Source organism: Nelumbo nucifera, chromosome 1 (genome assembly GCF_055504915.1).
Source record: "Nelumbo nucifera cultivar China Antique chromosome 1, China Antique-T2T, whole genome shotgun sequence".
Taxonomy (NCBI): Eukaryota; Viridiplantae; Streptophyta; class Magnoliopsida; order Proteales; family Nelumbonaceae; genus Nelumbo; species Nelumbo nucifera.
The window spans coordinates 192,944,580-193,016,668 of NC_142649.1; the positions used below are offsets into that span (position 1 = coordinate 192,944,580).

The 72,089-nt window shown below is 39.8% G+C and overlaps 2 protein-coding genes and 1 pseudogene across 3 annotated transcripts; all 3 read right to left on the reverse strand.

Annotated features, from left to right (window-relative positions):
* Positions 1-1,095: 1,095 nt before the first annotated feature.
* On the reverse strand, positions 1,096-2,869 carry LOC104611880 (Nucleotide-sugar transporter family protein). The gene has a single exon (XM_010279143.3). The coding sequence runs from the start codon at positions 2,679-2,681 to the stop codon at positions 1,632-1,634; it is 1,050 nt and encodes a 349-aa protein (XP_010277445.1). The 5' UTR covers positions 2,682-2,869; the 3' UTR covers positions 1,096-1,631.
* A 643-nt stretch (positions 2,870-3,512) lies between these two features.
* LOC104611881 (zinc finger protein-like protein) lies at positions 3,513-41,293 on the reverse strand. Of its 2 annotated transcripts, none has more exons than XM_010279144.3 (7): positions 40,856-41,293; positions 39,888-40,345; positions 35,817-35,931; positions 34,591-35,259; positions 26,823-26,900; positions 4,229-4,348; positions 3,513-4,101 (listed from the first exon to the last, which is right to left on the reverse strand). In XM_010279144.3, exons 1-7 carry the CDS (start codon positions 41,276-41,278, stop codon positions 3,829-3,831), a joined length of 2,136 nt encoding a protein of 711 aa, XP_010277446.1. In that variant the 5' UTR covers positions 41,279-41,293; the 3' UTR covers positions 3,513-3,828. The 2 variants fall into 2 exon arrangements, with proteins under 2 accessions (XP_010277446.1, XP_010277447.1); XM_010279145.3 differs by having other exon boundaries at positions 40,863-41,232.
* Positions 41,294-56,632: 15,339 nt separating this feature from the next.
* LOC104611898 (T-complex protein 1 subunit beta pseudogene) overlaps positions 56,633-72,089 on the reverse strand; it is a 17,987-nt pseudogene continuing 2,530 nt past the window's right edge.

Genomic DNA, 72,089 nt, shown 5'->3' on the forward strand with positions numbered 1-72,089 from the left:
AAAGTACAAGGGGGATTTTGTCACTAACTCCATAGTACAAGGTGGATTTTTCAACGCAATGACATTCGTTTTTCTATTTTTGTAAATAGGGCAGATGAATTGGTCAATTCATTCATTTTTTTAAACATGGCAGATAAGTTGGTCAATGCAAGAATTGACCAATTCACATGTCACTTAGTTACCTAGGTAAGTATTATCCTCTACTCACTTGGATAAATAACATTCCTATCTACCAAAAAAATTGCTAACACATGATGAACGATATTGTCCATTCAAACCTAACACATCTATGGAAACAATGATTATTATTTAATTTTTATCTAGGAAACAAAAGAATATTACTGAATTCACTTACTGGGATAAATGTTTCCCACAAAACATTTGCCCAGATAAATGCATTTACTTAAATAAATAACTTAAAAAAAACAAATTAAGCCTAACGAAAAAGGCATTTGATGAATAAGAAAGTCCTTTATTTCTTTTGGCATTTGACCCCAAGGTGCCTTCACCAATAAGGCAACAAAGACTAAGCTCCTTGGAACATGGTTGAATGTTCAGAGGACAAATTAAATTAAAATATTAAAGAATCAGCCAAATGGGGCAGATTTCAAGGGATTGAAGATTGATTACCACGCTTTACGCCCCTTGAACCTTGATATTGAACAACGTTAGCATGAATCCCTACTTTTTATCTTTTTTTTTTATAAGATTTCCCAGATTTTCACAAACACCAGTCTCCATCTACATCTCTTATTTATCTCAAGGGACAGCCGACAGTTTTAGGATCACTAAGGTTATAAAACCATTGCAGTAACAGAGAGAATAAGAATTTTTCCCCCACTAGTTAATGGAAAACAGGTTAACCAGAGGTTTATCAAGCTATAGATCAAGTCAGGGCATCAAAACCTTGAACTAAACCATGTGGGTTAAACTACCACTGTGGCACTGTCGGTGGTCACCAACAGAAATCATTTAGCTAGAACGCTATCAGCCACTGCTTTGTTGAGCACTATTTACAAAATAGATGAAAGCGAAACAATCATAAAGATAATCCATGCGCGAACTTGGTACCAAAAGTTGAAAGAATCCACAGAATGCTAACAATAGCAAACCTTCTTTAACATATATACTAAAATTGGAAGAAAAAATTGGGACGACATGACAATAATAATAGAAACAGAGTTCAAACAGCAGGTGTGTTTGACAGTTTGAGTTTGATGAAATGGGGGAGAAGGTTTTGCTTTTGTTTAGTCTGTACTTCTCCCCCTACAATACTATCATACATCACCCAAAAGAATCCCAATCAGTCACCTTTTTGCTCTAGCTGCAATCAACCGGCATATAAGAATTACAGACACAGAGAAGAGTGGAAAAAGAGAATTTCTTCCTTCCATTCTCACCACCCCACCAGAACTAAAGAAGAAGAAGAAGAAAAAGAAAAGAAGAGATCACTTTTCTTTACTCCAATGTCCACCCTATACAGTCATTTGATTCGATTCGGTTTCGCTTCTCTTTCTTGTCCTTTTTTGCTATAGGCGATGATTTAGAGGAACAAAGGGGATAAATGAAACACAAAATGGGAAAAAGCTAATCCGGCATACCTGGCTGGCAATGAACGAATTAGAATCTGGCTAATGAGCCGTAACTTTAGATCTCTTCTTTGCTTCGCTGTAAAGCACAACCCCCATAATTGTGACGGCAAAACCCGTCATCCCCATTACAGTCACCGGATTCCTAAAAATCAACACCGAAACCACGGCGGCCACCGCCGCTTTAGCATTCCCCAGCACCTGAAGCGTCAATGCGCTTGTGTGCTTCGTAACCAAGAAGTTGGTTAAATTGACCAAATAGGCGACCGTGGCATTCCCTATTAGTAGAAAAACAATAAAAGAATCCTCCCTGGCCTTCTCCATCGTAATGGCCGTGATGTTGCCTTCAATGTAGAGGGTGAATGGAAGCAAAATCACAGCAGCCATGGGAGCCATGTACAGAAGCAAATTCATGGAGTGAAGCTTCTCCGCCTCCGACGTCAGTAGTATCCCCTGAACCACCGATTTCAAAGCTCGTCCGGCAGTGGATCCCACGCAGACTAGAAATCCAAAAAGGTGGAACAAAGGCTCGCTATTGCTGGCCAAGACGATACCAAAAACGACTGGCAAGAGCGCTAGATAGACCTCAGCAGTTTCCTTCTTGCAGGTAATTAGGAAAGCAAAGACGGCAGTGAAGAAAGGAGTGGTGGCGCCAATAGCTTGGTTGAAGGAGACGGGGAGGTAGCGAAGAGAAGTGTTGCCGCAGACGACGGAGAAGCAGAATATAGCACTGAGGGCAGCAATCTTGAGGAACTGTCGACGAGAGACGATGTGCTGAAAGGGGACGATCTCCAACCAATGAATGGCGATAAAGCTGTAGGCGGCGCAGGATAGCATGTGAAGCATGGTGAGGAAGATGGGGTAGCGGTAGCCATAGTAGCTGAGGAGGTACTTATTCAGGAGGAGGACTCCGATGTTGGAGAAGTACCAGGAAGCGATGATCAGGGCCGTTAAGAGATTAGGAGATAGCAGGCTTCCAATGTTGTTGTTTCGTACATCGCCGGTTGGTGTGGCAGGGATGTCGACCACCTGCTCGGCCTCTAGTCTTGGGTTGCTCATCCGCCTCGTCGTCCATGTTTGAGCTTCAACCATGGCCTCTATCTCTCACGCTGCCTCTGTTTCAGAAGAGCAAAATTGTTTCGCCTAAAGTTTAAACCCTAGCTACTTCCTCTTCCCTCTCTCCGACGAGAGAGAACGAGAGGTCTTAACTCTTAGATCTGAAAAAGAGTTCTGGGTGAGGAGTGAAGACTGAGGGAAGGGATGACGACCGATGATGATGGATGTTTGTTAAAAGGAAATAAGCGTGCGAGTAGATCTAATCGGACGGTTTCCGTTGAGATTCGAGTTAAAGAGGGGACGTACAGCCGTTGGATGAGAGAGAATGGGGAAGGAAAACATCATTACACACCACGTGACTTCGTGTCGGTATTGAATTACTGGTAGAGGTAGACAGACCTCTACTCTGAATCTCTGATCTGACGTTGATTATTTTTTTTTTTCTTTTGCTTAAACTATTAATAATGAGCAAAAAATATATAAAATAAAAAAAAATGTTGATTTGGGTACAAACTACAATCTAAACGCGACAACGACATGCGTGAGTCAAAAAAACAGATCGAGATCCGTTCACACATATCCTCTCCCTTTCTTCTCTGTATATTTGGGGTTTCATTCGCTGATTTTGATATTGAGATTTGAAGTTGTGGTGAAGTTCAGTTTATTGTTTTTTGTCGGTGTGCGCATTCACAGCACAGCAACTGAAACAAAAGATTTAAAGAGAGATGGTCCCTAAAGACTGCAAAACAGAATGCAGCCATGCACGTTGCTCGTTACATGACCTGTGGACTGTGGTTTGCCCATTAATGGATGAGAAGTAGTTTTCATGCCATTACTATAGAGGATAAATATAAGGGTCCCCACATATTTTGTATGTAAATGAATAGACAATGTTTGGTCATAAAAGCAAAGGCGAAGCCAGTTGATACATCTACACATCAAATTGAACTGTTGCTGCAATAAAACTGGAATTCTTACAATATTCTTACCTAGGGAATTGGTTACTATCTGCCCCCTCCTACTTGCCTTGCAATCTGTGCAATTTATGAGCCACCTTTATGATGAGGGTAGAAACAAGAAAAGCCTCTCATGTCATGGTGGGAAATATCCAATGCACCCACAATGAAGAATAAGTAACTTAACCCTGATAAATCACAACCCATTAACAGAAAGCATGGTGGGTTTATCCAGCCTCGAGTATCTCCCTATGTGCATGCATACATGTTGTGCTGCAGTACTTGTAGTGATATCTATGGAATGGGACTTTGCCAGCCAAGGAGATATTGCAGTATGAACAACTAATGTCACCTGCTACCCCACTTTTGGGCTGTGAACTGCTGGGTACCAGTGCCACAGTAGTGTTGCCTGGTTGAGCATTGAGAGCTGCCGCTATTCTCCTCTCAGCTGCTGCTGCTCTCTTTTCTCTCTCTATATCGATTGCCCTCTTTAGCTCCTCCTGATTAGAGAAGGATGCATAGTTGAGTTTGACTGTGTTCAAGATTTAAAAAAGAAAAAGAGGAAAACAAGCTAGTTGAACCAGTGGCCAGCAGAGGCTTTCTTTGTATTAAACAATCGAGCCTTACCTCTTTAGACATGCTTGGTGCACTGCTGCTAGATTGAGGCCATGATTTAACAATTGAGGTCGAAGAGGCTCCCTGACTTTGTGAAACTGTGGGAACTTTCTCAGATAGAGCTGCCTGTGCCTGCACATTTCAACCCCAACATCACATTGGTGCTGAAAAATGTACCATCTTTTTTTTTGATAAGTAAAAATATACAATCTTTTACCATAAAAAGTCAATCTTTTAACCAGAAGTTATAACTTTTTCCTTTATTTCCAGCAAATAACACAGTTGTTTGTATGTAATCATTCCAATGAGTGGTAGTGGCAATATAAAAAGTGCTTGTTCTTCACAAACATCACACTGTAGTCAAAACTGTTGGGACAAAATTATAAACATGTATATAAGTGCTTTTCTTTTATGAATTATATAAGTGCTTGTTCTTCAAGACTTCAACAAACATGCCCATTCTTAATGATCATAACTAACAAGATGCGTCTTCCACTATCATTTTTTACTTCAAGTGCATACAAGGATAAAGAGAGAGAAAAATAAAGAATTGTAACACAAAAATTGAGCTCATCACAAGAAACAAATGATGTTATTACAATGAGTTGGCATGCACAACAAGGTTCACAAAAAAACGTGCTAAATTGTTTAACAACTCCAGACAATTTAAAAAGTCTTTATAATGTACTGACACCCCACCCCTTTTTAGGAATTCATATACTGATAACCATGTATGCCAGTGTTTTAAAAACCAACCCGGAGGCCAAACCATTTTTGCCTCTGGGTCGCAGGTCACTGGTTCGACCAGCTGGGTCGAATGGTTCAGACCGTGCCACATCATCACATGTATGTGTATAAGTATATATATATACACACACATTATATTTGTGTATAAATATATATATTTCAGCAATAAATAATGTATAAATATGTTTTAGATATGTTATATGTATTATTTTATATTTAATGTATATTTTTTTAATTCGATTTTTAATTTTTTTTTAATTTATAAAATATTAAAAATTGCAATTTGAGGCTAAAAAGGGATTTTTCGCAAAAATAGTGGGTCAAGGCGCCTATGGCTCCTTGGGACACATAGATCTTGAAAAGTTACCCAAAATAAAAAAAAAAATTACCCCAATTGGTCATCAGAGTGCAAAGTTATGGCCTCCAAAAGTTTTGCATGCATTGATTGTGCAACCCGTGACCCGATCACCAGGACGAACGGGTCAATGGTTCAACCAGACGTGCCGAATAGTTCTTGGCCAAGTCAGCGTTTTTTTACCGTCTGACGAGTCTTGACTGAACCGGACCCTGAATCCTGGCTGGGTGACGGTTTGAATGGCCGGGTCAATGGCGGGTTGAAAACATTGATGTATGCTATCACAACAAATATCTAATGCCTGTGGTTTTGATCAAAATCGAATAGTGGACTAATGTGAATTAATAAAAGAAGGGTGTTGTAGTTTAAACAAGAAAATGGTTGAGTATAATCGCTTCCATCAAATACCTTTCAGAAAAGGATGTATATTCCTAGAACTGAAAATGTCAAATATATGCTGAAGATGGTAAATAATGTGACGACAATAATACCATGGAAAAATATCCATAATCTTGATATGGAGAATACAGTTTACCGGAAAAAGCAAAATAATCCCTCCCCCACTACCACCACAAACTTTCTAAGGCAAACCTTTCAGAAACAATGTATAAGATCCTTGTCCATGTCAAGAAGCTTTACTTACAAACTAAGCACGCCTAAACTTCTATATATAACAAAGCTTCACCCTTCCCAGCACAACTATAAGAACTCTTGCAATGAAAAGTAGAGAACCCTTCCAAGCCCATAGTGAACCAAGTTTTGATGAGCAATTAACATTTTTATTAGCTTGCAAGAACCACGATATTAAAACTTGGTGACTGACCAGATTCGTTCAAGCCTCATCATTATCTAAGCCTTGTCCCAACTATATGGGGCTGGCTACAATCACTACATGAATCCTGCGCCACCATTCCGTTCTGTCCAGTGTCAGATTCATTCAAGCCTATGACTCTGAATTAACCAAGTTAAGATGGTTGGTGTGGTCAGTGTACCACGCAAAAGTCCATGTGTGTGCATGCATGCATGAGCATCCATGCACACATTGGCATAGTTTTCAATTCCAAGTTTGTCATTAACATAGATATGGTTAACTTTTATGTTTTTGTTAAGAAGTTAATGTTCTATTGAGCCCAAAACAACTGGTTTCTCCCCACCCCTTGTTTTGCTAAAACATCAGCAAAACCATTTGCTGCCTTTTTAACCTAGCTGAACTGCACTTCCATATCTTGAGTCTTCCACAGTTCCACTTGAATCTCTTTTTTTCCATTATTGAAAATCCAAAAACCTTTATCTTCCTTTTGCAGCCACTCTAATGCCAGCTTTGAATCACTTTGTACAATCAGATTTCTCACATTCATATCTTTTCCTTTTGCATTCTTTCCATGACTGCCACAACCTCAGCCCTTAGGGAGTCACCTATTCCAATCAAGCCAGTATATAGACCAATGATCTTGCCTTCACTGTCCCTAAACACCCCTCTAAGGGCTTGGATTCCCAGCACTACTCCCATCAAAGTTCAACTTAACGTAGTCAACCATTGGAGGAGACCAAACAGGGCTTACATTAGCATTGTGGCAATCAGAACTAATCACCTGTTGAGAAATCAGCAAATAACTTCATAGATTTTACCCAATGAACCATTCTCACCATAATGATTTCAATGACAGCTTCTCTACTTCTTTCCTTATCTAAGAATAATCTTGCATTTCTTTCTTCCCATAAAGTCCGGCTCACAGCCACCCTTACACATCTCCATAATACTCGTCCCCTTTTCTTTGGCCATCTCAAGAAAGTAAAAGCCAATAAGCTTTGCACATTAGCTGAGGGAGACCACCTACACCCAAACAATGAGAAAAATCATTCCCAAACAAAGGTTGCAAAAGGGCAGGAAATTAATAAATGAAAGCAAGTTTCTCCATTAGCCTTACACAAAATACACCACTTTGGGGATAAACACCAATCAGTCCTTTAACTTTGGAGCAAGTCACAAGTATTAATTCTTTCCAGGAAGACTTCCCAACAAAAACCTCCAACTCTTGGAGGGATGGGATTACCCCAGACCTCCTTCACCGGGAGAGGAGGATAAGGTCCAAATACAACTTCCAGGTTTAGAGGAATCCAAATAAATCCCATTAAGGATACGAATCAAGTCCAAAACATCATCAATTTCCAAATCCCTCACACCCCTTCTCAAACCCAAATCCCTATTGACACCATTCCTCAAGTTTAAAGGAACCAGGAAAGAGGACACATGTTTATCTTTATATCTTGACAGGGCAAAAACAGGGGAATTTTTCCTTCAGAGAGAAGTTACCCACCCATGCTTGTTCCCAAAATTTTATAAGATTTACCAAAATAGAGGTCATACCTGAATAAAGGTAGGAAAAACGGGAGGATGGCATGGAAAACCTTCCAAGGAGAGGCTCTGTTATCCCCAGTCATTAATCCAGCATCCCAACCGTCAGCTGCAAGCCCATGAATGCCTATCACTATCTTAGCCCAAAGCTTGTCCTTATCCAATAGGAAGCCTCTAAAGGCACTTTCCCAACAGAGCCATATTCCTCTCTTGTAAATTGCCTAGATCCAACCCGCCTAACTTCTTGCTTCTACTGACCATTTCCCAGTTAACTCTATCATCCTTTTTCTCCTCCCCCAGTTCCCACAAGAAGTCCCTCATCAACTTTTCCAATTTTCTACTCACATTCACAGGCCTTAAAGACAGACATAAAATACACAGGCAGATTGATCAGAGTCACTCTTATCATAGTGATCCTTCCCCCTAAAGACAAATAAATTTTCCTCCAAGAAGCATGTTTATTAACAAACCCTTTAACTACTAGGTCCCAGATACTTAAAAAAAAACTACTCTTTTTTGAATTGTCTTTTTTTTTTTTTTACTAAAGGTAAGGTAAACTTTTATTAATTCAGAAATAATGATACAGGAGAGTCCCCCCCAAAAATATCTTTTGGGCCGAGACAGCAGGAATTCCAGGTCATTACAAGTTCCAGAAACCCCCAAAATACAACCTAGCCCCCAATTGGGTGGCCTGAAACCCCTTGACAGCAGAGACCCAATAAAGAAGTTTTCCAAAGACAAAAGCAATAAGATCTTCTGAGTCCTTGAATATGCTGCGGAAAATTCTTTTGTCTCTCTCTGTCCATATAGAGCTGATTACAGCATCCGGAATTGTCTCCCAGATGCTTCTTGCAAGCTTTGACAGCCCCCTGCATCTCCCAGCAGTTCAGCAGCTCCTTCACAGTGTTTGGCATGGCCCAGCTAATACCCAGTACTGATTTTTGTCGAGACAGAGCAGTGGATGAACAGATGGATACTGTCTTCCTGTTTTTGCCCACATAGTACACATACTAAATCCCGGATCTACATACCTCTTTTTAACAGATGGGTTTTAGTTAAACATCTATCTAATGATGCAGCCCAAACCAAAGCATTAACCTTTGATGGGGCTATAGAATTCCAAACTTTAGCAGCAGAAAAATCCCGTGGACTAAGGTTAGACAAATGTCTAACAAAAGATCCAACAGAGAATTGGCCATCTGAACTCCAACTCCATACCCAGCTATCCTCCACAAATCCAGGGGCTAAAGGGAAATCAGCTCCAGAAGTTCAGTGATGTTTTCATTCTCCCAATCTTGAAAATTCCTTCTAAAAGAAGGGCAACAGATAAAAAAGCTTCCATTAACTTCTTAATACTCCAAGATGAACACATCCTGAGGTTTTGCAATTTGGAAAAGCTGCGGGAATTGATCTGAGAGAGTAGATTGCCCACACCATGGGTCCTTCCAAAAAAGCAGTCTATCCCCTTTACCAACCTGGGTCTCAATCCTCTGCTGAAGACAGGAAGAATGTCCATGATTTTTTTTCCAAATTGAACAGCCAAGAGAGCTGAAAGAAGAGCTAGTAATCCAATCCCCACTGTCAGTATTGTATTTAGCTGCCATTAGAGTCCACCAATCTTTTCTTTCCATTCCAAACCTCCAGATACATTTCCCAAGAAGTGCAGTGTTAAAGCTCCTTACTTTTCTGATACCCAAACCTCCTTTATCTTTTGGTAAGCACACCTGTTCCCATCTTACCAAATGTACTTTCTTCTTATTCTCCCACCCCCTCCACAGAAATTCCCTCTGCAGCTTCTCAATCTTTTGGGCTACCAGGATAGGAAAAAGGGAAAGATAAAAAGTTGGGAGATTAGTCAGAGAACTTTTTAACAGTGTAATCCTGCCCCCTAAGGATAAATATTTAGCCTTCCAAGAAGCCAATTTCTTTTCCAAATGCTCCAGAACTGGTTCCCAGATCAAAGCAGAAGTACATTTAGCTCCTAAGGGGAGACCCAAGTACTTAGCCCCATTTGGTTCGTGGGAATAGGGGTCGGGAATCAGAATCAGAATGGGCTATTCTGATTCCAATTGTTTGGTTGGGTGGAATCGGAAACCCAATCCCATTCCTGCTGGAATGGCACTCGCCCATTTGAGGGAATGGTCATTCCCTGCCCCTTACTTGGGAATGAAATTTCATTCCTGCTGATTCTAATTCTCATTCCCATTCCTATCTCAACCAAACAGACTATGGGAATAGACCATTCCTATTCCGATTGCGAACCAAATGTACCCTTAGTTGGTAAGCACCCCACTTGACTAGCCTATTTGTTAATACCTCAATATTTTCCACCTTTCCCACCGGAAACAAACTGCTTTTGTTCCAATTTACCTTCAAACCTGACACTACTTCAAACCAACTGAGCACCCCAGCCAAAATCTCAATTCGGTCTTCCTTTGCTTCCACAAAACATAAAGTATCATCTGCAAATTGTAATACCTGCACCCTTTCCCCACCCTGGAGTCACCTCAAAGCCTTTCCATAGGCCTTCTTCCCCCACTAGTTTAATGAAAATAGAGAGAATTTCCATTACACATACAAATAATAGGGGGGAGAGGATTGTAGAGACTGATCTAATTCTCTTACATCTTTCCTTTTTTGGCCCTTGGGACCACCCTTTTATGTTGTAACTTATGTACAATATATTTTGTTTTATTATTTCTTGTAAGACAAGGACATAACTGTCCTTTCCATAACATTGTATTATCTCATATATAAGTTAAATATTTCTGGGCGTGTGGTTCAAGACAGAACACACCCTTTTCACTCTCAACTCTTTCTCCTCTGATTTGATCCAAGTTGACATATCAGAGCAGGTTTTTCAACCTGTCCTTGATTGACATCCTTTTAGATCTGTGAGATCGGCCCATCTTCTTCAGTTATGGATTTCATATGTTGCTGTACTGATCTGCACATCTCTACTGCTATTTCTCTGTAAGCTCGCCATCAGAAATAGGGTTTCTTCATTTTCTCTCAATCGGCTACTCCAATCACTGTGAAACTTCAGATCTGAAGTCGCCCAGGTCAGACCTATATAGATCTATAATATTTTTTTTTGTTTAGATTCTGTAGAGAAGATGGGCCGAATGGCCCATAGGCTGTTTATCCTTTTTTTATCTTTTATGTTCTTTGCTGTAATGGGCCTTAATCTGGGCTTATTCTTTCTTATGTTATGTCTTTTTAATTTTCTGCCCAACTAGGGGCTTCTCTGTAAATTACAAAAGTTTTACTTAATAAAATAGAATTAAGGGTGTAAGAGAAGAGATTATGTTCGAAAATCTCTCTCTAAACCCAAGTTGCCGCCACCTTCTTCTTCTTCTTCTCTCCTCTTGAACTCTGATTTCTGCTACTTTCTTTTGAACTTTTGCATCTTTCTAAACAGTCCTTTCTTCTCAAAAGGCTGTTTTTCTTCTTGGTATCAGAGCAGGCTCGTTTTTCCCTTTTTTTCACCTTTTTTTCTCATACACAGTGTGTATGGAGAACTAAATCGTATGAATAGTTAAAGGCACCTATTTCAGCCCAGTTGTTAGTGGTTTCTGGAGAGAAGAGGACTGGTTTTGTCGTCCCCTTAACAGATTCAAGTGTGTTGCCCGAAACCCTAATTTTCTGGAGAAATCTGATTGTGGGCCCCATAGGGAGTTTGACCTAGGCACTCAGTGACTGAAGGCTTTCTCATTCTCCTTCTTGAAGATCGAATCAAGTGGATTGGTGTTCTGTGAAGTCTACAAGGAGCGGCTGAATTTTTTCTGTTTCTCCCAGCTTCTGGGTGTGATGCAGATTACTAGTACGGCTACATAGAGGTTGGCTCACAACACAGTTTTTGTTTTGTCTCATTTGGTGTTTTTCGAAGTTGTTTGAAGTCATTTTTGAAGTGTTTAAGAAGATGAACTCCTCAGACTTTGAAAACAAGCATGTTGCTGAATCCAGACAGGTTTCGAGAGCCTCTGTAGACTCTCTACTGGTTGTGACCACAATTAAGCTGGATGGAACTAATTATCTGGCTTGGTCACAATCAGTAAAGATTCATATTTGTAGTAGAGGCAAGTGGGGTTTTATCTCCGGGAGCAAAAAGGCTCTTTTGGAAGATGATCCATCATATGAAAAGTGGATGCAAGAAAATTATACTATTATTGGGTGGCTTGTGAACTCAATGCAACCACAGATTAGTCGGCACTATTTGTGGATGAATTCAACAAAGGAAATTTGGGATAGTGTTGCTGAAACCTATTCCCAAAAATTAAATGTGGCCAAGGCTTACAAGTTGAGAAGTGATGTGAAGAATTTGAGACAGGGGGAGAAACCATTAGCTGTATACTTCTCAACACTGAAGTCTTTATGGCAAGAAATAGATTTGATAGAAGCTGTAACCTGGGACACCACTAATGATGCTGAGACCTACAGAAAACTGGTTGAGAGAAACAGGGTGTATTCTTGACAGGGCTGAATCCAGAGTATGACATTGCAAAGCAAAATATTTTATCCAAGAATAGTGTCTCATTATCTTAAGCATATGCCTTGGTAAGTAGTGAAGAAAGCAGAAGACTTGTCTAGGTCCAAGGGGCTGGTCTAAATGATCACTTTGTTAATATGGGAGTGAAACCCAAGAGGGTTGCAGGGACTCCATGTAGCTCAGGGAAGAAAGAGATTATCTGTGAGTATTGTAAAAAGCCAAAACACACTAAAGACAAGTGTTGGAAATTGCATCTTGAGATCCTACCACTTCGGTTTCAAAAAAAGTCTGATAATAAAAGGGCAGGGAGTGCTAATGTTGTTGCTGGTCCAGATAGTGACAGATACCAAACTGAAGAGATGGCAGCTAGTGTGTAGTTAGTAGCTATGAAGGCAGAATATGAGAAGTTTGGGAGGATGATCAGTCACCTAGAGGGTGTGACCTCTTCTTCCAACCCTTTAGAAAATTCAACCTCTTCTGCATTTGCTCATTCAAGTATACAGGCTTCTGCCAATCATGCAACCATTTCAGGTAATCGTAGGATCCCTTGGATTATTGATTCCGGTGCTTCTGATCATATGACCAGCCTTTCTACTTTGTTTGTTTCATATGATTTACTTCCTAGACATGACAAAATCACCCTAGTCGATGGCTCTCTTGCCCATGTCTCCGGCAAGGGAACCATCAAGGCTACAGACTCCTTGGTTCTTCCTTCTGCTCTTCATGTACCCAAACTAAATACAAACTTGTTATCTGTAAGTAGCCTAACTAAGTCATTAAACTGTTGTGTAACCTTCTTCCCTTCCTACTGTGCTTTTCAGGATTTGGAGTCTTAGAAGGTGATTGGGAGTGGCCGTGAGGCGAATGGAATATATCTGTTGGATACTCCTAGACAGTGCCATGAACAACCTGAAAAAGCTGCTTTTGGGTCTACATCTACAGAGTCCATCAGTCGAGTCATGTTATGTCATTTTCATTTGGGTCATCTTTCTTTTTCTGCATTAAGTCATTTATTCCCAGAACTGTTTAAGGGAATTAGTTTGTCCAGTCTTCATTGTGAGTCTTGTGAACTGTCAAAACATTGTAGAAACAGTTATCCTCTGAGTAATAAAAGATCTTCTTCTCCTTTTAATATTGTGCACTCTAATGTGTGGGGGCCTTACCACTTACCCTCTATGGGTGGCTACAAATATTTTATCTTGTTCATTGATGACTTTTCTCGGTTCACTTGGATATTTTTTATGAAGTCCCGTGATGAAGTTCCCAGACTTGTGAGGCAATTCCATGAATTTGTCCTAACCCAGTTTGATACCAGGATTAAAATTTTCAGATCCAACAATGCAAAAGAATATTTTGAGAAAAACCTGACCTGCTATCTCACTGATTTAGGGGTTATTCATCAAAGCTCCTGTGTTAGGACCCCAGAACAGAATGGAGTTGTTGAAAGAAAAAATAGACATATTGTTGAAGTTGCAAGAAGTATTCTATTTGCCTCACATGTCCCTACCAAGTTTTGGGGTGATGTTGTTCTCACTGCTACCTACCTTAAACCATATGCCATCCAGGGTTTTAGGGTTTAAGTCTCCCTTCAGTCTCCTTCATCCGGATAAGGATCTTTTTCCTATTCCTCTTCGTGTCTTTGGCTGCACCTGTTATGTACATATCCCAAGTGTCCAAAGACATAAATTTGAACCAAAATCCCACAAGTGTATCTTCCTTGGTTATTCCCCCACACAGAAGGGTTACTGTTGTTTTGATCCGAAGACTAGTACTAGGTATGTCTCAATGGATGTCACCTTTGTTGAGCATTCTTCCTTTTATGGTTCTTCTCTGGAGAGACATTGTTCAAAGGGGAAGGATTTGTCACAGGTGTTTGCTCTTCCTCTTCCTGTCCTAGTTGAGTCTTTTGTTAAGTCTCTTCCTCCTTCAAATGAATCAAGGGAGGATCAGTCACTTCACTCTCATTCCAGTGTTACTATTCCTCCTCCTTTACCTCCTCGCCCTGTTTTTAATCACAGGTTGTATCAACGGCAAAGAACCAGAAATGAACAGATTGTTTCCCCTACAACACATGAGCCTCATGCACTTCCAGTTACAGATGAGACAACAGGTACTGTTACAACCCCTTTGGAGCCATCATTCCCAGACCTTGATATCCCCATTGCTATTAGGAAAGGAAAAAGGAAGTGTACTGCACATTGCATTTCCAAACACCTTTCTTATAGTTTGCTCTCTCCTTCATATTTTGCCTACCTTTCTTCTGTTTCCTCTAACCCAATTCCCAGGTCTGTGTTAGAAGCTCTTAATATTCCAGAATGGAGGGATGCTATGAGAACAGAAATTGATGCCCTGCACAAGAATGACACTTGGGAAGTGGTTGATTTGCTTGAAGGGAAGAATCCAGTAGGCTGTAAGTAGGTTTTTACTATCAAATATCATGTTGATGATACCATTGAAAGGTACAAGGCTAGGCTGGTTGCAAAAGGCTATACACAGACATATGGGATTGATTATCTGGAAACCTTTGCCCCTGTTGCCAAGATGACTTCTGTGAGAGTTCTGCTATCTTTGGCTGCACACTCAGACTGGCCACTTTATCAACTGGATGTAAAGAATGCATTTCTGAATGGAGAATTACATGAGGAGGTCTATATGTCTCTTCCTCCAGGGATGTATGAAACAAATATGAAAGGAAAGGTCTACAGGCTGAAGAAATCTCTTTATGGACTCAAACAGTCCCCTAAAGCATGGTTTGAAAGGTTTAGGGCTGCTCTTGTTAGCTTTGGCTATGTACAGACACAGTCTGATCATACCCTCTTTGTGAAGAGGAGAGAATCCTTGGCCATTTACCTGATTGTGTATGTTGATGATATTGTTGTGACTGGTAATGATGTTTCAGAGATCAATGATCTCAAATCTTTCCTTCATATAGAGTTTGAGATCAAAGATCTAGGGGAATTGAGATACTTTCTCGGCATAGAAATTGCTAGATCCAAGGATGGGATCCTTATCTCTCAGAGGAAGTACGTTCTTGATTTGCTCTCTGAAACAGGGAAGATGGGTGCTAGACCAATTGCTACTCCTATCGATATGAGCCATAAACTCTCTGCTTCAGATGGAATGTTGTTAGAAGATAAGGGAGTCTTCCAGAGACTACTTGGAAAACTTCTTTATCTATGCATGACTCGGCCAGACATTGCATACGCTGTCAGTTGCATCAGTCAGTTCATGCATGCTCCCAGGGATACTCATATGGCAGCAGCAGAGCGGATTCTGTGTTATTTGAAGGGCTCCCTTGGAAAGGGAATTCTACTAGCCAAGCATGGCCATATGAAACTTGAATCCTACACAGATGTTGACTGGGTTGGAAACATTGATGACAGAAGATCTACCTCTAGGTACTGTAGCTTGGTGGCAGGTAATATTGTATCTTGGAGAAGCAAGAAACAATCAATTGTTGCTCGATCTTCAGCCGAAGCAGAATACAAAGCCATGGCTCATGGAGTTTTTGAACTATTGTGGCTTAAATCCTTAATGGAGGAACTGGGTATTGAGCATGATAAGCCAATGATGTTATACTGTGATAATCAGGCCGCCATCAACATTGCTCACAACCCAGTGCAACATGACAGAACTAAGCATATTGAAGTTGACAGACACTTCATTCGAGAAAGAGTAGCTTCTGGAGAAGTGTGTCTACCTTTCATCACCTCTAAAGGACAGTTAGCAGATTTCCTCACCAAGGGCATTCCCAAGGCTAAACTTCAGCATGATACTGGCAAGCTTGGCATGATTGACATTTATGCTCAGCTTGAGGGGGAGTGTAGAGAAGATGGGCTGAATGGCCCATACACTGTTTATCCTTTTTTTATCTTTTATGTTCTTTGCTGTAATGGGCCTTAATCTGGGCTTATTCTTTCTTATGTTATGTCATTTTAATTTTCTGCCCAACTAGGGGCTTCTCTGTAAATTACCAAAGTTTAACTTAATAAAATAGAATTAAGGGTGTAAGAGAAGAGATTATGTTCGAAAATCTCTCTCTCTCTCTGATCCAAGTTGCCGCCACCTTCTTTTTCTCTCCTCTTGAACTCTGATTTCTACTACTTTCTTTTGAACTTTTGCATCTTTCTAAACAGTCCTTTCTTCTCAAAATGTTGTTTTTCTTCTGATTCCTTTTGAAGAGTGTTCTACCCCTCTTCTTGTTCGACAGTCCAAAAAACTTACCTTTTTTGGACTGTTATCAGTTCGAGAACTCTGTGTAACTGATTTCTTTATTGGATTTTGATTTCTCTCTGTGTCATGTGGTTAGGCACACTTATTCCATCAAGTTTTGGACTTTCTTGAAGCTTCGACTGCTCTATTTTCTCAGTTTTCCTTGCTTACTTTGCTGAAATGGCCATGGAGAAAAGAGATATTCTACCAGTGAAGTTCAATCGAACAACTATGCCTTCTGGAAATTCCATTTCCAGTTCTATGTTGAAGGAAATGGATTATGGGGATTTGTGGATGGTTCTACAAAACAACCAGATGAGACTGATTCTAAGGGGCTGAAACAGTGGAAGATCGACAATGCCAAAGTGGTGTTTTGGCTTCTCGAATCTGTTGAAACTGAGATTGCTATTCCAATGAGAAGTTATTGAACTGCTAGTGAGATGTCCACCTACATGGAAAAGGTATATCAATAGTCCAACATCTTGCGTCAATATCAGATAGAGACAGATATTTTCTTATAGTTAGGGTGAGAAGAAAATATAGGAGTACTATGCTGGTTTTGTGAACTTGTGGACGGAGTATGAATTAGTTCACATGGGTGAAAACACCTCTGCTTGCTGCATCAAAAATCTGAAAGAACACTTTGATAGGAGGAAAATCATGCATTTTCTGATGCATCTGAGACCTGAATATGAAATTGTAAGATCCAACATTTTCAGTAGGGGCACTCCTCCCATACTTGACACAGTTTTGGGGGAGATTCTCAAGGAGGAAACTAGACTTGTTACTCAATCGACCTTGAGGTCAAAATCTGATTTAGGAACAGAGACAACCTTTCTGATGAATAAAATAAATCCAAGCCCAAGAAGGACTTGTCTTGTGTACAGTGCTATGAATGCAAGGAATACGGACATGTTGTTTCACACTGCCGGAAGAAAAATTTCTGCACCTACTGCAAACAACATGGACATATTATTCCTGAATATCCTACCAAACCAGCAAAGGGGAATGGTTCAAGCTCTAAGAAGAATCAACACAAAGCTTTCCAGACAACCACTGAAGGTATTGACACAGGGAGTACAGCTTCAGCTGGAATGGATGAAAATTCTAGGACTCTTACAGAAGAATGAATGCGGCAGCTAGTATCCTCAGCTATTTCCTCTGCATTTTCAGCCATCAGTCTTTCGGGTGAGTCATCCTATTATTGTTCCTACCCTAGCCACTTATGGATCATTGATTCTAGGGCCTCTAACCATATGACAGGGGCTCACACTGGTTAGTTCGTTAAACCCAAATCCTTGAATAAACATATTATTATTGCTAATGGAGAGAAACTAAATATTGTTGGTTGCAATGATTTGTCCTTAACCACATTTGTTAATTCTTGTTTTCATCTACCTAAAACTTTCTTTGTTCCTAAACTTACAACTAATTTGATCTCAGTCGGTCAGCTAGTTGAGGATGGTAACATTTTTTCCTTTTCCCATGATAGTTGCTTGATACAAGACCAGCGCACTGGGACGGTGAAAGGGAAGGGGCGTAGACTGGGTCGGCTAATTGCCTTGGAATTTGAAAAGACACCGGGGCATTCATCCATATCCTGTTTACTTACTACCACTCCTAGTACTGAGGTTATTTGCAGAAATAGTGTATGGCACTTGTGGCATAGGCGTCTTGGGCACCCCTATGCAAATAAACTTGAGTCTTTGTTTCGTAATGGTTATTTGTCTTCTAAAGCTATTTCTTTTAATAATGTTGATAAGGCTTGCATTTCTTGTTGCTTGAGTAAGAGCCATGTTTTACCCTTTCCTTCAGTTGCTGAGTATGCTTTTGTTCCTTTTAAAATAATACATAGTGATGTTTGGTCATCTCTAGTTGTTTCCAAATTGGGATTTAAATATTTTGTTACATTTATTGATGACTGCACTCGCTATACATGGATATATTTCTTGAGAAACAAATCTAAAGTTTTTTCTACCATTAAATCCTTCCTAGCTAAAATAAAAAAACCAATTTAATGCAAACATTGGGGTTTTCCATTCAGACTCGGGGGGTGAATACCTTAATGGAGATTTTCAAATTTTCTTGAGAGACAATGGAATACAATCCCAGAGATCTTGTCCTAGCACTCCACAACAAAACGGAGTGGCAGAGCGCAAGAACAAACATATTCCGAGCATAGTTTGAACTCTTCTTCATGATTCCCATGCTCCTACTTCATTTTGGGTGGAGGCGGCCAACACTGCTTTGTACCTTATTAACATTCTTCCATCATCTGTCTTGCATAATACATCTCCTTTTCAAAGTTTGTTTCACTGTTCACTTGATTTCTCTATTCTTCATGTCTTTGGTTCTGTATGCTTTGTTCATCTTTCTCCACATGAATGCACAAAGCTGACTCCCCAATCAACAATGTGTGCTTTTGTGGGATATAGCCCTGATCATAAGGGCTTCCTTTGCTACGATCCGAAATCTCATCAAGTTTGCATATCCCACAATGTCATCTTCCTTGAGAACATGTCTTTTTTTGCTCACATTGTTAAGTTGCCTACTACTTCCATTTCGGTACTACATTATTTTGACTCTACAGGTTCTTCAGATTCACCTTCTATTCCAAAGTTTCTTTGTGTCTATTTCAGAAAGAGGCTAGCTGCTCCAGCTCCTATCGCCCTGCCCCCTTCATCACCAGAAGCTGATCCATCATCACTAGCCACGGGTTCTCATCCTTCTCTTGATCCTGTAAGTACACCTGCACCTATCAGTGATTCTCAACCATCCTCTAATCCTCTTTTACGTCGCTCTTCTCGAATTTCTCATCCTCCTGACCACTATGGTTTTCCTTCAAACCATAGCTCCTTCTCTGTTGTTTTGTCTGCCACGGATATTCCAACATCATACCGAAAGGCTATTGCTGTCCCGCATTGGAAAGAAGCTATGGATACTGAGCTCCAAGCTCTTATGGACAATGATACTTGGGATATGGTTCCAGCTCCTCCAGATGCCTCTCTTATTGGAAGCAAGTGGGTGTATTCAGTGAAACTCAATTCCAATGGGAGTCATGATAGATACAAGGAACATTTGGTGGCACGAGGGTACAAGCAGAAGTACGGGATAGATTATGATGAGACATTTGCCCCTATTGCTAAGATGACCACCGTTCATCTGTTGTTGGCCATATCTACAATTAAACACTGGGAAATTCATCAAATGGATGTCAAAAATGCTTTCTTGCACAGGGACCTCAAGGAAACTACTTATATGAAGCCTCCACTGGGATACTATGACAGTTCTTCCCTGGTATGTCAACTCAAAAAGTCCTTGTATGGTCTTAAACAAGCCCCTAGGGCTTGGTTTGAGAAATTTCGTTCAATGATCACAGATGCAGGCTTCACACAGAGCTCTTTAGATTATTCATTGTTCATATCGAGGAGTTCCCAAGGAATTACATTACTACTCCTTTATGTGGATGACATTCTTATTACCGGTAATGACAGTCAAAGTATTTCTTCTCTGAAACAGCTACTCAGTCAGTCTTTCAAGATGAAGGACCTCGGTCATCTCACTTATTTCTTGGGTCTAGAAGTTACTCACTCTCCCCATGGGTATTTTGTTAATCAACACAAGTATGCGATGGACCTCGTGAAATCTGCAAACCTGAGTGATGACAAACAGATCGACACACCTCTTGAGATGAATCTGAAACTTTCAAAAGATGATGAGGACCTCCTAGCAGATGCCACTCTTTATCGACAACTTGTCGGTAGTCTGATCTACCTCACCATGACACGTCCAGATATATCTTATGCAGTTCAAGTGGTAAGCCAGTTTGTTTCTTCTCCTTGACAACCGCGCATGACTGCAATTCTTCGCATTATCAGATACATCCGTGGAACACTTTCACATGGCATTTTCTTCCTTGCATCTCCTTCGCTTAGCTTATCCACATATGTAGATGCTGATTGGACAGGATGCCCAGACACTAGACGCTCCACTACTGGTTGGTATGTCTTTCTTGGTGACTCTCCTATATCCTGGAAGTGCAAGAAGCAATTGACCGTTTCCAAATCATCTACCGAGGCTGAGTATAGGTCTATGTCATCCGTCTGCAGTGAGATTATATGGCTGAAAGCCCTTCTTAATGATCTTGGCATCTCCTTGTCATCCCCAGTTCCTATTTATGCAGCAGACAATGTGAGTGCTATCAAGATTGCATCCAACCCAGTCTTCCATGAGCGCACCAAACATATAGAGGTTGACTGCCACTTCATTAGAGACCAGTTTTCTGTTGGACACATATCTCTACCGTATGTGTCTTCTGCCCTACAGCTTGCTGACATATTCACGAAGGCTATGACCCGTGCTCACCACCAGTTTCTAGTTGACAAACTGATGCTCGTATCTCGGCATCAGTTTAAGGTGGGGTGTAGAGACTGATCTATATCTCTTACATCTTATTTCCTTTTTTGGCCCTTAGGACCACCCTTTTATGTTGTAACTTATGTACAATATCTTTTGTTTTATTATTTCTTGTAAGACAAGGACATAACTGTCCTTTCCATAACATTGTATTATCTCATATATAAGTTAAATATTTCTGGGCGTGTGGTTCAAGACAGAACACACCCTTTTCACTCAACTCTTTCTCCTCTGATTTGATCCAAGTTGACAAGGATCACCCTCACGAAGACCCTTAGAGCTTTTGAAGAAGCCAACTGATTGCCCATTAACCAGTATAGAAAGTTTAGGAGAGGTAATACATACTTTTATCCAATCCCTCCATTTCTAACCAAAGTTCATCCTCTCTAGAACACAGTCCAAACATCTCTAATTAACAATGTTTTTTTTGATAGATATCTCTAATTAACATTGTTGTAGGCCTTTTACAAATCAAGCTTACAGATCAAACCTGGAGAACCCTCTCTTTGCTTAGAATCAATTATTTCATTTGCCACCAAGGCACTATCCAACATTTGGCCCCCTGGAACAAGCGCAAACTGATTTTGAGAAATCACATCAGCAAGGACATTGTTCATCCTCTCAACTAAGACTTTGGCTAGGATTTTGTAGAAACTGTTCAGCAAGCTTATGGGTCTGAAATCCTTAATATTAGTTGCTCCTTCAATCTTCGGAATCAAGGAAATGAATATAGCATTCAAGCTCCTTTCCAGCGATGCATCTCTATGAAAATTTTGGAAAACTTGCATCATGTAGGCCTTTATCACGTCCCAACAGCTTCTATATAATAGATCGGTAAGACCATCTGGACCTGGGGATTTCTCTATTTTCAAATTTTTTATTACTTGCCAAATTTCCTCTACCAAGAATAGAGCCTCTAAAAGACTTTTTTGTACTTCAGAGATTCTTTTGAAATTTAAACCCAAAGGCAACGGTCTTCTTTTCCACTTTTCTTTAAACAAGCTTGAGAAGATATCCATTACCAATTTCTTTAGCCTCGGCCTGGTTTCTTCACTTACCCCCTCATACTCTAACCTTTCAATTGTGTTTACTCTAGGTCTTGCCTTTGCCATCTTATGAAAAAAACTGGAATTTTTATCCCCAGCCTTAAGCCATTTCACCTTTTCCCTTTGTCTCCATTTCAACCCATCTCTATGGGCTAATTTATCCAAGAGCAATTTAGCTTCCCGCCTCTTAATATTTTCTTCCTGAGAGATGGGGCCCTTCTCTTCAGCTGGATCAATTTCTTTAACAACCTCTAGACAACTTTTCTTTTTTGCCTCTGATTTTTTCCACTTATCTTCCTTCCAGGTTTTCATTGCCTCCTTTAAAGCTCCCAATTTCTTGGATAAAACATAAGAACCCATTCCCTCTACCTGAGTGTCCACCCAATTAGCTTTTAAAAAGGGGACAAAGTCTTCTTCCTCGAACCAGGAATGTTCCAACTTAAAAGGAGGTTTTCTATGACCAAAAACACCACACCTTAGCTGAATAGAAGAGTGATCTGATGTCAGTCTTGGCAAGGCCTCCTGGACTAAATTCTGGAACAAAGATTCTCACTCCGTATTAACCATAAATCTGTCCAACTTAACCAACATTGGAGATTCTTGATTGTTTGTCCAAGTGAACTGAGCCCCAGTCAATGGTAAGTCTAATAGATAGTGCTGGTTGACAAAATCAGCAAACCACTTCATCTGTCTTACCCCTCTTCTGCCCCCATTTCTCTCCTCTAAAAATCTAGTAACATTAAAGTCTCCTCCCAGCACCCAAGGTAGGGTGGAAGAGCCTCTTGCCTCAACCAGATCCTCCCAGTCTACTTCTTTCTGCCTCTTCTGAGGGCCCATAAACATTAGTGAATAAGCCCCTTACTTCCCCCTCCATTTCTAACACCACCAACACCGAAAAAGATCCAATATGATAATCAACCAACTTGCACCTTGACCAGTCCCACATTGTTATCAGACCGCCCACAGTTCCCCTGCCTCCATTGTTATCTAACTTCCCCTTGGCCCCAACCTCCAAATACTTCCAATTACTTCCGCCTCCAACTTCAATTCCTGAAGGAACACCACATCTGAATTCCACCTTTTCAACACATCGCACACTACCATCCTTCTTCCCAACCCCAAACCCCTCACATTTCAAGAGAAAATTTTCAGTTCCATAATCCTATTATCAAAATTAGCTCCCTTACCCCCTTCTCTTCCCTTTACTCCTAACCTTTTCCCCCCTCCCCTTATCGCGCCCTCCCTTTTGCCTGTCCTATCATTTAAACCCCAAGACAGACGTAATATTTCCCTGTTTTTCTTCATCGAACTCCCCCCCTTTTTGAATTCAATCTCCCTCTTTCAAATAGAACACTCTTCTCTATTTCCTCCAGAAATTTAATGGTTTCTTCTTCCATTCCTGCTATCGAAATTCCCATAAATTTTCCCAGTCCTAGTAATTTTGAATTTACCCATGAAGAGGTCAGTCCTGCCTCCTTTCCATCAAGGTTCAAAATATCGTTATGTATCGGCCCGTATCAGCCGATACGTATCGTATCAGGGCCTTCCCGATATGCCCTTATAGGGGGTGTATCAGGTCAGGCCATGGTTCAGAGGGTAGCCAGGACTTAAATTGACCCCTCTGAATCGGTTTTGAAAAAAATAAATAAAACATAAAAAAAGCACCAATACAGGCCGGCCAGCATCAATATTTAGAACCTTTCTTTCCACCTTCTATCCCTTCCTCCCCTTATGATTCCCCCACATCCACCTCATTTCCCGCCCTCTTTTGACCCCCCCCCCCCCTCGAGCATTACATACCTATTGGCTTGAGTTTTTAGGCAGAGGTAACATCAGCAGAGTGACCACCTCCCTTTCTTCAACAATCACCAGTGGGGTAATCTCCTCTAGTTCAGAATCTTCTAAGGTTAGATCCTTCTCCACTTCCATCGCTCCTTGTCCCTCTCCCGGAGGCCAGATGGACGTTAAGAACTCATCTCTAAAGGTAGGTTGTACATCTACACGAATTTGTCTATTTCCCACAAATCCTGGCTCCACCTCTTTACCACGCTCCAACTGATCTCTCCCTTCTATTAGTAGCAACATTTGTCAGGTTTGTCCCTTCTAAGTCCAAGTCCACCAAAACCCTTCTTACAAGAAGCCCCGCCTGAAATCAAGTAGGCGTAGGCTGTTTGTTCCTACCAGGTCACCCGAGCCCCCCAAACCCGCACTGATAATCTCATTGATCCCCATCGGGTTAATTTCCTCTGACCCACCATCTTGGCCCTCCCTGACCCCCATTAGCTGGTTCCCACTTCAACTCCTTCAAATAGTTCATAATAGCTTTTTTTAACTCCTCATTTGAGATGCCCATCTTAGTTTGAGATGCGCTTAAATTTTGAAATTCAAATCGCACAACCCCTTGGCCATTGGGTCTACCGAACAGGCAAGGGGAGTTTGATGTCCCTTCGAATTCGTTTTTCAGAAGATCCTGGATGAGCCAAACTGGTTCTTGAACCGGGTTCCCACAGCCCCCTGTCTTCCTCCACTGTCCTCCTCTCAGGCGACTTCTCTGCCATATCACTTTTGTTGTCCTCATCTTCAATGACCACCTTTCTACTAAAGACAGAATCCTCCCCCGCCCTAGCCCCAGAAGCTTCTTCTTACCTCAGTCTCATCTTCCTCCCACCTTTCCGCCTCCCATAAAGGTCTTCTCTCTTGCCAGATCTAGACCGAAAAGCTAGAATCACCATCATGATTTTCTCCAGAATCTCTCCCCGTGCTTTTACTTTGATTCGCACCAACTCACAAGTTTTCAACTCCTCAATCGAGTTGTTCATTCCTAAATATCCCCCACATAGGTTTCCTATACGGCTGTACCTTCAATGACGCTCGAACACCAAAGTAACAAAGGTAGGCCTAACACCTTAATCTAGGTCTCCTTCGAAACAAAGTAGTCTTCAAGAATTTTCAATACCTCACAGCATGCTTCATCCAATCACCAATCTATTGTCAATCATGCTTGCCCAAACCACCAAGGACCATTCCACAGCACCCAGTCAGCCTCTGCTTCAAAAGGGAAGATAAAAAGGTAGTGATCTTCAATAAGCTTCTTAATCCCCACCTTTTGCTCGCCCAAGATTCTATTTCCTCCATCTTCAACCTTCGATCAAAACACCATACTAAATTTCCCTTCAGGAAAAAGCTTCTTGCTTCTACTCCTTTAACCTCTGTTTCCAAAAAACAATACTCTCCCTCCCTACGCACCTATGTTTTTCCAAAGCCCGGCCAAACTCCCGCTACTGCCGTATTTCTAAAAGAGAGGTTGTTTCTTAGTTCTGATCCCTTCCTAAAAGGGTTATACCATGTATCCACCCCTGACCTTCCACCTCCTTTGGAGGGGAAATCCTGTCTTGCTTTCATCCTCCCTTTCCTACCCCAAATCTTTCTTCCGAAATTCCTCTAACCTCACCTTGCCACACCACTTGAGAGAACGTCAGAACTGGGGTTCACCGCTGCTCGCAAGACAACAGTCACCTCGTCATTGGAGGGGATGCCAGATCTGGGATACCCTTCACCAACATCGCTCACTCAAACACCACTGCCGCTCACCCTTCATGCAGTGCTAATTTATGCACTATTTCCTCGCCAGCAATAGTATTTGCTAATGGTAACTACTGTTATACCAAGCAATGCAGTTGAGATTACATGCAAAACTGCTCCAAATCCCGCTGCATAAAAGGAATATTTGAGCCCCAAAGGAAGTCTTAAATATTCCAATGGCCATTGTGCCACCTCACATCCCAAGATATTTGCATACTCCAGCATCTCCCCTTCTTCCATATTAACACCCACAATACAACTCTTGTCAAAGTTCACCTTGAGATTGGAGATTAGCTCAAAAAGTTGTACTGTCAACTCGAGATTCCTAACTCAATTCCTATTACTGCCTTCACAAAACAGCAAAGTATCATCTGCAAATTGCAAATAGTAATTGGAACATTGCCCCGACCAACCTTCCAGAATGCTTATTGCTAGGGCAGACTCAAGAATTAGAATATCCTGAGATAAGATGTCATATGTGACAAAGATTACTACTTTTTAATTTTTTAAGTTTATAAAACTTAGAGAAGACATGTGCTGATCTACTAAAAGAATTTTGTTAAATGTGCAATACTGCACAATCTTCACTTTGTCTTGCCCTAAGGTTCTTAACCAAGAGTCCAAAATAGTTTAAAAACTTAACAACTGAATAGGTATGAATTCTTTTATATTTTCAGTAAGATCACCAGGTGAGTTTTCAGGTGGCTTGGCTCTAAAGATTGCCATGTGTAGCTCACCCAAATTTAGGGTGATTTTGAACTAATAGGTAGGTGTCCAACTCCTAATGCCTAATGGATTGATTCAGGGCAATTCACGAGCCAACCAAGTTATCCTACAATGGCAAGAATAATCAAAGACAAGGCATTAATGACTGAAAATTTGTAGACCATATCCATATTGACATCTAAAATACTGTCTCACTTGTCAATGAGGAGAATTAAATGCCAAAGAAAATATTACTTGTGAAATTATAACATATTTCCTTAAAAAATATTAAAGCTAAAAAGGAAGAAAGCTTTTGAACTTACATGAGAATATGTGTCCAAATCGTAACACCCCCAGAGTATTAAGAATGTGTAAAGGAGTATAAGAGACATATTCACATATACATGCACAAAAACCAATAAACAAAAGAACCAGGGTATTGTGGTGCAACACCCCTGGTTTGTAGAAATTATAACATATTTGCTTAAAAAATATTAAAGATAAAAAGGAAGAAAGCATTTGAAATTGCATGAGGATATTTGTCCAAATCTTAACACCCCCAGAGTATCAAGCATGTGTAAAGGAGTATAAGAAGCATATTCACATATACATGCACAAAAACCAAAAAACAAAAGAACCAGGGGTATTGTGATGCAACACGCCAGAACATGGAATAATAAGAACTGAGAAATATGCACCTGAGCTTTCTTTTCTTTTGCTCTCCTCAATTTCTTCAATTCTTTTGATTTTGCTTTCCTTTTGGCATCTTTCTCCGCCTAAACATGCATACAACCAAATATGATGTCAGTGTTTTAGAAGTTAACAAGCATAGAGAACTATTCCTCAGTTTGTTGTATAAGTTCCAAATTAATTCATCATTCATTGCAGTGATTACCTGATGGAGCATTCAGAATCTCAAAGGTCAGAATTAAAGCACAATACCATAAAACATCCAAAGGTTCAAATTAAACAAGTCTTTGGTTATTCAGATTTTAAATCTAGATAAACAAACTGAGAAAAAAATCACATAGATGACTTGATGTGGACGCATTTATTGGGAGGAAATACCACCGCCGGCAGCAGCAGTGATCTGGTGTTCTCATCCTATCCAGTTTGGCAGCAGCAGTATTCTTATCTCATCTTATCAGCCCAGTCCTATCTTATCTAATTACAGTTCTTATCTTATCTTATCAGTTCAGTAGGATAGATTAAGGATGTCTTATCTTATCTTATCAGTTCAGTCTTATCTTATCAGTTTAATAGGATAGAGTAGAAGATTAGCAAGGAGTCCTCCTAAAAGTAGGATTCTACCTCTTGTAATCTCCTATTTAAGGAGCTGATATTATTCAATAAAGGTATCCAAAAATTTCAGTCAAGAAAGAGAGCAAAGGAGAGTTGGTGATCTCTTGAACAAATCACCTTTTAGGGCGGCAAGATAGGTTCTTCAAGAAAAGGGAGGAACAAGGGAAAACAGGAGGTTTTCCCCGTGGACCGACCCGTGACGAGATCCTATTCTCGGGCCCTTAACAACTTGGTATCAGAGCAAGGAGTCATGGGTGATCTGGAGCAGTTGCCGTCCAGGGTCCACGAACTAGAGCACCGGCTCGAGGAGACCAGCGCGGAGGTGCGCGAGATCAAGGACGATGTCCGGGAGTTACGGCGCCTGATGGAGTTATTTCTTTCTAACAAGGAGAGGAACCCAGAAGGGGCGGCAACCACTAACGGCCGCCGATCAGCCACGGCAGAGTCATCCGGCGAACAGCAGATCGTCACCCAGGGAGTCGCGGTCATTCCCAAATACAGCAGGTTGGAGTTCCCTTCGTACAACGGCACCGGGGATCCCTTGGGGTGGTTGTACCGTTGTGAGCAGTTCTTCCGCAACCAACGAACGGACGACCGAGACAAGGTAAGCCTAGCCACCTTTCACCTGACAGAGGAGGCACAGCTCTAGTTCTATCGATTGGAACAGGAGGAACCCGGGCTCAGTTGGACCCAGTTCAAATCCTACTGCCTTCTCAGATTTGGGCCCCCATTGACAAGCAACCCCTTAGGCGAACTGATCAGCCTTAAACAAATGGGAGCGGTGGCTGAATATCAGCGCCAGTTTCAGACCCTCCTTGCCAGAGCATCATCAGTACGTCCCGACCAGCAGGTAGACATGTTCACCGTAGAGTTAGCAGAACCCCTGAGGGTGGACGTGGAGATGCAGAATCCTCCCAACCTGGTTATGGCCATGAATCTAGCCCACGCGTTTGAACGCAAGCTGCAACTCTGTCGCGGGACCTTCAGTATGGGATGGCCGCCAACATCATGGGCACCCCTGAAAACACCCGGAGTAACCCCCACCTCTGCAGCTAGCCGAGAACAGAAGTCTCACACGAGCAGCGTTCCCAGATCGGCATCAAGTGTAGGAAGCAATGTAGTGGCTCCCCCCATTAAGCGCTTGTCCAGGGCCAAGATGGCAGAACGGCGGGCGAGGGGACAATGTTTCAACTGTGACGATCTCTATTCGGCGGGACACAGGTGCAAGAGACTTTTCTGCCTCCTAGTGGATGAGCAAGAGGAAGACGAGGAGGAACCCTCAGCATTCGAGCCCGAGGTTTCTCTCCACGCAATCACCGGGATAAAAACTTCTCAGACCATGTAGTTGCAAGCACAGGTAGCAGGAAGACCGGTACGGATACTCGTTGACTCGGGAAGCACACACAACTTCGTAAGTGAGCAAGCTGCCCTTCAGTTGGGACTGCCAATGGAATTCAGACCACGACTACAGGTAACCGTCACAAACGACAAAAGGGTTCACAGCCCGGGAATCTGTAAGGACGTCCAAATACAGGTTGAATCTGAATCATTCTCTGCTGATTTATTTGTGCTATCCTTGGATGGATTTGATATTGTTCTTGGGGTTAAATGGTTGATCATCCTAGTTCCAATTTTATGGGATTTCAGCGCCCTAACAATGACATTCCTCTTGAATGGAAAGCAAGTCTCTTGGTAGGGTAACAGGGTAAAGGCAAGAAAACCACAGGTTCATGCGCTTCAGAGAGAAACGATGCATACGACGACTATGGAAAGGCTCCTCGCTGAGTTTTCAGATGTGTTCCAAGACCCCAAGGGACTTCTCCTCCTCCTCAAATGTACGATCATCGAATCCCTTTGGTCGCGGGTTCAGAACCAGTCGTCGTCCGACCTTATCGCTACCCTCATCTACAGAAGGACGAGATAGAAAAGCAATGTGCTGAAATGATGAAACAGGGTATCATACGCCCTAGCTGTTCGCCCTTCTCCTCGCCGGTACTGTTGGTAGAAAAACGGGATGGTACTTGGAGGTTTTGTGTTGACTACAGAGAGCTCAATAATCGAACGGTCAAAGATAATTTCCCATTCCCATTGTGGACAAGCTGTTGGACGAACTTCATGGTGCCCAGTATTTCTCAAAATTAGACCTCAGGTCCAGGTACTTCCAGGTCCGAATGGCTCCCCGAGACGTCGAGAAAACTGCCTTCAGAACTCACCACGACCACTTTGAGATTTTAGTTATGTCGTTCGGTCTCACAAACGCCCCATTCACATTCCAGTCCCTAATGAATGAGGTATTTCAATCCCATCTGCACAAATTTGTTTTAGTGTTCTTCGACGACATTCTAGTTTACAGTAAATCATGGGTAGAACATGTGTATCATCTGCGGACCGTTTTTGAGCTCCTGCACCAACACCAACTCTTCCTTAAATGGTCCAAGTGCTCCTTTGGGGAGCGTCAGGTTCTTTACTTGGGACACGTCATCAACGGGCAAGGTGTAACGGTGGACAGTTCCAAAATTCAAGCTATCAAGGAATGGCCCAAGCCCCAATCTACCAAGGCTCTACGCGGGTTCCTGGGCCTGACGATACTACCGCAAATTTGTGCAGAATTATGGCTTGTTGGCTGCCCCGTTAACCAACCTACTAAAGAAGAATGCCTTCTGTTGGGACGACGCAACCGATGCAGCTTTTGCAAATCTAAGAGATGCCCTCTCCTCCACCCCAGTTCTGCAATTACCGAATTCGATCTCGAGTTTACAGTCGAGTGCAATGGATCCGAAATAGGGGTTGGGGCCGTATTACTACAACAAGGGCATCCGATTTCCTTCTTCAGCCGTAAATTGACCGACCAACACTTAAAACTACCAGCTTATGAGTGCGAACTGATTGGGCTAGCCAGAGTCGTCCAACACTAGAGATCGTACTTGTGGGGGAGGTCATTCATCGTCAAGACCGATCACTACCCTCAAGTACTTGTTGGAGCAGCGACTTACCACTTTTCCTCAACAACATTGGATTAGCAAACTGCTTGGTTTTGATTTCCAGGTAGACTACAAGGCGAGATCCTTGAATTGGGCCGCTGATGCGTTATCTAGGCGTGATGAGGACACTATGCTTCTATTTGGAATTTCCCAGCCTCACATCACCCTGTTAGACGACATCAAGAAGGCGATGCCGCAATCACCGGAATGGACGACCCTTGTTCAAAAAATTCAGTCCGGAGCCGCCGACTCCAATTGGTCCCTTCATGACGGGTTGGTGCTGTATAAAGGTCGAGTACATCTTCCACTGGATTCCTCTTTAATCCCTTCCATCATCTCCAGTATTCATAACTCCACCCACGAAGGCATTCAGAAGACGCTGCATCGTGTCCAAGCTGATTTCCATTGGCAAGGTATGAAGGCTTCTATTAGGGACTTTATCCAAAATTGCTCCACGTGTCAACAGCACAAATGGGAAAACCTACACCCGGCTGGCCTCCTTCAGCCCCTTTCGATTCCAACACAAATCTGGGCTGATATCTCCATGGATTTCATCGAGGGACTACCCAAGGTACGCGGTGGTGGATCGCTTCTTGAAATATGCCCATTTCATCCCTCTGTCACACCCGTACAACGCCACTTCAGTCGCCCACGTTTTCTTTACGCATGTTTTCCGTTTACATGGGCTATCGGAATCTATTGTCAACGACAGGGACCCAGTTTTCACTAGTGCCTTCTGGAAGGAACTGTTTCGGCTACATGGCACTACCTTATCTTTTTCCTCCGCGTATCATCCTCAGTCCGACGGACAAATGGAGGTGGTGAACCGCACGATCGAGATGTATCTCCATTGTTTTGTTGGAGATCAACTACGACGATGGGTGGATTGGCTTCCTTGGGCCGAATACTGTTACAACACCGCCTATCATTCTTCCCTCGGCATGTCTCCATTTCGCGTCGTCTATGGCCGAGACCCTCCTCGCCTGTTATCCTATGAACCCGGTTCTACTCGTTTGGAGGAGATTGATCGATCTCTACAAGAGTGCGATGCCCTTCTAGTTGACGTATCTCTTCGCTTACAACAAGCACAGCTCCGCATGAAGCAAACCTATGACTAGCACCATCCAGAATTGTCATTCGAACCGGGACAGTTTGTTTGGTTGAAGCTTCAGCCCTACCGGCAACGCTCCTTGAGCCGTCGGGCTGCCCCTAAATTAGCCCCTAAATTTTATGGGCCCTTCAAAGTTTTGTGATGGATTGGTACGGTTGCATACCAGCTGGAACTACCAGAGCACAGTCGGATCCATGATGTTTTTCACATCTCCTTGCTCAAACCATTTAAGGGTGTTCCTCCGGACCGAGTTCCCCCCTTGCCACCCTTGAAAGAAGGCAAGCTCGTTCCCCAACCTCGGGCCCTTGTTCGCTCCAAAATCAATCACGGTATTCGGGAAGTTTTGGTGGAATGGGATAGCCTACCGTCAGCCGAAGCCACCTGGATCCCCTTGAGTGAGTTCCAAGACACTTATCCCGAGTTCGAGCTTGAGGACAAGCTCGTAGTCCAGGAGGGGAGTAATGATGTGGACGCGTTTATTGGGAGGAAATACCACCGCCGACAGCAGCAGTGATCTGGTGTTCTCATCCTATCCAGTTCGGCAGCAGCAGTATTCTTATCTCATCTTATCAGCCCAGTCCTATCTTATCTTATCAGTTTAATAGGATAGAGTAGTAGATTAGCAAGAAGTCCTCCTAAAAGTAGGATTTTACCTCTTGTAATCTCCTATTTAAGGAGCTGATATTATTCAATAAAGGTATCCAAAAATTTCAGTCAAGAAAGAGAGCAAAGGAGAGTTGGTGATCTCTTGAACAAATCACCTTTTAGGGCGGCAAGATAGGTTCTTCAAGAAAAGGGAGGAACAAGGGAAAACAGGAGGTTTTCCCCGTGACGAGATCCTATTCTCGTGCCCTTAACATGACTCCACAGCCTAGTTTTCTTTTTTTAATCATACCAACAGTGCAAATGTCTAGTAAGGGAGCATTTTTTTAATTTGCCATTACATTGCCAAATCTAGCATTCCAAGAAACAAATCCTTAGATATCCATTAAGAAGAAACTACATAGCATGAACTGGATATAAGTGTGTAATCCCCAGCCAGCACTCCAATGGTGCCTGGAGAAAATCAGAATTATTGCCTAGTTAACAGAAAAATTATTGTGTTCTAGTCTCTACTTCAATACCTAACAGTTAAGTATGCAGGTCTGAGCAGCAATCTATTGCAGGTTTAAGGGGCTAGAAGGGCAGAGCATGGGCTGAAGTGGTAAGAAATGATTTAAGCGCTAATAATTTAACCATGGATATGGCACTAAACAGAACAGAATGGCAAAACAAGATTCGTGTAGCTGACCCCATATAGTCAAGGTAAGGCTTAGATGGTGATCTCACAAACCAACTGCTAAGAGTATTGGTTTTCAAACTCCACTAATCACCATCAATTGGTAGATGAAATCAATTTTTAGGATTTAATTAATATCAGGGAATTGATATTAATTAGACCTGTTCATGGGCTGGGTAGCCCAATGGGCCAGCCCGGCCCGACCCGATATTTTTCGGGCTTTGACAAAATTTCAGGCCCGCGGGCTCAGCCTCGGGCTTTCTCAAATAAGCCCAACCCGACACTATTACATATAATAGAAATATACATTATTTATATATAATATGTATTTATTTATAAAGATATTATCAAATATTAATTTACTATTCAGGAAATATGAATTAATTTATTAGTTTATTAAATTACACAAAAAATAGGACATTTTATGTGCAGATCGGGCTCGAGCTTTGGGCCTTAATGCCTTATATAAGGGCTGGGCTCGGGCTCAAGATCTAGGCCCGAAGGTCAGGCTGGACCAGGGCTTGGGCCTGGATATTTTCTGTTGATAAAGAGGCAAAGCCCGGCCCTTGAACAGGTCTAATATTAATGACTGAACATCAAGGCAATGAAACAAGAAGAAATCTGCTGGACTTTACTGTGTGCATGATTAGCTCCAGAGAAATAGCCCACATTTAAATAATATAACAAATGTTCCCTTGATACACTAAACACCCTTGAAAGAAAACATACTAAAAGCTCAACAAAACATCCAATGGTATAGCATTTAGAGAATATTAGACTCTAACCCTCTAAGCATTGCAGCCAACTTTAAATACAGACACTCTAAATTTAAATCAACTAGTAATTACTATTCAGAATTGTTTACTAAGTATTTACCATACATGTTAAAAAACACTAATAATTGTCTCCATTAGTCTAGAAGATGGAGTCTGAAATTCCAGAAAAAAAAAAGAAGAAAAAAGAAAGAAAAGAAAACTAAAAGTATTTTTACCACAACAGTAATGCTAACCTAATTTATATGCTCTCAATCTTTGATATCACGAATCCCAACTTGCCTATATCGATTCAAGGGCTAGGATCTTTCTCTTTCAACTGTAGTGCATGAAGAACAGGACAACAGATAGACTGTTTGAGTAGTACAATCATCAATACTTCAAATTAAATCAAAATATTCTGTTCTTTCAACAAATCAGGTATGGCACACTTAATGGTAACAAAATCAAATTTTGGAAAGGCTTGTGGTGAGGGAGCAGTCTCTTACAGACAGATTTCCTAGGTTGTTCACTTTGTCCAATTTAAAAGATTCATTTTGTTTCCCAGAGTGTATCCCTGTCTAAGCATTACAGCTTAAGGAGAGGTTTAAGGGAGGGTGGAATTTCTAATTTCTTAGTTCCCTTTGCTTCCTTGGACAGTGTTACTCTTTGTGATTCTAAACCTGATCATAGAGTTTAGTTTACTTGCTCCTCAGTTTCTTTCTCTTGTGCTTCCTTTTTTAAGGAATTTTCTTGTGGCTCAATTGGCATGTCTAGGAATCCAAGCCCAGCACATGTAAAATTGCAGGCTGGGTCGGTCTGGGCTCAGGTTAGGCCCACCCAGGATGCACCCCTAAAATTGAACATAAAGGATGTTTATGAAAGGTAGGAAGCTAGGTCTAGCCAATTGAAGAGGGGTTCTAGGAACAATTTGTGTTCTTGTGCTAATTCTTTAATCATAAACCAACATAATTCAGACTGTTACTGATGAAAAAAAAAATAGGAAAAGTCAGATTCAACAAAAAAATACATCAATATAACCTGTTTAGCTGCTTGAGATTCCTCCATTTCTTTTGTCAATGCACTAGGAACTTTAGCAGAATGCCAGTCCCACTTGTCAATGTTCAATGCCATGAACCGTCTAAAAATATTCCTTACTTCCTTCTCAGTTGCCAGCATATATGGTGTCCTCCCTCTTTCATCTTTAATAGAAGGATCCAAACCCTGTTCTAAAAGCTCCAGAGTTTTATGAGCATTGCCAGACATTGCTGCTTCATGAAGAGGAGTTGTCACACCCACAGATTTACTCTCACTTGATAGAGGCAATGCATCATAACTTTTGAGATCTGAACATACTACAGTGGTTTCCTTTCTTTCAAAGTAGTCCACCAACTTTTCCTCATTAGAATCAAGATGGCTATTTTGCATATTTACTGCACATGATGCTGATGCCACTTTAATGCTAGGTGGACATCCCTTCTCATCCATCTCATAGGTCAGATGTGTCAAATGGTTATATATTCTCTTAGCTTCTTTGAAGGTAGGTCTACGGACAGTCAGAGGAATATGCCGTACAACTAATTGTTGATGAGTAAAGAGTGCCTTTTCCCCATTAAAAAACAGTTGACTATTGCCAGAAGGAGCATAGATGAAAATGCATGATGAAGCATCAAAATATCGCTTCCAAGCATCAAGCAATTCTTGAATTTCCTAGAATAATAACAAAGAAGGAAATAATGAGAAGCATGAAAAACAAGACATGTTCAAAGACACACATGGCACTACATAAAATTTGGTAACAATACATATTAAATGCAAAAAAAAGGACTGGTAAAAAAGCAAGTCCAATATATTGGATTATTAACTGTTAGGTGTGATTGTTCCAATACATAATTACAGAATATTATTTATCATTAACAGATCCAAAAATTTTATGTAACGTAACAATTATCAGCACTCTGCTGAGAGAGAAGATCCAATAATTGTCTATAAATGGAGCCATCAGTTCCCCCAACACATACACACACCATCACCCTTGGCCTATACTGCTTCTAGCCCCCAGTACATCTCTCTTCTGTCCACCCTTCTCTAGCTAGGGAACCAGCTAGAGAATTTGCTGTTTTCTTGACACATGTGAAATTGTGAATAGTATTCATGGAATGGACCAGAAATTTGCTTCTCTAATCTTGTGCCTATATCCCAGGGAAGATTAAAAAAATTATAGACAAATTTAATCAGGTTTTCACTCCGTTAAGAATTTCCAATACCTTCTTCAGAGCCAATTCATTATACCGGCGAAGAGAAGCACCAGCAGAGTGTGCAGCTTTGCCACTTGCATCTTTGGATGATTGCTTTTTACCAGCCTTAGCTCTAATAACATATCTGCAAAACAACATGTATTAAATCAAATAAATGAAAAACAACACTATATCCTTTGTAAGTCCAAAAAAAGTAATTTGTATTAGACAGTTATGCCCTTAGCTCCAATCAGAATGATGTACATTATGACATTTAATGTAAATGAATAAAGTACATATTTGATTCATGTTATTATGGTGTGTTTCTGTGTAATACCCTTAAACTGGACACATATGAGACTCGTGTTAGTTTAGAATCTTCACAGCCGTTGGATAGATCTGGGGAGATTTATCCTGCCAAGGCTGACATTGATGTGCTGCCAAATTGGTTGGGGAGGATTGTCTCAGCTGCTAGGGTGAGACTTGAGGTACATGCAGTGTGGGTTTTCTTGAAACCTTGAACCGGACCAAAATTCCAGTATTGCCCTGGACCTTGGAAATAGATGGGCAAAACTGGAATGTTACACTTGACCCCTACACTCGATTATGATACTACACTAGGTGTTGGATTTGGATGTCTTTGATATGCCAATCATTAAGATCCTTAGAGGGGGTCAAAACCTATGTATGTTGGGACAGTCCGAGAATTCATCTGAGTGGGTGATCATAGTAACAGGATCAGCCCCTTTGTTGGACAAAGTGAATGATCGGGGATGCACTCTCTCTAATGGAAACCTAAACTACCGGCAGTTGATTTCAACCGTTGAAATTTGTTTTGCAAAATATATTTATATAGAGATATACATATATATATATATATATATATATATATATATATATATATTATGGTTTCAAAATGTTTGCAAAAGGTTTTAATTCCCGAGATCCATGTGAGTAGAGAGTGCAGCACTATACCTTGCAGCCGAGGGAGAGGTCATCTCTTGTCGGGCAGTGTTTAATCATTATGGGCTGAGAGGTTAATTGTAAGACAATTGAGGGTAACACCTAATGAGTTAATCTTGCATCTGCCCACAGTCCTTGGGTTTTTATAAGGTGGCTTGACCCAATGACCATTTAGTGTAAATGTTAGGCCAATTAAGAGCCCATGGTGATGGACTCAAGGGTTCATTGTTTCGTACAGTGAATTCGGCCAGGCCTTGTAACAGAGGCTGGGCTGAACCCATGTGGTTGATGTGTAGATCAATGTTTGGGTCTCACGCCATACAATGATAGCCAACTGGGCAGCAGTTAGGAGGTTAAATGAGCACATAGACTTAATAAGCCTAAAGCCCAATTCGAACTGGCTTAATAAGACTTATTAATTAGGGGCGATTCTGGGATTTAGATCAGCAAATATGTCCCTATCCACTCAAAGAGTCCAGATCCAAATAAAGATTTGGATCAAGAAACTCGTAATTTGATTAGGAAGTTTGATCTTTATCTGCAGATAAGATAAGGGATTATCCTTATCTCTTAAAGAGAATCCAAATCCAAATACAAGATTTAGATTAAGAAACTCCTAATGGGATTAGGAGATGCTCTCTTTAAAGGCTATAAATAGAGGAGCAGGGAGAACCTCCAAGAAACAAAATTCGCAGATTACAAAGAGAGAAGAATTTGCAGTTTGGCTGCTCCTATCTTCTACTCTTTCCTGCTCTTGCCGCCCCTGTCAGTTCATTCTCCACCTGTGGGAGTGATCAAGAAAGGTTCTTGATATTACCTTTTAGTAGAAAAGGTAATCTGAAGTCGTTCTCACTAGCCCTCCATCACATTCTTGTTGAAGAATTTGATTCTTGATGAAGAGTTATCCTGCTGATTCTTCTCCATCTTACACTGTGTCATTTTCAGTGGGAGCAGTCTTTGGTTTTCTCCTTGGGCGTGAACACCTTCGTTAGGAGTTATTGTTACTCCGTATCAGGTATATCCCTCTCCTACCTTTTGGTTTCAGATCTGGTCCGGTTTGGTTTCAAGATTGATCCTTGAAAATGCAGTTTTCTAAAATAGGGAATGTGATTCCCACATGGGAGAGAGAAATTTTTGAAATTTCGCCCAACCTTCCTGCAGGGTCCGGCCATCCATATGATTTATCTCTCATCCCTTCAATCTGTATGGATTTAATTAATGCATTAGACTTTGGCTTTATCATTAATTAATGCATTAGACAGTTGTGGACAAAGTAGAATCAGCATTTTGAAAACATCATACGACCATTACCAAAATTGAGCCAAAAGAATGGATATTCAGAAGTTTGTGCTTTTTTTGGGAGGGGAGTGGGGGAGGATTTCCTTGGTACTTTTCTGTGTTTGCCTAGACCCCTTTGGCTTTATCAAAGACTAGTACTTGAGAAATCTCTCCATTTTTTATTATTTTAATATTTAATTTTTAACCAATTAGACCATATATGATACATATATAAATGTGCCATGTGAATGTCTTATTAATGTGGGAAACCACCAAAGAAAACAGGAGAAAACAAGAAACTAGGTTTTTAAAATGAGTAATATAGAGAAGAAAAGTAGAACTATAGAAATAATAGAGAGAAGAATAAAATGTAATAATTGATAATAATTCATACAATAATTTGGTGTTCGCAAGGATTTTATGTTGGCTGCCACCCTGACACACAACCCTCATTTGTCTAGGCTTGGGACCAGAAGTGTAAGACAAGATACCATCATACCACTAGTGGAAGGGAAAAGTTTGGTGTTCACAAGAGTAACAAAGGAAAGAAGTAGAGAATAGAAACAAGGAGTTGGTAGAAAGATAGAAATAACGCCCAACCACTATTATATATAAGCCAAGTCCATGTTAAGGAGAAACTTTCTAACTTGCTTACCCAGATCTAGCATATTCCAACCGAACTCAATAAAGCATTAAAAGGTTCCCAAATCCCAACCATGTAGGGTTGGCTACATGAATCATTTTTACCATTCAACTATCTAGAGCCAGATCCATGGTTAAACTTTGCACCCATAAATCATTTTTCACTACCTCAAACCCTGTTCTCCTTGGCCTGCTGTAGCTCTTCTAGACCCTACAAGAACCTGGGATACCTGGGTACATGTGATCCTGTGCAAATACGCTGTATTGTGTCAGATGCTTCAATTTTTAGTGCAAATATATTCAATACCACATCCAGCCATGTTCTTGTCATATCCAATGAACATATCCTACAACATAATCACTTCTTACTAGTACGGTAGTTGGTCCTCTTATGTGCATCCCCCAAACCATCTAGTCTACATTACAACATTTTAGCACTTATTATAATACATAAATGACTTTGATATAATTTACAACCCACCATAGAATCCAGAGAAATAATGTTAAGTTCCTCCCTAATTGTGGCCCATTGCACAACTCTGGTAGTAACTATATAAAAAATACAGATGCAAGTCTAATATAATCATCATCATTATTATGAGTGGGATGCAGCATGCCCCAAATGAAGGGGAAAAATAATGAAACATACTATAATTGTTGTCTACACTTGTATCCATAGCCCAATCCAACAGATTTATCAGCATAATGACTTGACAATTTTAAGAGAACCTTCATTCATGACCGTGTTATATGTACAAATGCAGATGCAACTACCAGGCTTAGTGCATCAGCTTGTTTTTGCCTTTTTGATTAGGTTGTTTCTTACAAATTCAATGAAGCTTTCCTTATCTACTATTTGACAAGAAAATGCAGCTAAAAGTTCTTGTTGCAATATTTTATAGCACTGCCCAAGGCTTAAGGGAGAGTGACAAACAAAGTTGAGTGACAATAGCTATATTGAACATTGTCCAAGGCTTTATGTGCAGCTGAATTCTTGCACTCGGTGTTTTCAAGTTTCCAGTTTCATTTTGAGGAAAGAAAACGTTTAACTGATTAAAGGTTAGGAACAAATATACCCAAGTCAGTGATACAACATAAAATTATGTCCATGTGTGTGTGAGAGAGAGAGAGAGAGATGTTTCTGTAGGTTAATCTGCTATAATAGGAGCACATGACAAATGATAATTGAAAGTACTAGTATGAGAACAAAATACCAACCTATGGAATGTTTTGTGATCCACAACTGAATTCCCATCAAAGACGCATCCCGCAAAGTGTCCACCACTTGCAAGCAACACAATCCGTAAGTGTGTTTTATCCCGAGGCTCATGGGTCAGATTCTTTAACCTCTCAACTAGTTCATTTTCTCTTAAGTTACACCCCTTCTCCACGGGAACCAACTTATCACCATGAAATGAGATAGTTTCGGATTCAGCCAAAAGCAAGCACTTCCAAATAGAAACTGTCTCTCCCGTCTGAAGATTGATAAACAGTTTTTGTTTACTACTATCCCCTCCTTTTTTGTGTAAGTCATTGTTCGGACAGAAATCTTTCTCAGCCTCATCTTCTGACCCTGATATACTTGATATATCACTATCCTTGAACAAAGAATCTGAAGTTAACTCATCAAAATCTTCCTCCTTTATAGTGTTCTTTCCAGCAATGCTCAGCTTTACCTACAAATAGATATTTACAAGTAACTGTGCATGAATATGCGTGTTTTGGCAGTTGTTTTTGTTTTGAAAAACAAAAACATACATATTGACGAACACCCCTTAAATCTAACATGATATAAAATCATGGACAAAACAAAAAACAATAAACGCAGAGTGGAATTAAACTATTCAAGTAAGTGAAAAGAAAACCTACCACCTTAGGTGGCGCTTGATAAATCTGAAATCTGAATTCTGAAAAGTTAAAAAGATACTATTGATAATTCTGAAAAGTTAAAAATATACTATTTGTGTCTGATACGAAGGTGAAGGTAAGGTTGTACTGCACTACTCGGATTTGCCTATATACTGTCCCCGTAAAATATGTCTTAACAATTCTCCTATCGCTAACACTAACAATCATGGAAAGAGTACCGGCAATTCAATTCGACAACTTCAGAACATCCTTATTGAAAATACGCCAGAAAATAAAGAAATACACGGTCAAAATTGATTGAGAAACAAAGACTATACATTGAACCTGTGGATGTCGGATTTGAAATGCAAGCGCTGGTCTTGAAGGGACTCGAATTCGGCTTTGCAAGTACTGCAAGTCCATCTGGGAACATCCTTTCTGTTCTCTTTCTTATCCCTTGAATCATTCCCCTTCAGATCTTCTTCGTCAATGGCTGTTGCAGGGTTTTCGAAGTGGACATACGAAGAGCTTCCGAAGTGAACTAAGCGGCATGAATAAAAGAAATCCGGTGGGACGTCGAAGACGGAACGCAACTTCGCTTCTGTTTGATCGTTGTTGCTACTGCTGCTGCCGCTGCGGCCGTTGCATCGGCTCTCGCCTGCCATCTCCGTCGCACCCGCCTTCTTGCGTTCCCTGACTACAGGGGTAAAGGGTTTTGAAAACGTGTCGCCCGGATAATCCCATGAACGATTCGCCTTCATACATGTGTGACTGTGATAAAATAACTATTAAAATGGGTAAAAGAGCACTTGACTTAACCGGGTAAGTGTAATAATAAATGCCCACTTATATAACATTATATAACAGTTAAGAACCTACTTATAACTTTTCAAAAATTGTCCACTTAAAACAGTTAAGAAACTGGTTATTTGTTCAAAAATTCTCCATAAATTGTAAATAGTTTTATAGTCATGTGCAAATGCACGTACATGTTTATAGTAACTATTAAAATGGGTAAAAAAGCACCTAACTTTACTCGGTAAGTATATTTATCAGGTAAATATTACTCGGTTCTTTTGAGTTTTAGGATTTCCAGGTAAATGATAAAATAACATTTTTATCCAAAAAGTAACTATTAAAATGGGTCCTATCATATTTTATAAAAATTTCTAGCTGAGAAAGTTACTTACCGTAAAGGTGTAAAACAAGCCATCTCGGGCATGTCACCTTCCCTTGGGATAACTTGAGGGTTCGTCCCAACACGGCCCACGGCTTAAGCCCATACAGGCCCATGCCGTGTCGCAGGCCTAGGCCGGGCAAGTCGTAAACCATGCTGTGGACCAAGGCTGGGTGACCATGGGTCGGGCCGAGCTTTACACTTATGATAAGGGCTATAGCTTAGGCTCGGCCCAGGGTTCTAGGCCTGAAACATAAGCCCTAGCCCAAGTCTATACGGGTCGGGGCAAGGTCGGGCCAGATTCCGGACCAATGTCACTCATATATAAAACATTACATATTTATATATTAAATGACATAACATGCATATAAACTTATTCTATACATCATATAATATAAATTATACATATCATGTTATAATATTTATATATAAAATATATAATATAATGTAAAATAACATGTATACAAAGGTATACATTATACACAAAATGTGTAAGTTTAAATATATGCAGGTCGGGCCAGTTTTAAAGTATTAAGCCCAAGTTCGGCCCTAAAATTTGTGGGCCTGAGCCCGAGCCAGGCTTGAACACAAAACCTAGGCCTAAGCCCAGAATTTCCGGGCCGGGCTAAAATGATCACCCCTAACCTAGGTTGTATTGGGTTGGGCCGTAGGGGCGGGCCTTGGGTGTGGGCCGAATCGGGTCAAACTGGTTTTTTACTTTTTTTTTGTTTCTTTGACATTTTTTATTTTTTTATTTCTTTGCTAAGTAAAACTAAAATATTTAATTTTCCTTCAGGACCTATTTGAAAACATAAGAAATGAGAAATCTAACAAATAAATGAAAAAAAAATATTTAACCAGATAAGAATGGAATAAAAATTAGAAGAAAAATAGGAATTTTATTTCATTTAAATTTAATTTTATTTCATTTAAATTGAATATAAAATGCTTATATTTTAAACCATAATTTGACATAAATATTTAAATTCTTATTTTCTTGCTCCAGAACTTTTAATATATATATAAAATACAATTTATAATTTTATAAATATGAGTAGAAATAATATTTAAAGCATCTTGAATACATAAATTTAAGATGTGACATGCACATCTGATATGAAATAATTTACCATTTAAACATGGTTTTAATTGAGATTTTAAAATATTTATTGCTGAATCATTATTACTAGCATTATCGAAACTAATAGAAAATAATTTATTGCCAATTCCATAAGTATGTAAAGTATTTAAAATGCTTGCAGCAATAGTTGGGTCAGTATGTGGCCATTCAAGACTAATAAAACTTAAAATTCTTTTATTTAAAAATCAATTTTTATCAACAAAATGGCTGATAACACAAATATAACTTATGTTAAATTTAGAAGTTCAAACATCGGAAGTAATTACAACTTTAGAATTAAGATTTAATAACATATAAATTAAATTTTGTTTATATGAATAAAAATTTTTTAAAGCATCTGATCTAATAGTACTCTTACAAACTTTTTTAAACTGTGGATCTACAAAATTACATAACTAATTTTCAAGTTTAGTATCTTTAGCTAACAAAAATGGTTATTCAACATGTACAATATATTTTGCTAATTCTTGTCTCATTTTTTTCTTGAGAATATTTAAATGTACCAAAACCCCCCACCCAATTTGTGTTTGTGTTGTTTCTTTCCCTTCTTCTTCTTATGGGTGAGCAAATGTTTGTTCAAATGGTCAGTACCACCCTTGCTACAATAGCTAAAGTCTTTCCTACATTTTTGGCAAGCAACTCTTTTTTCCCTTCTCCTCAACCTCTTCTACTTTAAATATTTTTCAAACCGGGCTAATCAAAAAATTCCATCAATATCAATAGCATCCATATCAGTGCTAACACTATCATGCTACGACTGAAATATCGTCGGCATTGATCATGTTGGGGAATTGGTTTCAGGAGGAGCTGGGCATTTTTTTTAAATTCTAAAAAATAAAAATTAATTTAATTGGACATACCCGAATTGTTGATTTGGAATCCCAACTTGATTTCAACGGTTGAAGCCTTTCAACTCCAAGAGTCCAAGCCTCTCAAATTGCTAACTTGAGATACTTGAGTTGGTTGAGCAAGCCTTCTTATTGTTGAAACATCAATAAAGTTGAGAATTAGAGAATCAATCAATCAGAGTTCAAAGAATGTATGAGAGATTGAGAATTTGAGAGATTGGGGGATTGAAACTTGAGAGAGTATGATAACTAGAGAAGAGATTAAGAGAATTGTTGAATTTGTGTGATGAGAATGGTGGATGATAGGGCTATTTATAGGAATTGAAAATAATTCAATTGCCCCAAATACCCTAAAAACTAGTCATTTTTAGTTGTTGGGAGGGGTATTTTGGTCATTGTAAAGTTATTTATCACTTTACCCAAAATGCCCCCTAAACTAGTTGTCATATAGGTGTTGAGGGCATTTGTGTCATTTTTCTCCCCCATAACCAAAATACATAAATACCCCCTATATAGTTGTTTATAGTTGTTGGGGGAGTATTTTTGTAAAAAAAACCCAAAAAGCTGAAACTAATTGTTGGGGGGGGGGGGTCCCCTACAGCTAGTTCTCTGAACTTAGACCTGAACTGATGCAAATTTGAGGGGAATTAGGGGTCATCACCACCCCAATTCACCCTAGGATACATCTGCTATCCCCCAAGAATAATTGGTTAGCCATGGATGATGAAATTCAGATCTGAAATGACACAGATCTAAACTGTGGTTGAGAACAGAGCAGGATGCAGGGTATACTTTGTAGTTTTTGATAACTTGTACTCTGCTCTATCCTAGCTAATTTAGCTAAGGGAATGTATGTTTAGGTTGAGAATTTTGATACCTCAAGAGATTTAATGAAAAGAGCACTTCCAAAAGATTTTTTCTATTAAAATTCAGACCTGTAGCAGGGCTGCTACAGCAGGGCTGAATTAGGACAAGTTTGAGGACAGGTATCTATTAGAATTAGCAATACCAATTTGGCATTGTGGATGTTCCTTGCAATTTTTCAAAATGGATAGCTTTGATTTCAGCTGTGAATGAACAAAAGGTCTAAAAATTTAGATTCAATTCTGCTCTGCAACCTGCAGCAGTAGCAATACAACAGACCTAAATTCTACTGTTGCAGAACTGCTAAGTTCAGATCTGAGTTCCTCTGAACTCATACCTGAACTGATACAAGTTTAAGGAGAATTGGGTGTCATCACTACCCCAACTCACTCTATGATACATCTGACATACCCCAAAGGCAATTGGATAGCAAGGAATGAAAATATTTGAATTCAGATCTGAGCTCAGCCGGTTGCAGGTCTGAATACATTTGGGTTCAGGTCTGAGTTCATCTGAACTCACCTGGACCCACTCTATTCTGATGTGAATTCGGGTAGTAACAACACCCAATTCACAATTTGATGCATCAGACTTGCCTCATTGATGATAATGTGGGCCATGAATGGTAAAATCAGATCTTAAGTGCATGAGAATCTGAGGCAGTATGAGATCTGAAATCTCGGTAGACTGATGTTTTGTTTTAGATCACTAGCACCCAATCTAAAATTTCTGAAGACTGATGCTTTGATTGGTTGGGACTGATGTTTGTGAGGCCTGAAAGGTCCAAAAAGAGCTTCATATTTTTTATTGTCATGTACTGACATTCAGATCTGAATCAAGGCTGCTTATAGTATAAAGTTGCAGGCCTGATTTCAGGTTTCTGCAATCACTTAATAAGAGCCACACAAGCTTGGATGTCCATTACTAAATTTAAAGCTTTTGATGGCCAACTCTGATTTCTAATAAAGTTGCAGACCTGAAGTGCAAGTAGTTTGATATGAGATCTGATCTGAAATATCTATGGACTGAGTTTTGTTCTGTAAAACTGCTAACATCCGATCAGAATTACAACTGCTAACATTATCACATTGCAGACATGATTTCAAGTCTTAGCAATTATTTGATATGTATGAGCTATACAGGTTTGGACTTCAATTGCAGAGCTTAAAACCCTTAAACCAAGACTAACTCAGGTCTGGTTACAGTTTATTTCAGGTCCTCTTAATATATTTTAAGATTTCAGCTTAGATCTGATATCAGCCCTACAGTATAACAGATCTGATCTCAGCCTTATTGGATTTATATTGCAGCGTATACCAGATCCCAATGGGTGAGTATGAGATATACAATAACAGTTTAGATTTGAATGATTGTTTGTTGTCTTATCTATGGACTAACAATACCAAAAAGTTGCAGATTGGAACTCACCCAAATTGGATCTGAATTCGGATGCCGCAATTAATTAATGTAGATAAGGCATGCAATTTGGAACTTTGAATAAGATCTGGATCCCAACCCTAATTCAAATCAGATCTGATCCCAACCCTTGATTTCAGTTTTGTTTTAGATCTGTCTGCAGTAGATTTTAGAATTGCTGATTGCTTGGCCTTTTGTATTCCTAGGTAATATATCAGTCTATACCTTGTAAATTGCTGCTAGATTAGGATTACAGATTGGTTTAATTATTTACATCGTTTTGAATTGTGTATAGTAGTCTTTTTATTGTTTGGCTTAGATTATTATTAGTTAGAATAAAACTTCTTGTCTCTTCTTCTAGTTTGAAGTAATTTCAAGGAGAGGAGGCCTCCCACCAAAAGAACCATTGCAAAATTTGAAAACAATCTTCAGGGAGTCTTCTATACCCCTCTCTTTCCTTGATTTTACACTTATTGGATTTATTGTTATTCCCTAACACTAGGAACATTGAGGACAATGTTCATCTTAAGTGTGGGGGAGTGAGCCTGAGGCTAGGGTGTGGGGGCTAAAACCATGCACCTCATTCACCCCAACACACATATGCAGGCAATGACATAACCAAGAAGACTAGTACCCCTCAAGATTCATTGCTATTTATTTGGTGACTTTTAAGAAGGATTTCAATGAATTGAGAGAGACCGATGTATTTGTTAAGTTCTTATTCTTGTGAATGACCCTATTTAATATATGCATGAGAAAAGGGGAGCTGAATATGCCATTCAGCATGACTAGCCCTAACTTCCTTCATATGTATGAAAGCACTGGATTTCATTGTTAATGGTCAACATAGCTAGTGCACATCTGAAGTGCTGATACATGAGGTTCAATAATTGAGCCCAAATTGACTTCGCTATTTTGAGCTGAATAGTAAAACTAGCAGCTCAGAACATGAGTCTTACTACCTCAAGCATGTGACCAGTGTGAGATGGAGCATAAGATGCACTCACACCAAAAAAAAGAGAGAGAGAGAAGAAGAAAAGTGTGTGAGATGGAGCATAAAATGCACTCACATTGGAAAGAGAAGAAAGGGTGAAATGGAGCAAAAGATGCACTTACCCCTAGATTTAAGTAATTGTGGTGACAGTTGAGGTTCAAAGGGGCACACTAAAATTGAACTCTCATTGAGATATAGTTACAGATGTGAAACTTAGTGAAATTTGATTATTAACCTTGACAATTAAGGAGCTGATTTATATATGGATTAGGAGTAAAGGCTAGACTTTGATGAAATTCATATTCTCCTTTCCCTGAATCTTATACATGTGTTAAAATGGTAATTTATAATAATAGGAGCTTAACACTTACAAAAGTTCCCCGACCACTCAATGCATTTCTATCTTAAAAAAATTAACCAGGTAAATGATAAGAATAGAAGGGGAAATGTTCAGTTTATGGCTGATGTCTTTGCTTGAGGACAAGCAAAAGCTTAAGTGTGGGGGTATTTGATGAACATACAGTTTATCTATAATTTATGAGGACTTTGCATGGATTATTATGCCGGTTTTATTTAATTTTGCCCTAATTTAGCTTAATGCTAAGAAAAGATTTTAGGGGTAATTAATCCAAGAAAAAAAGAAGGCAAAAGGTAAGAGAAGAAGGTCCAAAAAGACCAAATTCAGCCTAGCTGGGTTATGGAAGCAAGAGAGCACACTTCGGCCCAAGAAGTACAAGTTGATTCCTTGAAAAAACCCAAGAAAAAAAAGCCTAGCAAAGAGTAAAAATCGGCCCAGCAGAGAAGGCCCATTCTCAACCCAAAAGAGTAGCCTAGAGTGTAGCTATCATGTGCTAAGAGAGAGCCTAAGTGCAGCCCAAAGAGCTAGGGGCGGCAACCCTTAGAAGGCTTTCAAGAGAACTCTAGAAAGTTCAAGAATGGGGTGTAGGCTTCAAGAAGCGGCAAGAGCCCCTTTGAAAATCTATATAAGGAGGCCTCTAGAAGGGGGAAAGGTGTTCAATTGCTTGAGATCAAGGCTCTCCCACTCCTAGAGATTCGAACACCTTGAAGAGAAAAGAAGAGAAGAGAAGAAGGGCTAGGCGCAAGGAGGAGAAGAAGAAGAAGGGCTGAAGGAGTTCAAGTCAAGCTAGCAAGAAAAGAAGGTGAGTTCGAAATTGGGGGTTTTTTATTCAAAAATCTATTATAATGATTCCATTCTAGTTTCATTTTCCTTTGATTCGAATTCAGCTTCCTTGTTGTAATTTTTTCTTTCTCCCTCTTCCATTCTTTCTTGATGTAATTAAGTTTGTAAAATTTCAGATCAGCAATCAATTTCTTTTTGATTCATTCGAATGGGTGTGAATTGTTCTTGAAGTTTCTTGAATAGGGGTTAATTGTAGATCAATTTAGCCAATTAAACTTTCAAAACTCATATATGAATTCTCATATCTAAGATTGCAAGATTTGAATTGCTTGAAAGATAATTCAGATCTGCAATTTTCAGATTGGCCGATTTGATCTAAAGCTTGGAATTCTTAGAGTGCTTGAGAAAGACTCTAAGAATTCAGATCTACTATTCAAGAACTGAATTGGATGCAAGGTTAGAGATAACTTGCACAATTCAGTTGGTGATCAATTCAGATTTGAATTGATGCCTTAGATGTGTTTGAAGAAATGCATGCATGAATGATTAGATTCTTGCTAGAGATACAAGAACCATCACTCATGCATAAGATGAACATGCGCTTGAGAGATGTTGTTCATGACCTTGGGGTTATACCAAACCAAGGCTCAATCAAAATCTATTCGAATGATTTAATTTGATTGATTGCTGAATTTTGAGATTAACATTAATTGTTTACTCTTCTACCTGAATTGAAGCCAATTGGGCCAATAATTTAGATAGATTTTAGTTTAGAATTTTTAGCTTTTGAATAAAGTTTTGATTTATTGTTGATCAGATAATAAGTGCCCAATTTAGTATTGGTAATTGTTTTCTAAATCCTCATGGGAACGATACTCTATTCACTACTTTACTACTTGAACGGCTAGTGCACTTGCTAATGCTACAATGAGCCACATCACTGCAGAAATTGATAGGGAAGAACAATCAAATTACCAACCCATGGAAGACGAACCAATTAATGAAGGAAAAGCTCAATAAGTTGGGTTAGAGTTTTTTCAAGAGAATAACATGACTTCACAATCTGCCACACAACCACCATGCACTCAACCTCCAATAGGTACCTAATCAACCTCTCGTCTGCATAGAGCAAGTAAGAGTTCTAGGAGCTGCGCGGATGATGACCCGTTGGTTAAGGTGCTTTTAGAAAAGATAGATAGGATTAAACAACGGTTTGTTGAATACAGTAATAGGGTTACACAAGTGATAGATGCATTGAATGTGAATAAGGGGGGTAGGGAGATGAGAATGGAAGTGTTTGAAGAGATAAGGAAGATCCCTGGTTTAACTTCAGATGAGATGATCAAATTGAGTAAAAAGTTAACAAGTGACATGGGAGAGGTTGAATATTTTTTTAGCCTACCACCTGACTTTAGAAATGCATACATTTTCTCTTACCTCTTGTCTGATTAGTAACTCAATAGAACAAACGTTATCTTTTTTTTTTTTGTATTTTAATTATCAAAAAACATGTAGTTATTGAATAGAAAACAAAAACATATTATCTTTTTTTTCTTCTTCTTTTTTGTTTTAACATAGCAAGTTCTACATATTGATTTGACAAGATGAACCTCTAGTTTGTTTTTAATTCAAATCTTTCTATGGTTAGTGGTATTAAGAAAACCTCCAAAAAGGGTAATGTTGGCAATAATAATTGGCTTGTGATTGATTGGGGTTCCTTTTGATATGGCATGGACCTATTACACAGGTTTATAAAATAAAACCTCCACAAAAAAACATTTATTTAGGCCAAAAGGGTAATTTTGGCAATAGTATAACATATTGGCCTCTTACCCAGGAAAGTTGGTGAGACAAAAGAACATGGGTAAGTTGGAGTGTGAAATTTACCTAGGTAAGTTTCAACTAAAAGAACTGAAAGAATGATAGGATCCATCTAATGGACGCCAAAAAGGTTGCGGAATGGGTGGGCGAATTTCAAAAATTTTCCTACCTTCTTCCAACTGGGAATCATATTCCCTAAATTCAGAATACAATATTCAAGGATCCTACTTGAACCATAATCAAACCAGATCTGAACCAAAAGGGAAAGGGAGGAATTATACCTGATCCAGAGAAGCAGTATCTCCCAAAGTTGGTGTCCACGCCCAAAGAGGACACCAAGATCCGCTCCTGCTGAAGATGACACAACTGTATGTGGAACGGAACCAGCAGAGTGTGTCCTACACACTGGATCCTTCGCAAGAATCCTCTGGAAACTCTGAGCACCAATTATTTTTCAGTCTTTTCTGCAAAACTGATGTCAAGAAACAGTTTCTTGATTTCTTTCTTCTTCAAAGATCGAATCTTGTAAGAAAGGATGGCAGCGGTTAGAGGAGAACTCCTGGGATGGAGATGGCTGGATAGCTTCTCTTCTCTCTGGAGTTTATATGAGATCTAATCTCAATTCGTAGGATGCTTTCTTCCAAAACCCTTAGGTTCGAAATCTCTTTCTATCACTTAGGGTTTTTCCTTTTTCTTCTTGATTAAGAAAACTCCTAATTAGGAGTTATCCCAATCCAAATCAGTATTTGGATAGGGGATGATCTTAATCCTATCTGCAGATTAAGTTAGTTTACTCCTGATCTTATTAGGAGGTTACTAGATTCAAATCTGATTTGAATTTCGTCTCCCAGAGTGGATAAGGTTAAAGGCCCAATCCTTTTGCTAACTTTAATCCTAGATTCGCCCCATAGATGGGTGATCATATCAGCCTAGCTCGAAATGGGCTTTTGACCCATTAAGTGTTCAGTGCTTAACTAGTTTCCAATCTGCTGCCCAGTTGAGTTTTTTTGTATGGCGTGGGACCCAAGCATTGATCTACACACCAGCCACATGGGTTTGGCCCAACCTTTATTACAAGGCCCAGCCGAATTCACTGAAAGAGCTCAGTGAACCCCTGAGCCCATCACATGGACCCTATGGGCCCAACACTTACATTAAGTGGTCCCTGAGCCAAGCCATCTTATAAAAACACAGGGACTGTGGGCAGGTGCAAGATTATCCCATTAGGTACTATCCTAAATGGTCTTATACTTAACCTCTCAACCATTAATGATCAAGCACTGCCCGACAAGAGAGGACCTCTCCCTCGGCTACAAGGAGCAGTGCCGCACTCTCTACTCACATGGATCCCAGGAATTAAAACCATTTGCAAACACTTTGAAACCGTACATATATATATATATATATATCATATATAAATTTTGCAAAACAAAATTTCAACAATTGAAATCAACTGCCGGCAGTTTGGTTTCCATCAGAGATAGTGCATTCCCGATCATTACCTTTGTCCGACAAAGGGGTTGATCCTATCACTATGATCACCCACTCAGATGAATTCTCAGACTGTCCCAACATACCTAGGTTTTGATCCCCACTAAGGATCTCACTGATTGGCATATCAAAGACAGCCCGATCTGACACCTAGTGAAGTGTCATAGTCGAGTCTAGGGGTCAGGTGTAACTTTCCAGTTCTGTCCATCTATCTCCAAGGTCCAAGGCAATACTGGAAATCTGGTCCGGTTCAAGGATTCAAGTAATCCCTTACTACATGTGCCTTGGGTCTTACCCTGGTGGCCGAGACAGGCCATCCCAACACTTGGCGGCACACCAGTATCAGCCTTGGCAGGATAAATCTCCCCAGACTTATCCAATGGTTGTGAACATTTAAAACTAACACGTCTCTCATCAAGTGTCCAGTTTTAGGGTCTTACACAGAATTATACCAAACAACATGAATCAAACATGCACTTTATTTATTTACACTAAATGTCAAAAGTACATCAAATCGGATTGAAGCTAAGGGTATACAAAACTGTCTAACAAAAACATGGGTAAATCAACTTTCCTATGTAAATTTTACCCAAGAAACACTTACCTGGGTAAGTGAATTTACCTAGGTAAGTGTGATAGCGCTAAACGAATGAGGCTTTAGAAATATACACTTAATTAAGGTTACAAATTTACAATGATATAACATTACAAAAATGCCCATGTTTAAATTATTGTTTGCTCACTAAACATTTATCATATTTTTTTCATATTTCCAAATGAAACCATCTCTATACTTCTTTTTAACAAAAAATAAAAGCATTTGAATGGAACAAATAGAAAATAAAAAGAAAACTTGGACATGGGCTTTTTTGTAATTTTACCCTCATTTTAATCAAATTTTAATGGAATTGGACACAAGTGTATATTTCTAAAAGTAGGGTACTAAAATATCACACTTGAAAGTTTAATTGTTTAGGGTTTAAATGTCACTACCCCAAATTACATGGTACCTATCTATAATTTACCCTAATTTTAAGGTAGATATTTATTTATTTGCTTATCGTTTATTCATTTAGTGAGATGTAAGGATACAAATCCAACGAGTTGGGCCGAGTTATAGTCAACCTAGGGCCGGGCCTGGATGAGTCAGAATTTGTAAGGATATAAATTCAAGTTGGTTAATGAACACATTCTAAAACTTTTCCGATATCGTGTTTTTCCGGTACCATAGATTCCCTCTATTGCTTAAGATGGGATAAGGTCATGTAGGGTTTGGACAACCTAAGGGCAAGGCCTAGGCCCAGCTCGGGTAAAATTGTGGACTAGATTGGCTCAAGCTTGGGTTAGACTCACCCAAGTTGCACCCCTTAATCTCATGACTTTGGACCGCAAATGAATTGAATAAGAATAATATGCATATGGATCCAAAGTTGATTCATTTAGGGCCTGTTTGTTTTAAATTTTACCTTATTTTGTTTGGTTGCAATAAAAATGAAAAAAAAAATAAGACACAAAGTAGAATAAATTAAAATCCAAAACAAAATTAAACCAAAATTTGCATTTTTTTTATTTGAACTCCCATACATTTGTACTAGTACAAATAAAATTGTACTACAACCAAATACAACCTAAGGCTCAATTTGGAAGGAGTACAAATACAAATATGAATTGTACAAATACATACAAAATAATACAAGATACAAGCTTTTGCACTCTACATATTTTTATGTGTACTCATTTCAAACTAGCCTAAAGGCATCGGCTAAGTTGCATGAAGTATCAAAAGCTTATGGTGATGTTTGGCACTAATAAGGCCAAAATCAACCACTAGTTAAAAACTGCCAAGTGGCAAGATGCTAGGGGCAAAGTTGTCAATTGATGAGCTAACCTGTCTTGGCAAGTTGACCTGGTCCTGATGAGCTACGAGCTGACCTAGTCATGGCGAGCTACGAGTTGACCTGGTCCTAACGAGCTGATTTGACACTAACTCATAACATGCACAAGCAACACGTGGCTGAGCTAATTAGAACATCAATGCCAGCGAACTTCATGCAGGCCCACTGCCTACCACATGCGTACAACATGTCAACTGAGGGTGTGACAAGTGGACTGAGCTCCGGCCACGTGTGAGAGACATATCAATTTTTGGATGAAGCCCCTCTCCTATAAATAGGTGAATCCCCCATTTATTTGGACAGCTGAACATGGTAGTACGCTACCATGAACAAGGCACACCGGATACCTCGGCACATGGATCCCACTATCTCCCCCTACTAGCTCTCTAGTTCATTCCTACGAGCTCTTCAACTCATCACATGGAGCTCACTAGATCCCCCTACGAGCTCTCCAGCTCATCCCTACGATCTCTTTAGCTCATCACATGGAGCTCTACAGCTCACCCTACGAGCTCTTCAGCTCATCACGTGGAGCTCACCAACTCTCCCTACAAGCACTCTAGCTCCCCCTACGATCTCTTCAGCTCACCACACAAGCTCTCACCTCAACTCACCAAGCTCTCCAACTCACTTTATTTTCCTTTGGCGATTACTGACTTAACCATCGGAGTTCACGCCCTTGCGATCACCCGGGGCCTCTAACATCTCTTATAGTTGCAGGTCTCTCTTAGTAGCTGAGGTGACACTCTAAGACAAGGTGACACCCTACTCCAATAACTTTCCGATCATTGCCATTGTGATCAATTTTTCATTGTAGATTTCTCAGAAATTGCTATCGTATCAAAACCACATCAACAAATCAAAAATCATTAAGAAATTTATTGTTCGGATAGTTAATTTCAACATTTTCCTAAAAAATCAATAATTTCTTAATTTTTAAGTTAATTCTTTTTTTTTACAGATGACATGGCATCAGACATGGAGAATGATGACAAAAGAAATTACTGTTGAAAAATAACCGCACATGGCAGCAATAGAATCAAACAAACTATATTATCAACGAGGCAACCAACCTTTCAACCACCAAATCTCTTAAAGCTGGTCTAATAATGAAACCAGTCACTGCTTTAGGCAAATCTCCTGTATTTTGTTGCATCTTAATTTAACTTGGAAAGACCATGGGAAGGTTTTTATCACCACTGAGCTCCATCTTCCAAAGCCTTCAAGCTTGGATGTCTAGGAGCCCAACTTATAATCTCTTGACTTTATTTTATTTTTATTTTTCATAAAAACAAAAAGTGCTAGACAAGACGGGGTAGCACGCCTCATAAAGTCACAAAAACAATCAGAAGCTAAATCACTAGGAAGGGTACAAAGATTTAAAGAAATGACACTATTAGACAAAAAATGAGCCTTGTTTGCCAGTCAGTCCACCGCTTGGTTCGCCTCCCAGCACATGTGTTTGTAGCAAACTCTTACTTCCAGCTTCTCCTTCATCTGCAAGCAGCTTGAAGTTACGTTCATGAGATTCCAAGGAGGAGGGATCAGACCTTTTAGATTACGTGCCTGTAGCAATCTCTTGACTTTCTCAATTACGATGCGATGCATATCCCGAATTTATTGTTGGACCAACTCATTACGGGACTTAGACAATTAAATCAACAAAGAGTAGGGATGATAATGGGGCGGATTTGGGGAGGGTCTTGTAAGTTCTACACCCTACCTGCCTCCCTAAACCTCTCAATCCGTACCCTCCCAAAATTTGTAGTGGGTTGGATTTTGAGAATCCAAACTCTACCCACATATGAAAATGAAAAACCCTCCCCAACCCTACCCTCCCTGCATTCAAGGGTAGAGTTGGTTGGATTTAGAATATGTATCTAATTTCTTTTTTTTTGTCATATAAAGTAATAAATAAGAAAAATAACACAAATAAATAACAAAATTTTCAATAATTTGATTAAGGCGTGTAAAAAACACATAAACTACCAATTATATCCTTCATGTAAAATTTAAATTATTATTAAATTCAAGACCTATACATAAATTTTATATGCTTTCCAATAATATGTCGGGTTAGGGAGGGTCGGGTTTAGCCTAATATCGTACCCTACCCATATCCGTACAGGTTGTAAAATCCCAAAACCCGTCCCTGCCCCAAAACCATTCTTCAAGCAGAAAAACCACCCCATCAAAGAGGGTAGGGGTGGGTACCCACTGGGTAGGGTAGAAATTGGCATACCTAACCAAGAGGTGATAGCCAATTAGCCATGCGAGCTTCAATGCATGGTAATAGTCCATGTGAATTTTAGGGTGTTTATGGGTCGGTTTGTTTTAGTTCTAAGTTATTCGGCTAAACCAAATCGATCTGGTTGGGTTGGGAGTTAGTCACATGAAACCAATCGACTAATGATGAAAATCGGTCAATTTGGATTATATTGGTTTGGGTCGGTTTTTAGCTTGGTCGATCAATGCAAAAGAAAAAATTAAGAAGTAAATTTAAAAAGAAATGAAAATTACAATATAAACTATTTTAAAGCAGGAAATATGGGAATTTTCTCACTTTTCTATATTTAAAATATAAATTTAAAATATAAAATATTAATATATATATATCTATGGTCAAATTGGTTCAGTTTTGATCGGTTTACAAATGATCAAACTGAAACCGACCCAACCTATCAGATTAACATAAAAACTAAACTGAAGCGCACCAAAATAATTACAAAACCAACCAATTTAGGTAAGATTGGGTTGAGTTGGTTGATTTGGTCAGTTTCATTGGTTTGATGAACAACCTTAATTTGAATTCATCCATTTTAAAAAACATTAGGAAATGGTAGAATAATTAAGATATGGACCGATGTAAAGTATTTGTTTTTTCTTCAATTTCATTTTATTGTTTTAATTTTCTTGACTGATACGAGTATCTCAGTCAATTATATAGTGATCCAATCATTTGAACCGTTTGATCCAGCTGACACACAGACACACACACACACTCTCTCTCTCTCTTTGTATTTTCTAGTCACTTTCATCGTTAATGATAATAATTTTCATTTGATATTATTTTTTTGTTTAATGAACAATGAGCAATGTCTTATTGACGGTCGGTTAACGGCAGGAGCCAATTTGACATTTTTTGAAAGTTTAAGTACTGCAATGTCACAGTTGAAAGTTCAGATATTAACTTGACACTACCCCCAAATTCAGGGTACTAAAGTGAAATTTTCCCTAAAATTAGTGACATACTTAATTTTTTACAAATATTTGTAGTTTTGTATTTTTACAAAAAAAAATTGACACGATTGAATGAAACACACACAATCACCCAGATGGAAACACAATTCCATTTCTAGGTTGTTGTTTACAACATTGATCGATGCCTTCCTCTGACACAGGTCGATGCAAATACAGTAGACATAGACATAGACCAACACGGTTGAAAATGCATAGATAGTCTGATATGCCATGTTTCAGCCATATATCAAAGTAGTAAGGTTGCTTAATTTGGACATGTAACCAAGCCTTTGGCATTTGAACTAAAGCATTAAGCATGGAGTTGGGATCACCTGCCAATAAAATACCTTCCAATACTTTACCAACAACATCTGACACCACATATCTTGTTATAAAACTGGAGCTCACCATAAAGGTGGGACCCACCATGTATGAGATGTGCAGTGTTGGATGTTGTTGGAAGAGTTTTAAAAGGTATTTTGTTGGCAGAAGATCCGGACTCTTAAGCATGTGGGCATGGGTTTACATGAAACATGGAATAAGGACCATATATGGTCTAGCCATGTGGGGAAATGATCTCTTTCCACAAGTGATGAAATGGGTTGTATTCCTCATGCTTTATTCTAATAACATACTTGGTACTAATGGCCACATTTAATATAATCATAAATGATGAGATCATTGATAATGATTATGCCAAAAACTGAAAAAATGATGGTTAATTTAAAATAAAGGGTTTCGCTATGATATTGTAAACATATGATTGAAAGGGATGGTAGAATCCAACGTATGGACACCAATACAGTTGCGGAATGGGTGGGCGAATTTCAAAAATTTTCTACTTGCCTTTCAATTGGGAATCGCATTCCCTAATTTTAGAATCAAGATTCAAGGACCCTACTTGAACCAAAACCGAACCAGATCTGAACCAAAAGTGAAGGGAGTAATTATACCTGATCCAGAGAAAAAATTTCTCCTAAAGTTGGTGTTCACGCCCAAAGAAGGAACCAAGATCTGCTCCTGCTGAAGATGACACAACAACTGTGGAACAGAACCAGCAGGGTGCATCCTACACACTGAATCCTTCACAAGAATCCTCTGGATGACAATGAGCACCAAACCGAATCAGCCTTTCAAGAAAGACTGATATCAAGAACCTTTCTTGATCTTTCTCTGGCAGAGAAAATGAACTGCAACAGATGGGTGGCGGCTACAACTGGAGGAAGCTAGAGAAATAGATGGCGAACAACTTTTCTTTTCTCTAGGGTTTCTGAGATCTTATCTCACAAAACTGCAGAATGTGTTCTGTCTCCCTAGGGTTCGAATTCATGTAATTCAATTAGGGTTTCTTCTAGTTGCTTAATGATTAAGAAAGGTTTTCCTGATCATATCAGGAGTTGCCCCTTATCCAAATATGTATTTGGATTAGGGCTCTTCTTAATCCTATCTGCAGATTAGATAAGCTTTTAGCTCATCCAAATCTCAGATTCGCCCCTTAATAATGACTGATCAAATCAGCCCAATTCTAAATGGGCTTCAGGCCCAATAAGGTTATGTGCTCAAAAGTCTCCCAAACTGCTACCCAGTTGGGCTTCTTTGTATGGTGTGGGACTCAAGCATTGATCTACATACCAGCCACATGGGTTTGGCCCAGCCTCTGTTACAAGGCCTGGCCGAATTCACTGGAAAACCCAGTGAACCCCTTGAGCCCATCACATGGATCCTATGGGCCCAACACTTACACTAAGTGGTCCCTAGGCCAAGCCATCTTATAAAAACCCAGGGACTGTGGGCAGGTGCAAGATTAGCCCATCAGGTATCATCCCAAATGGCCTTACACTTAACCTCTCAGCCCATAATGATCAAGCACTGCCCGACAAGGTCGACCTCTCCCTCGGCTGCAAGGAACAATGTTGCACTCTCTACTTACATGGATCCCGAGAATTAAAACCATTTGCAAACATTTTGAAACCATACTTAAATATATATCATATATATAAATTTTGCAAAACAAAATTCCAACGATTGAAATCAACTATCGACAGTTGGTTTCCACCAAAGAGAGTGCATCCCCGATCATTACCTTTGTCCGACAAAGGGGTTGATCCCGTCACTATGATCACCCACTCAGATGAATTCTCAGACTATCCCAACATACCCAGATTTTGACCCCCGCTAAGGATCTCACTAATTGACATATCAAAGACAGCCCAATCCGACATCTAGTACAGTACCATAATCGGGTCTAGGGGTTAGGTGTAATTTTCCAGTTTTGCCCATCAATCTCCAAGGTCTAGGGCAATACTGGAAATCTGGTCCGATTCAAGGGTTCAATTAATCCTACATTACATGTGCCTTGGGTCTCACCCTGGCAGCTGAGACAAGCCACCCCAACACTTGGTAGCACACCAGTGTTAGCCTTGACAGGATAAATCTCCCTAGACTTATCCAACGGCTGTGAACGTTTAAAACCAACACAAGTCTCATTAAGTGTTTCAGTTTTAGGGTCTTACACAGAAGTATACCACACAACATGAATCAAACATGTACTTCATTTATTTACATTAAATATCAAAAGTACATCAAAACTGATTGAAGCTAAGGGCATACAAAACCTGTCCAACAATGATATCCAAAAATGGTGACTCATAAAGTATCATGACTTCTTGACATTATGGATTTTCCCTAAAATAAAAGAACCAAGTTAGAATGCAAGGAGCTCCAACAGAAATTGAAGCATTTACCATTTGTATCACATTCTATAATTTCAATATACTGATCAAGTGTGGAATGTATTTCTTAGTGAAACATTGTCAATTTTGGGTAAGATCCTATGTTTGGCCATGGCTATCAAGAGAATTTTAAGGTCCAATATTTGATTTGGTTATTACTTATTTAGATGACCCCTTAGAGACATCGAATTTGGACTTCAGGATCTAAATCAATTTAATATGTAGACCGGATGCAATTCTAACCCTATTTGTTCCGATTGAGATTTAGTCCAATAAAATTTTAGGCAAATTGGTTATATAGAAGTATTAATATACATAATTATATAAACTTCATAACTATCTAATTTTATTTTTTGTATACTTGTCAAAGAATTTTTTTGGTTGTTTTCATTTCTTATCTAATTCTATGCACTTTCAAGCTTCTTTTATTTTAAAGTTGGTGGATTAGACTCAAATCATATCTAAAAATTAAGAATGAATGCAATTCAATTGGATTTTAATCAAATTTGAAGGTTCACTTGCTTTGAAGGGGTCAGGAATTGGGATCAAAATGGCCAATTCAATTTCAGCTATTTGTAGGGATGGCAATTTCCCTGCCTCGAATGGGGCAGGTTTTCTCTGACCCTAAACGGGGACGGGGCAAGGACAGGGAAAATATTTTTTCCCTGAATCGAGGATGGGGCAGGGATGGGTTTTGTATATAATTCATCGAATCCACCCCAAACTCGAATTTAAATTAGTAAAATATCTTTAGGTTTAATATTGATATTTAAAATATCTCTAAGTTTTCCCTAAATTCTTAAAATCCTAGGATCCCATAATTCCATTTTTGAAGTACACTTAAAGTATTATAATTCAATTCCTAAAATACCCCCAAATTTCTATGTCCAATGTGTAAATTGTCCACAAAATCGATAATTTTTAAGTAGTTGCCTTAAAGCATGAAAAATTCGGGGATTTCTTGTCCTCGACAGGGAGTGGATGCCCCGCCTCGCCACCGGGGACGGGAGTGGATGCCCAGCACCGAACCCGCCCCATTGCCATTCCTAACTATTTGGCTGGGGAAAATGGTTATTTCAACACCCCCTTGGGACCAGCTAGGGGTGCAATCGAGCCGAGCTGAATGTTGACACTTGACTTGGGTCAACTAAAATACTTCTAGGTTCGAGTTCAAGCTCGATTCGATTAAATATTCAATGAGCTAGAATTTGGCTCGAAAATAAATATATTTGTATATTTTATATATGACATTTTTTATAATATATAGTGTATTCTTATATTATATATAATATAAGAGTATTAATATATACGTACATTTGTATGTATTTATATATATATGTATGTATTAATTGAGCCAAACTCGCGAACTTTTGATGCAAACTTTTTATTGGTCGAGCTCAAGCTCAAATAACTAATTGAACCTACCCCAAAGTTCAAACTTGATTCGAATTTGATTAGAATCAAATTTTGTTTGAGCCTAACCGAATTCAAGCTCAAACTATTCGATTAGAATTTGATTTGATTGCAGCCCTAGGACTAAATAGGCAAAAAAAATGACAAAGTAATTTACCCCCTAAACCTTATCTCTCTTTACCCAACGACAACTTTTCTTAGGAGTTAGCATATCTTATGGAGTGATTATAAAAATAAGAAGCATATCTTATGGAATCAAATTTCCCTTAATATTCGAACCAAACAAAGAGGGGAAATAGACAATTATGATTCTGTTCTAACTGCAAACCATATGACCCTTATATTTGGGTTTTTGATAATCAGATTGGGATTGAGTGGAATTGAGCAAATTCATTCAAATGTTTTGGCCCAAGGAATTTTATCTTTTTTCTTTTTGTTTTTGAAAGCCGCCAATGGAGGTCTCAATACATATTAGTTTTAGTAGGGCTGTTCATTCAGTCACTTTGATTAGAAAATATAATCTAATTGACATATTGACATTTTAATTATACAATATTCGTGAATTGAATCAAACAAAATTAGGCATCAAAATCAAACCAAATTCAAAATCGGTTTAGTTTAATTTTAAATTTGTTTGGGCCCTGGGGTATATGCTTAGTGATCTAAGATATGAAGGGCTTACATACTTGTATTAATATCAATATTTATGATTAAAATAAAACAGTCAAGAAATTTCCTCCTTTTTTTGAAATTTTTATTTTTTTTATTCTATGCCATTTTGAAGGCAACCAATAAAAAAAAAGTATTTATAACCCTATTTCCCACTCTTGCCTATCTGGTGTAGAATATCTTTAATTTTTTAATTTATCTACTATTTTTTGCTTTAAATTTATCTCCTACTTTTTTGCTTCCATATAGAGATGAGGATACACACATTCATCCACTTTGGAGTTTTGTATTTTCACGCCACTGCCAACCCATATCTTTAATCGTCTAATGTCAACCCACTTCTTTAATCTAACTTGGTACTTGGCAGGGGAAGTTTCTGTTTTGCTCGACAAGAACACCAAATCGGGCGTGACCAGGTGTTATCAGTCGAAAGCAAACCAAGTAGACCAGGTGAAGAATACCAAATCGGTAAATCACTGAAGCATTTACTAAATCGGGTGTGACTAGGCGGAAAGCTAAATCCCATGCTAAATCGAGTGTGGCCAGGCGGAAAGATATTGTTGCTGTGAACAGGTGTGTTTTGATTGTGTATTCTACAAACATAGTGGATATTATTAATAAGAAAAAATAGTAAAAAACACAAATAAAAAATGTGTTTTGATTAGATTTGGCAAAAAGTTGATTCAATACACTAGGTTAGATTGGGTCATGGGTCAACCCGTTGACCTGATTGTCAAGTCTAATTAGGATTATTTATGCATTGCTAGAAGTTTCCACTCTTTAATTTTTTTCTATTTAGTCTTTACTTTTTATTGTTTATTCTTTAAATTGTTAAATGTTCAATTTTTTATTTTATATTTGGAATTTTAAGGTTAATTCTTTTAATTTTGATATTTTTATGTATGTTTTCTTTTTTTTTTTTTATTTCAATTGTCTTTTGGGATGACCCGAATTGACCGATGGGTCAACCCTAACCCGAACATTTAGTAAATTAGGCGTGACCAGGCGAAAAGCTAAATCCCGTGCTCGACAAGAACACCAAATTCAGCGTGACTAGGCGGAAAAACCACACGAAACAAGGAGAAATCAAACCAGGCGTGATTAGGCGAAGACCAAGCAGATAAAAAGTGTGTTTTGATTGAATTAAAGGCAAAACATTTTTGCTGTTAAAAAACCCGTTTTGGCTTAACCGGGCGGAGAAGATGAAGGTAAACGGTTTGTCTCGACCCGTTTTCAATAAACATTTAACGGGTCGAACCGACCCGTATTAACCACAACATAATTGTAATATTTGCCGTGTTATACACGGTTCTTGTTATACACAGTTCGTGTTACAGTATTTTTATTAATTCCATTATTTAATTAGTTTTTTATTAGTTCCATTATTCGGAAGATGTTGATGTTAATATTCGGGTATGGGTCGTGTGCGACCGGGTATGAGTTGCATATGTAATGTAATTAAATAACAATAATTTCGGTATTACATATGGTATTTATTTAACATTACGATATTAAACGGTATTTACTATGGTATACCCCTTAATAAATATGGTATTTATTTAACATTACGGATGCACAATATTTATTGAAAAATGCGGGTCCTGAATAATGGCTCCTTAATTAATACTATGGTATTTATTGAAAGGGAAATTGTCTAAAACTCACCGTGAATTTTAAGCATTTCTCTTAAACTCATCACAACTTTTCAAAATGTCTAAAATTCACCATGTTATTAACTTTATGTTAAATAGATTAACAGACGTTAATATATTACCATTTTAACCTTCATAGAAAAATATAAAATAGATACAAAATAAATTTACGGGTGTTAATATATTACTGATGAAGGAAGATTTGGCCCGACCTCGTAATCACTCAACACGTGGCAAAGGCAAACAGCTCGACACAATAGCGCACCCAGGGCGCAAGCACCAGAGGGAAGAAATCAACAATCCGAACTCCCTACGAGGAGCCCGACCTCCCTATTAAGAGCTCGAGCTCCTTACGAGGAGCCCGACCTCCCTACTAAGAGCCCGAACTCCCTACGAGGAGGCCAAACTCTCCCTTTGGCCCCGAATCACACAAAGCAGTGACCCGAACTGGCCCGCCTCATGGCAGTTCGGGACACTCCCCTATCCGAACTCAAGACTTCACCTCGTTCGCCACTCTAGCACTTCGCCTCCAGGACGCTGAACTGAGCAAACATACCATACCTGACACCGAGGAGGTCCGTATCCGAGGGCGGCACACATGACTGACTTGGATCTGACGCTTGACAGCCGCACTTCAACGGTCACCTACCACCGCCATCTGCCACCGTCATCGCCAGTCACAGAGACGACTCCGACAAAAGGGAGCAGTGGCGGTTCTGTCCAGCAGAGGGGATGACACCCGAACTGGCAGGAGACCAGAGATAATCATACCCGACCTGACAGAAGCTTAGGAGTGAGTGCGCAAGGTGGCTATAAAAGGCTCCCTACCCCCAAGAACAAGGTACGTGAACTTTGCGCCTTCTGGTTTTATCTTGCTTAAGAATTCTAACTTGAGCTTCAGAGCATTCATACCGGGTTTCCCCCGGAGCTTCCCCATCTTCTCTATTTCAGGCTCCTTGTAGCTCCGTCCAGAGGCAAGGTCGTTGACAGCTAGGACCAGCCGGATTGCGCACCATCAATTGGCGTCGTCTGTGGGAACACGCTTCTAAAAGCCTCCCTCTAAACTCTCATAACCTCTTTTCTTCAAAAACCCCAACACTCATGGCTTCTTCCAGCAACGTCGGACGTGGCATGGAGACAAACACCGTCGGGAAACAACTTCAAGTCCCCGTGGTGTGCGTCGGACAGTTCACCATCCCCCTTTCGGTGGATGGGATCCCCAGCTTGAATGCGCCACAAGTAGTGGCACCCGTGAACCTTCCAGCCATGAGCATCCCCTTTCCTCTCCCTATCGAGACAACCTTTACTGAACCAACTGCCGTCCCCCTGGCAACCAGCCAAAACCGGTTGGACAACCTGATGCAATGCATGCGGGCAATGCAAGCCCAAATGCAACAATTCCAGCAACACCAGCTCCAGTAGCACCAAGTACTGCACAACATCTCCCAGTATCACTATCAATAGCAGTTCCCCCAACTGCCACTGAACCAACCACTACTTCCACCTCGGCACCCTGCTCCGAGGCCGGTTAAGGCCTCCCCACAAGATGGACGCCCTCACCAGGGAAAAGCCTCCCGGCCCTAGAATCCCTCTAACAGCCAGGCCTCGTCCCCAGGCCAAAGAGAGAGAAAAATCACCCCCGCCTCGCAGCTCGCAGGCGGGTCAGGAACCTCACCCGCAAGGTCACGGATTCGGCGCCCTGGCAGCAGACTACCAGCATTCCGGGCCCATCGAGCTCGGCAACATAGAGGCCAGCAGCGCCAGTACTAGGCCCACTCAACAACGAAGGCGCCGGCAAAGTCGCCAAACTACCACCCGTGTCCTACCCGAGCTCAGAGGTAAGGAAGAGACGAGCTTGGACGAGGTAAGAGCTGCTCTGGTTCTCTTAGTTCCTTCCCCCCTCGCATCAGAACTCCTGGCAGTCCCTTGCCCAGAGATTTCAAGCTCCCACCTTTGGATAAGTATGATGGGTCCTTCGACCCCAACGACCATGTCGATGCTTTTCAGTCCCAAATGCACCTTGCCAGGGCCAGTGAATCGTGCATGTGCGTGGCCTTCACCACCACCTTCAGGGGGTAGCCCGCACTTGGTACAGGAACCTAGCCCCCGGGTCGATAAGATGCTGGGCCCAGTTCGTGCAGGTCTTCACCGCACACTTTGTCACCAGCAAGCGGTGCCCCATAACAGAAGAAAGCATCTTCGGAGTGGTCCAGAGAGAAGGAGAATCCATCCGAGGATACATCAAGCGGTTCAATGAAGCATGCTTACAGATACCACGGTTAGACCCCGCGGTGCAACTCGCGGCGGCCAAGAGAGGAGTAACGCACAAAGAGTTCAAATGGCACATGGTAGCTAACCAGCCCGCAACCGTGGCCGAATTCCTCAAGCTCGTGGATAAGTTCATATGAACAGAGGAAGAAATCAACTAATGGACCGAAAGAGGGAACGAGAAAAAACCCAGCCCGGGAGCCAAAGCCAAACACGAGGCGGACCGAGATCTTAGCAGTTTGGACGGATTACATGCCGTTAAACACGAGGCGGACTGAGATCTTAATGACGATCAAGGACGCCCCATACGTAAAGTGGCCACCTCGCCTAAAGGGAAATCCGAACGGGAGAAATAAAAATTTGTACTGTAGTTTCCATAGAGACCACGGTCATAGTATCGAACAGTGTAATAATCTCCGGGACGAGATAGAGGGACTCATCCGTCGCGGATACTTAAGGAATTTTGTACAGCATGATAATAATAATAACAATAAGGCAGGTCGGCAAGGGGAGCACGGAAAGGATGCCCCTTAATCTAGTAGCAGACCAGTTAAACCGTTGCAGCAACAACCTTCAGAAGAGAGGCCAGTTCGGGGGACCATCCATGTAATTGTGGGAGGTTCGGTGGTAGCAGGGTGTACTTCGGCAGCGGCCCGAATGTCAGTTTGCGAAGCAGCCCAAGAGGAATAGAACCCCCCAAAAAGACCAAAGACTGAAGAGTCGATCTTCTTCACGGAAGACGATGCGCGAGGGGTCCACTACCCCCACGATGACGCGCTTGTCATTAAACTAAGGATCAGTGACTTCGAGGTCAAGCGCGTACTCGTGGATTCGGGCAGCTCGGCGGACATCCTCTTCAAGTCAGCATTTGACTAGCTACAGTTACAGAGGAGCGAGCTGAAGCCCGCGAACACTCCTCTGGTGGGTTTCAGTGGAGAGGAAGTCAGGCCCCTCGGAAAAATAATAGTACCTGTGGAAGTCGGCACATGGCCTTGTGCGGTCAGACTCAACCATGATTTCCTGGTGGTCGTAACCCCCTCCCCATATAATGCCATAATAGGGCAGCCAATTACGCATATCTTACAGGCAGTCTCCACATACTATTTGGCAATGAAGTTCCCTACAGACTTCGGTGTAGGGGTAGCGCGGGGCAACCAGATCGAGTCCCGCTAGTGTTATGTTGCCGCCCAGAAGGGAAAAACCAAGGTGGCCGACGACCTTGAACTAGAGCGGCCTACGGAGCAAGGCGAGGTACGAGCTTCGCCCACGGAGGAAACGGTCGTAGTCCCGACTTCGGCTATAGACCCAGCTCACACACTACAGATCAGTGCTTCCATCGAGGAACCACTACGAACTGAACTGTCAGACCCGTTAGACAGAAGAAACGCAACTTAGCCCCAGAGCGCTGGAGGGCGGTCGACGAGGAGGTCGGAAAGCTCCTCGCAGCAGATTTCATAAGGGAAGTTCATTACCCGAGCTGGGTAGCCAACCTAGTGTTGGTGAAAAAGGCAAACGGCAAGTGGCGCATGTGCGTCGACTACACCGACCTGAACTGAGCTTGCCCAAAAGATTGCTTCCCCCTCCCCAGAATTGACCGCCTATTGGACGCGCCCTCGGGACATGAGTTGCTAAGCTTCCTGGACGCCTACTCGGGCTACAACCAAATCAGGATGGACCAGTCCGATGAGGAAAAAACCAGCTTCATAACCGAGTTCGGCCTGTACTGCTACAAGGTCATGCCCTTCGGATTAAAAAATGTCGGGGCAACCTTCCAAAGACTTGTGAATAAGCTGTTTCAGCCCTTAATTGGCACGAAAATAGAATGTTATGTAGACGACATGGTCGTCAAGACACAATTTTCACAGGAATTAATACCAGACTTAGATTCTGTCTTTCAAATTCTGCGTCAATTTAGCATAAAACTGAACCCTAACAAATGCGTCTTCGGTGTCACCTCGAGCAAGTTCCTAGGGTACATTGTCAACCGGCGCGGTATTGAGGCCAACCCGGACAAGATAAAGGCCATCTTAGATAGGAGACCACCCCGAAAAGTAAAAGAGGTTCAGAGGCTAAATGGCCGCATAGCCGCTCTAAGCCGCTTCATGTCCAAATCGGCAAACCGTTGTCTGCCTTTCTTTGAGGCAATCAAAGGCAAAGGGTTCGAATGGACCCGAGACTGCCAGCTCGCGTTCGACGAGCTAAAAAGCTACCTCGCTAGTGTGCCAACCTTAGCCCGGCCTGAGGAGGGCGAGGTCTTAGAACTATACCTCTCGGCAAGCGACGAGGTGGTCAGTTCGGTACTAATAAAATAAGTAGATCGGGTCCAACGACCCATCTATTATGTTAGTAAAATTTTGCAAGGAGCAGAGACAAGGTACCCGCAGATAGAAAAGCTAGCATATGCACTGGTGATAGCAGCTCGGAAACTCCGCCCGTACTTCCAGGCTCACACCGTCATTGTCCTGACTGACAAACCTCTGAGGCAAGTTTTACTCAAGCCCGAGGTTTCCGGTCGACTGACGAAATGGGCCATCGAACTCAGCGAGTACGACCTCCAGTACAAGCCAAGAACTGCTATTAAGGCCCAAGCCTTGGTAGATTTTATCGCCGAGTGCACGTTTAGCCTCAAAGCCCCTGAGCCGGTCGAGCCCGAGATCCCCAATTCGGGCGAGCTCGGAGCTCCCAAGCCAATAGAGTCTGAACCCCGTGAAGTAGCAGCCAATGTAGCATCTCTCCTGGTTAGGCCAAACGCGAACTGGGATGAGGAGCCCTGGATCCTTCACGTAGATGGCTCCTCGAACCAGTAGGGCAGCGGGGCTGGAATAGTGCTACGCGGCCCGAGCAGAACGAAATTGGAATACGCACTACGCTTTGAGTTCGCGGCATCCAACAATGAGGTGGAGTACGAGGCACTGATAGCCGAGCTGAACCTAGCGCGCAAGGTCGGAGCAAAGCACATAGTTATCTGCAGTGATTCCCAGCTCGTGGTCAACCAGGTTACAGGCGAGTACGAAGCACGCGAGCTCACAATGATTGCATACTTGGCAAAAGTAAAGGAGGCTCTGCTCAACTTCCAGTCACACTTCATCAGGAAAATCCTGAGGTCAGAGAACACTGAGGCCGACGCCCTGTCTCGGTTAGCCAACACGAGTCACAACGCCATGAGAACCGTGTACATATAGGACTTACCTCGGCCCAGCATTCTCGATGGGGCAGAAGAGGTCGCTCCCGTGTACATAGAGGACTTACCTCGTAATCACTCAACACGTGGCAAAGGCAAACAGCTCGGCACAACAGTGCACCCAGGGTGCAAGCACCAGAGGGAAGAAATCTGCAGTCCGAACTCCCTACGAGGAGCCCGACCTCCCTACTAAGAGCTCGAGCTCCCTACGAGGAGCCCGACCTCCCTACTAAGAGCCCGAACTCCCTACGAGGAGCCCAAACTCTCCCTTTGGCCCCGAGCCACACAAAGTAGTGACCCGAACTGGCCCGCCTCATGGCAGTTCGGGACACTCCCATATCCGAACTCAAGACTTCACCTCGTTCGCCACTCCAGCACTTCGCCTCCAGGACGCCGAACTGAGCAAACGTACCATACCTGACACCAAGGAGGTCCGTATCCGAGGGCGGCGCACCTGACTAACTTGGATCTAACGCTTGACAGCCGCACTTCAATGGTCACCTACCACCGCCACCTGCCACCATCATCGCAGAGACGGCTCCGACAAAAGAAAGCAGTGGCAGTTCTGTCCAGCAGAGGGGATGACACCCGAACTGGCAGGAGACTAGAGGTAATCATACCCAACCTGACAGAAGTTTAGGAGTGAGTGCGCGAGGTGGCTATAAAAGGCTCCCTACCCCCAAGAACAAGGTATGTGAACTTTGCGCCATCTGATTTTATCTTACCTAAGAATTCTAACTTGAGCTTTGGAGCATTCATACCGGGTTCCCCCTAGAGCTTCCCCATCTTCTCTGTTTCAGGCTCCCTGTAGCTCCGTCCAGAGGCAAGGTCGTTGACAGCTAGGACCAGCCGGATTGCACACCATCAATTACCATTTTAATATTTAGACATGAAAAAAGGAAAATGTTCAAAAAAATATTTTCAAATATAAAATACATAAAAACATAGAAATTACAAAAAATATAAAAAATTATAGAAATTGCAAAAAAATAGAAAACATATTTTTCAAATTATATAAACTATAGAAATTGAAAAACAAAATCAGAAAATGAAAATTGTAGAAAATACACAAAAAATTAAAGAAAAACACATAAATTGCAAATAAATAATAAAAATACAGGAAAATTTATAGATTGTAGAAAATAGAAAAATGTAAAAAAACAGAAATTATAAAAAACATTGGAAATTATGACAAAACACTAAAAATGAAAAAAAAAACAAGAAAATTGAAAACTGAAAAAGACCATTTTTGCTCTAACACATCATTCAAGGGTAATTTGGTCATGAAAATTGGTATTTATGCTAACATGGACACCTCTGTTAAGAAGCATTAACGGCGCACTAACGGAAGGAGGGTTTTGAAAAATAAAAACTTACTGACACGGTGAGTTTTAGGCATTTTGAAAAGTTGTGGTGAATTTAAGAAAAATGTTGAAAACTCATGGTCAGTTTTAGACAATTTCCCTTATTGAAACTGATTACGAAACTGATCCCAATATTTAAAAGATATTCAGTAAATAAATACCATATATAAAAGATTATGTTAAATATTTAATTACGAAACTAACTACTGTATTTATTAAATTCGGTAAGTGTGGTATTTATTATGGTATACCCCTTAATAAATATGGTATGAGTTCCGTAATTATGTTAAATAAAAAATACAATAAAATCATCGCCACAGCAATTTGGTATTTATTTATTTAAATATGGTATTTATTTAACTATAGTATATATGGTATTCATTTAAATAGCAGTATAATTTAACAGTATTTATTTAATTACGATATTTATTTATTTAACTATGGTATTTAATTAATTAAATATTTATTTAATTATATGATATTTATTTATTTAACTATGGTATTTAACTATTTATTAAATTACTATTAATTGCAGTGTAGTTTTATTAATTTAATTACGCAATTTTTTATTAAATTACCAACGGTATTGATTTAATTTTGGTATTAAATTACTGTTATCTAATTACAATATTTATTTCAACTAACGGTATTTATTTAATTAATTCCCAGTATTTGTTAACAGTATTTTGAATACCTTATATATTTAATTTAATAATGGTATTTATTAAAATAGCAGTAAAATTTAACAGTATCTATTTAATTATAGTATTTTCATCCCACCGGTCCTGAATATTTCATTAATTTATATAATTAAATATGTGTTTTTAATTATATGGTATTTATTTATTTAACTATGTTATTTATTGAATTTTTAGTATTTATTTATTTAACTATGCAATTTATTTAATTACAGTATTTATGGTATTTATTTAAATAGCATTGTAATATAATAGTATTTATGGTATTTATTTAACTATGGTATTTATTTAACAATAGTATTTACAGTATTTTTCAATAATTACAGTATTTATTTCAACTAACGGTATTTATTTAATTAAGGGAAATTGTCTAAAATTCACCATTAGTTTTCAACATTTCTCTTAAACTCACCACAACTTTTCAAAATGTCTAAAACTCACCATGTGAGTAAGTTTTTATTTTCCAAAACTCACCTTCTGTTAGTGCACTGTTAATGCTTCTTAGTAGAGGTGTCCATGTCAACATTAATAACAATTTTCATGACCAAATTACCCTTGAATGGCGAGTTAGAGGAAAATTGGCCTTTTCAGTTTTCAATTTTCTTGTTTTTTTGCACTTTTAGTGTTTTGTTATAATTTCCAATATTTTTTATAATTTTTTATTTTTTTATATTTTAAAATTTTCTACAATGTATAAAGTTTCCTGTATTTTTGTTATTTATTTACAACTTCTGTGTTTTTCTATAATTTTGTATGTTTTTTCTACAATTTTTATTTTCTGATTTTGTTTTTCTATTTCTATAGTTTCTTTAATTTTAAAATCATTATTTATTTTATTTGCAATTTCTATAATTTTTTATGTTTTTGTAGTTTCTATATTTTTATGTATTTTATAGTTGAAAATATTTTTTTTTTGAACTCTTTCCTTTTTCATGTCTAATTATTAAAATGGTAATATACTAACATCCATTAATTTATTTTGTATACATTTTATATTCTTTTATGAAGATTAAAATGGTAATATATTTAACACCCGTAATTCTGTTTAACGTCAAGTTAGTGACATGGTGAGTTTTACACCGTTTGAAAAGTTGTGGTGAGTTTAAGAGAAATGTTGAAAATTCATGGTGAGTTATTATTTAATTTTTTAATAGTATTCATTGACATTATTTTAAATATGGTATTTATTTAATTTAATTATGGTACTAAGTTACTATTATTCAATTGAAGTATAGTTTTATTAATTACAGTATTTATTTAATTATTTATTTTTTAATTTCAGTATAGTTTTATTAGTTTATGTTATTTTTTACAAAATTCATCACGAAATTATGTACTAAAAATATAAATTATGATTTCCAGATTATTCAAATTAAATGTTATTCAAATCATAGAAATTTAAAATTAAATATTAAATATTATTTTAATATTTCAATATAAATTATTCAATATTTTTAAAACACAACCTTTATTCATTATATATTTATCTATAATAATATTAATATTTATTGTATTTAAGTAATTATTTAATTTTTTGTGATAAGCATATTTTCAATAATTATGGTAT

Coding starts and splice junctions, on each gene's coding strand:
- LOC104611880 (XM_010279143.3), bottom strand. CDS start 2,681: ATGGTTGAAGCTCAAACATGGACGACGAGGCGGATGAGCAACCCAAGA.
- LOC104611881 (XM_010279144.3), bottom strand. CDS start 41,278: ATGAAGGCGAATCGTTCATGGGATTATCCGGGCGACACGTTTTCAAAA. Junction 4,349..26,822: donor CAAAAGAAAAGAAAGCTCAG/GTGCATATTTCT, acceptor TGAAATGTGCAG/GCACAGGCAGCTCTATCTGA. Junction 4,102..4,228: donor CACCAAGCATGTCTAAAGAG/GTAAGGCTCGAT, acceptor TTCTCTAATCAG/GAGGAGCTAAAGAGGGCAAT.